We start from the raw sequence: 71,532 nt of genomic DNA on the forward strand, positions 1-71,532 counted from the left end.
CACCCGAAGAACGTACCGAGATGACACCGAAATCTCCACAATCGAAACCTAATCCTGTAGCCGAAGATTATGTGACAACACTATGCATTACCAAACTGTCCAAATAATGGGACAATTCAAGAATTAATTGGACCGCAGTCATGCCTTACGCATCCATGCACGAAATCCAACTAATCTCGAACGGGAAACTACGTGTTACTAAACATAAAAATAAAAGTACGAAGTTAATTTCAATTAACTTCGTACATCACAACACATTGTGCTACGTCACGCACAATTTCACAACATTATAAACATATAACTTCACAAAAAAAGTACAAACATAACAAACAAACTTTTACAATAACATACCTTCTCAATCGTTCTCCACCAATCACTAATCACAAATATCCCTAACGAGAACAAAATTAATAGCATTAGTACGAATTTACATTAATACATTTAAACTAACGACAAAAAATACATACCTAATAAACGTACAGAATTCACAGCAGAGCAGCAGTAGGGAGGGAGAGTGAGAGAGAGGCAGAATGCAATTTTTGCATTCTGCCTCTGCAATGGCAGATACAAATATGAAGAAGAAGGACTTTGCGCGACGAACAAGGAAAATTCGTCGCGCGAAACGCCGTCGCGAAAACCCACTTTTCCGTCGCACAAAACAACATTTCCGTCGCGCAATCACGTGTCGACATCTGCTTTTTTGCGCGACGAACAAAATTATTCGTCGCACAAAATTCCGTCGCGCGTATACAATCCGGCGTCGCGCAAAGTGTAACTTTCGTCGCGCAAATAAAACTATTTCGTCGCGCAAGAACGCACCGCTATTAAACTTTACGCGACGACGGCACTTCCGTCGCGCAAAAACCCACCTGCATATTGGCGCCAAAAATAAGTTTCCCTCGTTTTCTTACGCGACGGTTGATTTTTTCGTCGCGCTAAGTTGTCTTTTGAGACGAAAACTCTCGTCGCGCAAAATTTTTTTACCGCCATAATAGGAGCCAATTTTCTGTCCATCTTTGCGCGACGAATATATGGTGTTGTCGCGCAATATAGTCATGCGCGACGATCTCTGTCGTCGCGCAAGAGTTTGGCGCCAATAACATAGACTTTACCACCTTTGCGCGACGACATTTATTTACGTCGCGCATAGCCTCTTTCCGTGACGAAATTATTTGTCGCGCTAGTTGTCTGTTGTATGTGTGACGGAATATTTTTTTCGTCGCAAAAGTGCTCCTTGCGCGACGAAATTTTCTTCGTCGCGCAAACTTTCGTCGCGCAAATGGTAAATCGTAGTAGTGTTACTTGTTAAAAGGATACTCATATACAGTCAGGGCACTCTAGATCATAGATTGAAGTTCTCTAATGGTCCTTGGCAATTACATGCTTTTAGTGATGCAGATTGGGCAGGAGATATGAATACCAAAAGATCTACTATGGCATTTGTGGTTTTGTTGGGTCCTAATCCTATTTCATGGCAATCCAAGAAACAAACCTTTGTGGCTAGGAGTTCAACAGAAGCTAAGTATCGATCCTTGGCACATACCTCAGCTGATATAGCTTGGATAAGGCAAGTGTTGCAAGATTTAAAAGATCTTCTGCCTCAGCAGCCTGTTTTGCATTGTGACAACTTGTCAATGAATGCAACCAGTTCTAACCCTATTTATCATTCACGTGTCAAGCATTTAGATATTGATTTTCATTTCGTCATAGAGAAAGAGAGTTCAAAGAGGAGACCTGATTGTTCAATACATACCAGCTGAGTACCCTCAAACGCTGTATTAATCTTAGATTGGGGAATTCAGCTGGGTTTGAGGGGGAATGGTGACTGTACATGTCTAGTCAGCATATTAGATCACGTGTATATCTCGTGGTCAGTTAGGAGTTGTCAAGCAGTTGTATAAAGCTCTTGTGTGTACGGTAATTGTTCATTAAGAAAATACAAACAGTAAACATCTCTTTGAAATCTCTGTGTTCTATCTCTAGCTTTCTTCTTCCCTCTCTTTACCTGCAAATATCACTTTCGTTATCATGCCCATGAAGGAGGTTTTCACTTTGTTCTGTTATAGAAGACATCAATCTGCTGGCAATAGCTAGTTGATAATATTGATTGTATGTATGTGATGCAATAATTAAAAGCTTGAGTGCTTTGTCACAGCATGTACATGTGGTAGTGTACATGAATTGTGTAACACAATGTTAATAATATTAATGTACTCATCCAACGTACTATTATAAATTGTGAAATTAGAGATTTTGTTAAGAAGAATAATTCTCAGTTATTATTGATAGAACCAAAAGGCTAAGTATTTATAGAGATATTACAAGCTTAACTAGGAAAACTAGGTTACTTGGAGACTGCTCCAAATCAATTACAATCAACTAATAAAAGGAAACTAAATAACAATTTAATAACGTTCCTAATTTCCAACACTCCCCCTCAAGTTGGAGGGTGGATATCAAGAACGTCCAACTTGCACAAGAGATTGTGAAAGGTGTTACTCCCAAAGGTTGCTGATAAAGAGGCAGTGGTGTCACTGCTGTAAAGGGGGCAGGTGTCGCAGCTGTGTCACTGTTGTAATGAAGGCAAATTTGGAGGCAAATGGAGCAGCGGTGTGCTGCTGTAAAGGGGGTTGTTGCTCCTCTCAAATCCGACGATGTATGAGAGTCGTGAGTTGAAGGAAGCAGCACCCAAATAAAGTTGTGCTGATGTTCAGCGCATGTTGCATGTATGGAGGCTGTTGTTGATGTTGCTGATGTGCAACGATGGTGATTTTGTTGCTAATGTGCAACAAATGTTGTTGATGATGCCTGATGATGAGCAGCTGAATAATGAGGCTGAATAATGATGCTGCTGGGGCAGCTGAATGATGGTGTTGCTGGTGCAACTGATTGATGATGTTGCTGGTGCAATTGTGCGGAAGCTATTGATGATGGTGTGCAGCTGCCTGTGTGCAGCTGATGTGTGACAATGTGTCTATCTCCCATATCTGCCCCTCAAATCCGAAGCTTGTAGAGGGTTGAGATTTGGAAAAAGAGAAGAGAGAATGAAAAATAATGATGAAAGAGAGATTAAAAAAGGAAAAGGAGCAAAGATGGCGTGAAAGTGAAAAAAAATACTTTTATTTTTATTTTTGGTTTGAAAAATGACCCACCGAAAAAAGGATATGACCCATCGAAAAAGTTAGCCAAAAAAAGAAGAAGAAGAATTGAGTGATGTGGAGACAGAAAGAAAATATCAAACTTGGCCAAGAAAAAAAGTTAGGTAGAGAAAGAAAACAAAAAATTGGGTCTGATGTGAAACCTCAAAGAGAAACTGATATATCAACAAAGGAGAGAAAGTGAATGCTCATGTTGGGGTGTCGTGGTGCAAAGAAGTGAGGGCAACACAGAGAGAAAAAGGACCAGCAGTTGTGCAAAGGTGCTCTCAGGAAGATTGCGATAGATGGCTTGGATATGAGCGATCGATGGTTTCTAGGTAGGGGCAAAGAATCAATGAACATAGTGGCTGGTCAATAGCAGTGGTGCTAGTGTAGAGCCTCCTGCGTTTGTTGGAGATGTCGTGGGTTGTCCAAAGACATGATGGCTCGGTGAGCGTTGACCAGGCTCACGGAGGAAATAAACGGCTAAGTGAGCAGTGACGAGGCTCACAAAGGAATCGCAATGAAGATGGCGTGTCTGCCGCAAGCGTAGACGACTTAAAAAAATGATGGGTAGGCTCGATGAAGGCCGAAGATGCCGTGGTTGTGGCAAGCGTAGTAGACATGAAAACATGGGCTCAATATCTGATTGCAACAGAGAGCATGACTAGAGATGGCTCAACATGATTTGTATAGAGAGCAATACTTGTATGAAAAAACATAAGGAAATTGCAGCGCCAAAGAAGGGTGCGACTGTTGGTTTAGTTAGATGTAGTAACTGTGGGATGGTATGGCTTTGGTAGCGGGAATAAAATATTGATCATTGAGGAGAGGGTGAACAAGACGACTGTACAAGATGAATACCCATCATGGGTGAGGGATGAAAAGCGCCAACGACTCTCAATTTGGCAAAGGATTTCAAAGATTAGCCACTATGGTTGTGAAACATCGGATTGTGAAGAAAATAAGGTTTGTAAAAAAGTTTCAAGAGACGTCCTAGAATCGGTGCTCTGATACCATGTGAAATTAGAGAATTTGTTAAGAAAAATAATTCTCAGTTATTATTGATAGAACCAAAAGGCTAAGTATTTATAGAGATATTACAAGCTTAACTAAGAAAACTAGGTTACTTGGAGACTACTCCAAATCAATTACAATCAACTAATAAAAGGAAACTAAATAACAATTTAATAACGTTCCTAATTTCCAACATGTACGCTCATGAGTCTTAATTCAAGTGGCATGAGATAGATAGCATGATGATAGAAGTAAGTTCAAACTCTATTGTTAAAAAAGAAAATAAGATTTTGGGAAATGACATTTTTCGCACTCGCCCTTGATAATAAGTGTGTACATTTGGTGGTCATTCTTTAATTTGGGGACCTCCCATTCTTGCCTCCAACAACAAATTTGGTACATGTTAGAAAGAGAAGAATTTGAGCTCAATAGAGGAATCTGGGCCATAATATCAAATGGATGGTTTATTAACTTTGTTTTTTGTCAAGTCTCTCACACTAGTATAACGGTGGGTATAATTCAAACCCTTAATTACACTGCACCTGCTCCCTATTGAGGATAATTAACGATCCCCACCAACTGAGGTAATAAAATCATGTGTTTAATGGTAATTTAGCTAAGTGAAGGCGGTGATTGCTTATGTAGTCTTGGACTCTTGGGCTAGAAAAAGCCGAGCAGCCTGAGTGAATACCGCAAAGACCCACTCGTTGTTTAAAGGAATTGAGAACTCTCACTCAATGGCTGCTTTTTCTTCTTCTTCTTCTCCTTTCAGTTACAATTATAAAAATAGTGGCATTTTGGGCTATTTCCCAATTTTTTTCCCTGATCGGGGTACTCATTAGTGGCCATTTGAGATTTGACTGCTGGGTTGGGTTTTTAATTGGGCCAGGAATATTGAAAGTATATTATATTGGCAAGCCAATCTCGTTATTACACATTAAGGACCAACGCAAATATAGACAGACAGGATTGCTTTTTCTAAATTGATGTTTTTGTGCATCTTTGAATTCAAAATATGAAAGATCAGGCATGTTTTTTGGGGGTGAGTTTATTTAAATTATTTTAGTAAATTTAGGTTTTAGCCATAAAAAAATTTTTACTTTAAAAAATAGTCAAACCTTTTTCAAAAAAGACAGAAAAACCTCTCAACTTTCAAACCAATGACATGCACATGTAAAGGATTCCTTAGGAAATTCAAAAATAAACAAGGGCAATTTTGTCCATTTTGGTTTCTTTGAAGTTAAAGAAAATTATACAATTGTGTCATCAACAGATATGTCTTCTTAATTTTATTTAGTTGTTTTTTTTTCATGATGGCTTTGCCTTTTGTTTTTATTTTTGTTAGTATAGTTGCAACTTGATCAGAAATTGCAGCGCAGTTTTTGATTGTTCAAGTTGAATTTTTTAAGTCCCAATGATGATTGGATTTTAAGAAGAAGTCCATCTGATTTTGAAGCTATATGTTCATTTGACTTAATTTTAGTAACTTTGATCATGGCTTTTGTCTTTTTGTTGCTTTTCAATTTTGTTGAGTTAATTTTTGTTTGGTCAGTTTTGGTTACAAAATGAATTACAAAATGGATTGTAGTTTCTGTTTTTAGTAGTGAATTTAAAAAAATAATAACTTTTTTTTTAATTACTCTTCCAAATCTTGCACGTATTAATGTTGAAATGAATTTATTTATTTATTTAAAGGGTGACTGCTTGTGAGTACTATTCTCGTAAGGCATCTTCAACCCAAAAAAAAAAAAAAATTCTCGTGAGGCATCAAGATGGATTTTGGAGGACAGTTACATGATGAAGGCAGAGGAATGCTTGAGAAGGGAGAGGGTTTTCTCATTACCTGCATCCATGTAGTGAGAAGAAGCTGGTGGAGACAATGCAATATTTGTTGTTGGTGGTGCATGGAACTCTGCTGATAGAAAAGAAGCATTATGAATCTGGATCCAGTGCTCGGCTTACGATTGTTAATGTGGAGGAGGAGCTTTCTAGGAAACTTATTGGTACTTGTGCTTAAGGTTGAAACTTGGTCCAGCAGGCTGAAGATGCAATGCATGAATGAAATCAGTAATATCTGGGTACTTGGCATTTGTTGGACTTTTTCTTTGTTAGTTTGAATCAGGGGGAAGATGCAATACATGAATGAAAAAGCTCACTAGCACGTTCTGTTAGACTTGTTTGCACAAAAAGCTCGCAAACAAGAGGACCATCACCCTCAAGTGAGCAAATAATTCCACTTCAATAATCAATGAAAAAGGGGGCCTTTTTTTAAAGATGAATTAAATCAAGACATACTAATTTAAGTGTGACATCCTGCTCATACCCCGCTAAACAAGGCCTGGTTATCCACCAGCCATGCACTTTGACCTGGTTTGCTTTGCCCGAAACCATTGATGAAGATATATAACCATTAATCTCTGGCATATTATAGCTCGCCAGAAGGAAAGAGATTAACTCAAATCCTTCTTGGTCTCTCTCTCTCGGGGGCGCTTGCTTCTCTCTGGACATTTTATACCTTCAGTTGTTTGTCTCTTGGGATCTCTACCTTTCATAGACAAAATGCCTCGCGGAACTCTTGAAGTTAACCTTGTCAATGCCAAGGGTCTTAAAAACACAGAGGTTTTTGGTAAATTTCTCCCTCGCTCTCAATTTTGTTTCCCATGTTGTCTCTGTAAATTTTCATGCTAGCTGATCATTAGTTTTCGATCAGACTGTCTCTTGGGTTTACTAATTTTGATGCATCAAATATTCTTCTTTGTGAGAAATTATTATATGTGACAGTAACATTACGTATTATGAGAACATCCTATAATCTTACAAGTTCAAATTTTTTATTATTCTTTGGACCCTTTTGCTGAAACCATTTGATTTACATTACTTTGTGAAGCTATACCCATGAAATATATATATATATATATATATATATTTTGGGGAAGAAAGAAAGAATATAATGAAATTTCATTTGCTTGATATTAAAATGCATATAGGCAAAATGGACCCTTATGTCGTCATCACCTGTAAAAAACAGCAGAAAAAGAGCACGGTGGCAACAGGTCAGTTTTCTAGTTCGCCTATATTCTTAATATCTAACTATAAAAATAATAATAATAATAATAATAAAAGTTATATTGTAAAATAGGGTTTAGGCGAATTTACATAAGAACCCAAATTAATATTGAAAATATATAATTTAATGTTTGTGCAGCAATGGGGTCCAATCCAGAATGGAATGAGAGCTTTGTGTTCGGCATCTCTGATGATGTCAATGAACTTCATGTGATGATAATGGACAAGGACACCGGAAGCAAGGATGACTTTGTGGGAGAATTAACGTAAGTTGAAGCCCCAATCTGCAAAATATTTTCCAGTCAATTAACAAGTTCTGTTAATTTGTCTCATATATAAATATATTTTGACAAAACTATTTTCTGGTTTGATCATCATTTGCAGTATTCCACTGAAAACTCTCTTTGTGGAAAAGAAGCTACCACCAATGAAGTACAATGTCCTAAGGAACAAAAAGTACCATGGGGAGATTAAACTTGGCCTCACCTTCACTCCTGCGGTAGTTTTTCTTTTTCTTTTCCATTAATTACTTTCATTGTTATGTTTACGGCCGGCACATTTAAACTCGATTGATAATGGACGGAGTGGTACTACAAAATGTTATAAAGATTTCGAATTTCCGAAGTGAGACTTTACATTCTATAACATAATAACAAATTGTGCATTGTTCTTAGGTACACAATGATCGGGACTTGGACTTCGTAGGCGGATGGAAGGAGTCCTCCAGCAGCTATGGTTGATGGAACGAGTCGAGTTGCTAGGAGTTCTATGTACTTCAAATGCAAGTGTACACTCTTGGCTTAGGAGATTTAAGGGTTCCATTGCTAATAATATGTGATTTCCCATTAAAAAAAGTCAGTACATATTCCATTTTTGAGAAGTTCCTTTAGGCTCTTGTGAGGTTGAGCATTGTTATTTCATTTGGCTGAATCAAATAGCCAGCCGACCCAAAGAAAAAAAAAAGACACAAAGACACATAGAAGAAAGATTTCGACAGACATAGATTGGTCCAATTAAGCCTTCCAATTTGTCAAAATAACTAGTCCTTATGTAATTCTTTGCTAAATGAAGCTGCTAAGAAACATTTGATTAATTTCCTATAATAAAAAAACATTTGATAAATTTTTTTTTTTCTTGTTTTATCAGTTCAAAACGTACGGTTAGTTTGTAAAAAAATGTTGACCATTTTTTACAATTCAAAGTATATGAGATTGATCTAAAATAGAATTCAATGTCAATTGCATTGGTTGATGGGATTTTAATGAAATATATAAATAATGAAACATAAAGATAAGATTTTAAAAAATCGTCAACGAATCAAACATAAAATAATCTTACGTCGCCCCAAAATTATTCTAGTTCTAGGAGGATCGTATGATATATCCTTAGGCTTAGCTTAAAGACCTTAAACCATCAAAATATTAATGGGGCCTAGGTGTACTCTAACCCTACATGCACTACAGATTCATATAATTTTTTTTACTCACAAACATAATTGATGCAATCCAAAATAGAGAAGGAAAGCACCAAATAAAATGCAATCCAAATGGAAACTTGATAATTGCATCAAAACCTCACTTAAATATTAAGGTTTCGAAGATGAGCTTAAATGATGAGGAAGGTTGACCATGGAAATGGGTTGGATTAGGCTAGGTTGCTTAAACATAATGTAAACATTGAAAAAAAATCATCACTTAAATATTACTCCAATATATAAATAAATAAATTTATTTTGTGTATTTGGGTCATGGGTTTGATATATATTGCTCGGTTTTTATTTTGATAATTGATTTAGCCAAAATTAAAATATATACTAAATGAGGTAACATTAATTTGGGACTGAACAATTTAAGTGCCTAAGACAGTTGCCTCATTGAGGACTCATGGTCGGTTTTGATTCGGAAATTACATGACATGTCGATATTGTATTACGAATTCACACTCAAATTATAATTACATTATATATGTTGAATTTTGTTTCAATGATTGTACATGTCACGTGATATAATTTGAATAAATTCCTAACATGTAACAGATCGATATGCCACAGATATATTTGCCACCAATGTATTATAGGATCATGTTGGATTTGTGGTACGTGGAATTAATGTGAACCAAGCTTGCAGGATCGAGGGTTCTATCTTATAACCAATGTGAATTCATGTGATGTTTGCATACATTCAACTAACTCAAAACAAATTATTGATTTCTTCTTAACACCCTATATTCTCATAGCTTCACCCATCCATGATTCGCCCTAAATCTCCATGTAAATAAGCATGCACCTATGGCCAAGATCCGATTGACGCACAGTGTGTATGCAGTTCCTTGTCATATATCCTTGAATTTCGACTTCTTCTTTGTTTTTTGTTACATCTACTAGCCAAACCTTTTTTTTCGACCATCCCCTCAGGACTAGCTCCAGAGGCTTACTTTGACTTGGTTTTCACGGCTACAAATGAACGCATGCTCTTTGTCCAATAATCCTGTGTGTATTTCGGGTTCTTCAGCCCTCATCCGTAGTTATTTCCAGTTATATAATTCATTAAAGAGATAAGTCCAAGAAAAAAAAGTGTCACAACTTGATTGCACTCACAAAACCTTCTTGCTCATATTCATCAAGACATCACACTCATCTTTTTCCCTCTTGGGATTAATTTGTTCCTTCCTTTCTGAAAATGGCCCCTCGAGGAACCCTTGAAGTTACACTTGTCGGTGCTAAGGATCTTAAAAACATGGATACAATGGGTAATTAAGCATGCATGCAGTTCATGGCTTTTTCATGCATGATAATCGGTTTGCGAGATGATCTTATGAATTAGAATATGTTTCTGACAACATTTAATATGAATCCGTGTAGGTATGATGGATCCTTATGTCGTATTCACCTACAAAGATCAGGAGAAAAAGAGTCAGGTGGCAAACGGTCGGGTTTCTAGTCTCCCTGAATTTTTAGTATGATGTTGAGTTTAATGCCATTACATAGCTCTCTTTATTTTAACTAGTTTAGAAAGAATAAAAGAATCTACAATTCTTTGATGAAGAGTATGAAGGGATCGAATTGTTGGGGATACTCCACAGTGTGGTTCAATGATCTGAATTATTTAGCTTTTAATCCTCATTTAGGAATCATACATGCAAATTAATGCGGTCGTAAGTTCGATTATTTGATTATATCGTCATGATCATTTCATTGTTTGATACTAAATATTGTGTTTGTCTACTTATTGTGTTATAGTTAGACGACAAAAAAAAAAAAAAAGAGAGTTCTTATTTTGTTGATTTTTTTTTTTTGTTTGTTAAGATTATCATTGAATGAGTTCTTATTAAAAAGATAAATGGTTTAAGTCATCCGATCATATTGATGGTTTTTCTCCTACTGAGAAAAACTTTTCGAGAATAGTGAAAAGGAATCCCTCATTAGAACGGGATTGTATATAACATATACATATATTTTACCGGACATGAGAACAAAATGATTTTGAATTTTTAAAAAAAGTATATTATGATGAATCATTAATTCACTTGTATTACATACCAGGTGAAATTAATATTAAGAAAAAAAAAAAAGTGTTTGTGCAGGTCAAGGGTCTGAACCAGATTGGAATGAAACTTTTCTATTTACAATTGCTGGTGCTGAAGATGAACTCAGATTGAAGTTATATGACGAAGACTCTGGTAGCACTGATGATTCTGTGGGTGAATTAACGTAAGCACTTGTAGCTCCCTCTTATGAAGAAAAAAAAAAAAAAAAAAATTCAAGCTTTATATACTAACATAATCTTGTGAATTAATTTTTTATAATAAAATAAATAAGAATTAGCCCTCATTAAGAGAATCACTTAGTAGCACATAAAGGTTTTTATACATGCGCTTATATAATATAATAGCATAGGATTTTCGTTTCAATTTCCTACATGTTTTTTGTGTATTTAAATTATTTTTACTGTGAAATCTTATAGATTTTCTTTGTGGATATTAATTTTCTTTTTTTTCACTCTTATTAGTTTCCTTGAAAAAAATTACTAAAAATGTACATGCAGAATTCCACTGGATGCAATAGTTACCGACAGCGGGTGCGAAGGGAGAATGCCAGCAACGCCATACGACGTAATGAGGAACGACAAAGTCAGAGGAGAAATTACCATTGGCCTCTTTTTCAATCCTGAGGTATTTTTTCTTCCTCGTCCACTTAATTGATATATATAGTTAATCGTTAATCTGTTAATAAGTTAATATGTATAAATAGAATTAATTTTAACATATTGGTAAGTTAATACGGTTAGCCCTCCTGAATTATACACATGTATAACAAAATTAAGACTATAAGGACATGTTTACTTATTAGAAATGGGGCATTATTAACGAAAATAAATTATCATAATCATGCAAGGCAATTGTACCATGTAAAAAGCTGCTTTAATCTGCTTCAAAATTTACGATAATATTTTAAAGTAGTAATTAACCATGCCTTTTTTTCCGTATAATTGTATATATATATATATATATTTTTTCAAATATAATATATGTATTGTCTGTTTTTCTCAGCCTGGCAGTGGAGATCGCGACTATGGCAGTGGAGATCGCGACTGTGATGAAGAAGAAGAAGACGAGTGAAATGGTGGAAGGAAACAGTCCACATGCGACTGATTGTCTGAAGAATAATAGTTTTGCTCGATGCCAGTACCATATATGATTTTTTTTTTTTTTTTCCCTTTCTTTTTTCCTTTTTGTTGTTCTTGAAGAATAATACCAACTTGGAGATACCAGTGTTCCGTTGCTAATACTTTGTGATAATAAACTTTCATTTGTTTATTTGCCAATAATTTTCTTTCTGATAAGCACAAAATGGGGTGCCTAAATCCATTTAAATGATCAGAAACTCAACTGAAAATTTTCATTAACAGCACTATGATGCATTTTATCTGTCGGTAAGAACTACAGCAGTTTTGACTTGCAAGACTCCCTTGAGAGTTTAAATATTTCTCTTGGCTAGTCAATACATACGGGAAAAAGGTAAAGGTAAATATCCACTTACAAAATAAATGTTATATTCAGATGGAATTCTTTGCTACAACACAGGAGACATGCAGCTACAAGGTTTCAAAATGTATAACTTGCTGAAACCTGTGTACCATTACAGATAGGAATTACCTTTCTTCTAGGACTTTACCTTTCCACGATAATCCTTACTGTCTCCTAAGCAAGGCTTCTGCGAATCAACCCCGCCGCAATTCGACAAGCTCACGTTCCCTGCAGGTAGGAATGGAGAATTCATCGATAACTGTTGGCCTGAACTGGCCCCACTGCAATTTGACAAGCTCACATTTCCTGCAGGCAGGAATGAAGGATTCATGGATAACTGATGGCTTGAAGCAACCCCGTTGCAATTTGACATGCTCACATTCCCTGAAGGCAGGAATGAAGGATTCATGGATAACTGTTGGCTTGAAGCAACCCCGTTGCAATTTGACATGCTCACATTTCCTGAAGGCAGGAATGAAGGATTCATGGATAACTGTTGGCTTGAAGCAACCCCATTGCAATTTGACATGCCCACATTTCCTGAAGGCAGGAACGAAGAATTCATTGGTAATTGTTGGCCTGAAATAGATTGTTCTGGTGCGTCAAACTGAGGTAATATATCACTTTGAAAAAAGCTGGGTGAGCCAAAATCTGGTAGTGCCAAGCTATCTCTGTGGTTGTGAGAGGTTTCAATTTTTTCTTGGAAGTAACCCTGAAACAAATCATCCTCTATTGGTATTGCACCTGTAAGAGTCTTGAATGCAAAATCTAGGCATGGGTCAGACCAAGAATCCATGAAAGGGAAAGAGAATTGTGCCTCTGGATTCTCAATAGCTGCCTTCTCAGTTTCAAAGTTCTGTGGTTTCACTTGAGGAATAGCTTGGTCTTCAAGAAAATTCTCGCTCTTGTTTGATGACTGCTCTGGTATTGAAGTGTCTATAGTAGTAGTACAAGGATAATTTGCAAATTTCGTCTCTGGCCCACCTTCAGGCAGCTGAGATGCTTCATCTGCTGAATTGACAGCTTGGATGGCTTTACTTTTACTGGACCTTCCAGTTGCATTTCGAAGAGCTCGTTCACTGGACATAGAACTGGGCAGCAGCTCAGGTTCAACCCCAGCAAGCCGTTTTGAAGATCGATGAGGCAACTTAATTTCTTTATTTTTCTTGGATTTGTTAAACCTTGTATTTCTGCTGCAGCTCTTTTCCATCTCACTTTCAAGTGAGTTCTCTTTCTGCAGCACATCAGCTGCAGGTTTCAGAATAGGCTCATTATCCACAGTATCAGCTATTGGCAATTCCCCCGTAAGCGTTTTGAATGCAAATTCTAGGCATGGGTCTGAGCCGAACAGAAGGGAGAACTCTGGTTCTGGCTTCTCAGAATCCATTCTCTCACTTTCCAGCTTTTGTTGTTGCTCTTTAGGAACCATTTGGTCATCAAGTGGCATCCTGCCCTTATTCAATGCCTCCTCATGTGATGTAGATTTTATGTCAGTTGAAGTATGATGTGCAACCACTACTTCTGATTCAGCCCCAACCTGCTGATGTGCATCTGAAGCCAAAACTGCATCTTGACTGCCATCACTTTTACTACACTTTCTTACAACTTGATGAGCTTGTTCACTGGAAACCAAGTTAGCTACCTGCTCTGGTCCAAGCCCAGCAAGTCGTTTTGAAGACCGACGAGGCAAGTTAAGCTTTTCCTTGCTTTTTGATTTCCTCGAGCCTGTTTGGGTTATTCTGACATTGCCTTTTTCCATCACAATCTTAAGTGAATTATTCTCATTCAGGGTGTCAGCAGCAGGAGTCAAAACAGGCTCATTTCCAGCCAAAATTATTTTCCCTGGATCTGTCACAGAATGTTCAACTTTGAGCAATGACCTTTTGCCTTCATGTATGTCAGCAACTTCAGGTTTTGGCTGTGATGACCTGATTGGAGGACAATCTTCCATAGTTCTGGGACATTCTTCAACTATATCCTCTGGTAAATGCTTCTCCTGGACAACATCAGCTGTCAAAGCAACAGCAACTCCACTTTCAGTGGGTACCCTCTTGTCTTGCAAGTTGGAGCTTTCAGTTTCTGGTAGTTCTAAGCAGCTAATTTCAGAACTACCTTTATCTGCAGTGGAAGTTCAACAATGGGAACAATGCAGTTAGATAGATACCAGGGGATTTCATTTCCCTTTATAACTTGGACCAAATCTAATATACGTTCTCAAGTTAGAGAATCATTCATCATGATGTCATCTATTGACCTCTCACCTTCATAATGCTGTTGCCTGGTGACAGGGTGCTTAAATTTTTGCCTTTTGGTTGCAGATGATGGCTAAAATAACAGCAAACGAAGAATGATCAAAATAACGAATTCATCCTTTAAATACCAAGTTCACATATATAATAAAAAACGGATAAAATCATAAAAATTGGCTGCTAAGAAGCCTACCATCCATCCGGTCATAGTTATAAACTTATAATGGGGTATCAGTTTTGACTTGAAGTTCCTTGGTTTTATATTTGTATTCATTAAAGATAAATTACTGAATACCTTTTAACCCTTTTAGAGATGAGAAACAGAAGAGAAAAAAAAAGGGTGAAAGGTAATCCATCAGCTTTATTTACAGATGGGGAAATTCTACCATTTGTAAAATGGGGAGTACTAAAAACATCGAAGAATGTTTACAGAAAAAACATTGAAGAATGCAAGCCAAAGCACAAACTATGTTCTGAGAAAAATCAAGAAAAACAATAACATTGAAAATGGAAACCCCACAATGCAAGAAAGTTGTCACTGCTACATAAGTGCAAGAGTTGTAATTCTTTCTGGGACTGACAGATGCAATTTGTTCACGAATTCAGCACCACTATGCTATGCAACTAAAAAGTATCAGAGCAATACACAGAACACATTAGTTAGCCCAAATTTCACCAAGTCCTCTCTGCTTTAGTTTGGAACATATTTCAGTCAAGTTTTCAAAGTGTTTCAAAATAGAGTGAAATAAAGAATATCACTTCAAACTTCATTATGTTTTTTCCCATGCTAATTATACACCACAGCTTATGTGGCATGGTCAATTGTCATTCAAGTAACCATGGGTTAAAATACTAAATTTTTTAAGGGATACGCCAATACTTATTCTGAATTTCTACATGGTACGATTTCCAAACTGAGATCATCAAGAAAACCATTAAAGAAAAATTGTTGGTAATTGTACTAAAAAACAATCATATACAAACCCAAGAGAGCATTGATGATGAAAAATAAGAAGTAGGAACTTGCACTTACTGTAATTTCGTGGCTTTCATCATTAATCAATGTCAGCTCATTGGTGCACTTATTCTTGGGTTTAAAAGCATGTCTGCTTATCTCTCCAGTCTCTAAATAATGCATAACAGCATTTTTGGAGCGGAATACATATCCACTGACTGGATCTGTGTAATACTGTAAAAAGGTGGGAGCCACTAAAAATCAACATAAAATCTTTAAGTACAGAACTTATTGGAATAAAAGACAATTAGTTGGAATTATTCCTAAAGCAGGGCTGTTTATGAAGGCACGCATACACGTGCATGCGTGGGGAGAGATAGAGAGAGCCCGGGGTTGGGAGCAGAACTGACATAAACTGGAATAAGTATCGAAGAAATTGATTTTATACCGGGTCTCTTCTAAGTCGATTTGCAACCCTTTTAACTTTGATCTCTTTTGTCCACCCTGATGGTAAATCCTCCACATTATGCTTCTCAACATCAACCTAAATTATGCATCAACAATTAGCATCAGGCCTGATTAAACAACTGTAATAACATGAAATCCCTAAACAGAAAATGCAATCATTCTGCAGCTTCAGTATGTCATGCAATAAAAACTTGTAGTGGTTCCATGAAGCTCACTTGCTATGCTTTGTTTTCTATGAGGGAGTTTAAAAAACCAATTTTCATCTTAAAGTTCCTACCCTTTAAAGAAATGAAACATGATTCTAGGAAAAAGGTCGAAAATGGTAAACTTTGACCCTTTAGAACATTACATCACAAAAGGTGCTAAGTGTTCTCTACTAGATTGTAGTTAGATTATGATTTCTTCTGGATTCAAGATTTCAGTTCATGAATCGCATAGTTTCTCTAAATGAGAAAATATTTTAAAGCATGAATCGCATAGTAAAACATTTTGATGCACCTACGGCTGAAGATTTTGTTTCGAAGCATTTTTAGTATCCTTGTCCCCATCCAAACAATTAACAAAAAGGAATTAAAGCACGAGAATATCAAAGGGAACAAACTTTGTTTGCACTTTGCAAGGGCGAGACAGTCTTCTTTTTTATCATGCATCTCTTGTGGTTTACAGTTTTGAGATTTCTGGACTTGCAGCTCTTGCGCTTTACAGTTTTGAGATACCGAAACACCTCTGGCTTGGAATAGAAACTACATTCTGTTGAGGGATCAATGTAACACTGCAATCGGAATACAATTATATAAGAAATAAAGAGAAATATGTATTGCTGGAGTCAACACATACTGAGAAAGATCTCTGAAAGTTTCTTCACAATCCATTATCAAATCAACAGTAAAGTTAAAGGAGTAATTCTGTAACATCAGACAGACCCGTTCATTTCCTTCTTGATATGAAAGACAAAAAAGTAGATACAGTTATAGTTGAAGAAAGAAGATATTACAGTTTATTGATGGAATAATTATGCCAGACATGGCAAAGAAACAAACAATTGCTAGAATTCTATCGTACTAAAATCTTGGCTAAGGATTTAATGAACTGTTCCCACTAAAGACAAGAGTCGCACCATACCCGACCAAGTTCAGTAATAAATCTTAGATGAAAAATCAATTTCAAAAAGGTTAAACACCTAGAATCCTTTCAAAACCACTTAAACTTATTTCTAACCTATGCCATGAAAGGGAATAAATCACTACTTGGTTAAAGTAAGAGTTTATCATCTTATATCAAATATAATGTTACCCATATATTGATTAAAGAAACTATAGCATTGTTATACGGCCAACCATGCCAGCATACTCTATGGGAAAATTTAGGACGGTACATATTTGATATATATTTTCCAATTAAATTGCAATGAGTAATTAATACAGTCATAAATATTGAGCGATGACATATCACAGATGCATATCAAGGTGCCAGGCCAACCATGCATTTCGGAATACAAGCTAAATGTCAATTATTAAGAACCAAGGAGTTCCTTGTAAAATTAAAAAGGAGGCAACCACTAGTGATGACTTTATACCAAAAGGGAAAAAAAAGGTGACGAGTATAAATTCAAAAGATGACAACAGAAATATACCAAAACTATTATTCAAAAAGCACACAAAAGATACCTTATATTCTTTTCCAACATGCACACCAGTCTTTCGCGTTCTCACCTCCACTTTCCAACCCTTGGGTAACCATTCAGGATATTCCGTTGTGTTCCCTACAAGCTGTCGATAACAAACAAGACCCAATAAATAGAAGAATCTAGAAAATGGTTTCGACAAAGCCCAAAAATAAAAGACTCACTTGAGAAGGAATTTTTTCTGAGTGGTGTTGGTTGTGCAGAGTAGTTGGCTGAGGATTTCCACCTTTGGTGCTTGCCATTTTGATATGGCACATAACATCATCCTTAGAAAAGAAGTTTTTCCCAGTTTCCAAATTGGTATAAAACTGCAAATGCGAACGTGATTATGAGCTTAGTGATAGAACCATGACAGGATATTTTGATTCTAAACTTTCTGTATTAGTTCACTAATATATTTCCTGTTTTAATACACATCGACAGTAATTATTTATTCTGTTTCCAAGTTGACATACTTTTCTAACTGTATTGCTCAATTAGGTCACTGGAAAGGAAAAGGAAAATGTTAAAAATTGTTCCTCGAACATAGTAATAAGATTTCCATTTTGGTTCAGATTCCAACATTTCTCTCAGAACAGTCATTTTGCACCTGCTTCCAGTTCAAGAATTATGTCACACATCAACAGAGGAAATCATAAAAGTGAGTTTAGTGAGTCACAACTCATGCTTGCATCTAAACCAACTCTATACTGTCATTTATGTGCAACAATATCAGTCAACAACACCTCATGCACCACCTACTGTCTAAATCTTATTATTAAACTTATGCAGAGAGAAAGACATACAGATTCCAAAATCACTAATACAACAAAAGCTTCCTTTACGAACTAGATTATTGTCGTGAAGCCAGTAAACTCCTAAAACAGAGCATTTTAAGTCAATTTCACTTATTCCAAAACAGAAACCTTCTGAAACTCCTCAAAATGCAAAATTTATTAACTACAAACCAATGCAATCATGCAACAACACCAGCATGCAACCCCTTTTCATCAACCAGGCCCACATTTCACACACACACAGAAACACTCACATATCACCAGCATCATCAAGGGCAAGTGAATCTAACATGCAACTAGAATATAAGACTTGCATGAAGCTAATCAGAGCACAATGGGCCAAATTAACACAACCAAAACCACAAGCACTCCCATCATGGTGGCTCAGTCAGCAGTCAGTTACTCAACAACAACCACAAGCTAACACAACTGAACCAATTGAAAAACTAAATAACCCAAAACCAAGATTGAGTGCTAGTAAACGAAACCCTAGGCAGAAGCACGAAAGAGAAGAAAATGTTACCTCAATTTTGCGACCGGTCTTCTGCACTCTAAATTGGACTGCCCAGCCGGCGGGTAGCCAGTCCGGCGAGCTCTTGGCGACCATTTGGCTGGAATATGAAGCTTCCGGTGAGGAATCGCCGGAATCTTAGAGGTGTTCGGCGATCAAAATTTGTACCTTTGAGGCTCTCTGTGTTGTGTTTGGTTTGTCTTGCCTTGCTTTCTCTCTCTAACAAGTAGACGGACGTGAAAGTTTAATGAGAAGTAATACATATATTAGTGCTTGTGGATTGGACCGGAGTCAATCTGGGCACACGTGTTCGTGAACCATAAATCTCTCGCTTTCTCTCGCTCCAGTCTTTGGGTTGGTCCAAGCTTAGCTTGCTAGATTAGGACGATACATTCGATTTTCCAAAATACAATACTGTTTGTCCAAGACGAGCCATCGCTTTTATGACTCGTACACTTTTAGTAGCGGTAATAAAACCCAAAAAATAAAAAAAAAATAAAAAACATCCACGGGTTGGTTTTGGATTTGCAGTCTTGGATGATGTGGTGCTCTCTGTGTTCGACTTTTGGGGTGCTGCAAAAAGGCTAGAGAAAGGTTCGAGTCCCACTCACTCCACAAAAATGTCATAGTTGTTAATGAAGTTTGATTGGTTGGATTTTCACCCCAAAAAAAAAAAAAAAAAAAAAAAAAGAAGTTTGATTGGTTGGATGACTGCGGGATGAATTGTAATTTGTAACATTAGCCGATACCTGCCTTAGTTTAATCGTTGCACGAGTTGTGGAGACTGTTCGTGTGATGAAGGTTTGCCTTGTGTTTCTTAGGTGTACACAACTTCGAAGTTGCTGGAGGGTGCAAAGTAGGAGGGGAGAATTTATCCTCTATAGCAAAAATAGAAACCCTCCCATAAAGGGGGTAAACATTAGTTATAAAAAGATAAGAGGATTGTAACTCAAGTAATTAAGAGTAGTTATTATTAGACAGAAGATTTTGTGTTCGATTCCTTTCTAACTTATATCATTTATAGAAAAAAAAAAAAAAAAAAATTAGGTATGATATTTAATATAAAACTATATGGTAACGGTATGTGTGTGTACAGAAGAAACATATACTTTTAAGCTTGTTATTTTCTGGATAAGAGTTCATTAATTAAATTAGTTTATTATTCAGACAAATTAGATTGAATTTCGAACACCCATATTTGGGCTAGTAAAGTTGTAAATGCATGCTAGGCCCATTATTAAATCTTAACCCAGTTCAGTGGGCCCACTATATTTTATTTTTTTTTCTTTTTCCGGTGCCTTATTGTTTTACTATTTAAACAAAGTGGTGGGTTATTGCAGGGGCTTTTATTCTCTCACGCCCAACAAACAACGAACGAACAACCGCTACTCTCTCAGCCTCTGATCGTCGATCTTCGACTCTCTCTCTCTTATCGCAGCCAAGAGCAACGCCATCGCGGTAAACGAGAGTATGAAATTTCCATTTGTTTAATTTCTCATGAATCACGTACTGGGAATTGTGCATAATCCAAGAAATTTCAATTGGATTAGGTCTGCGTATGTTCATGGACACGGGAGAATTTTCTGACAAACTAGGTGTAGAATTGTAGCAACTTTTTATCTACTTGGAGCTTAATCGCCCTCTAGATTTGAGCGCGGGGATGAAAGATTGGAAGTTTCTGATAAAAGCATGTTTACTAGCTTAAACTGATTAAATAAAGAGTTCCCAATTTGAAATCTTGTAGGAACTTGATTTTGCAGCAGTTGTTTATTTGTTTTTCCATATTGGTTGATAGATATGATGAATTCTAAGTAGACTTTGTGATGCGGACATCCATGACAAACCTTTTAAGGTTTATCAACGAAGGGGGAACGATCAACCAATCCAACATTATCGTTATGGTTGGGTTGGAATTTTAGTTTTCCAGATTTCACTAGTATTTATTTTCCAAGTTTCAGTAGGATTTCTAGTTCCCTAATTTATCTAGGTTAGAATTTCTGTTTTAGCAAGCGATTTTTATCCTATTGTCTCTAGGTTTTGGTTTGCCATAAATACCCCTCCCATGTAATCCTTTATGCAAAGTTGAGTTATTGATTAAAGTTTAGAGATTGGAGAGTTCTGGGCCAAGGTCTGGTGTGAAGCCACATGAGTGATTCCAGACCTATTTTATTGTTCTATTTTCTGTTTTCCTTTGTTTCACTTCGTCTAATCTACATAAAGCTATAATTCACCCATATCCTACATCACATTGTTAATTGCAGATGTCACTAAAAGAAAGCTTAGAAAGATTTAAGAAGCAGCAAGAGAAGTGCCAGACAACCCTTTCCAGCATTGCCTCTACCAAGGCTGCGGCAGCTCCGAGACCCGCTCCTGCAGCAGCTAGGGCTCCTCCTCCAGCTGTCAAATTTTCAAATGATACAGAGAGACTCCAACACATTAATAGCATCCGGAAAGGCCCTGTTGGAGCTCAGATCAAGCGTGTTATAGACCTGCTGTTGGAGGTTCAAACTAAACCCACATTTCCCATTCTTTCCTTAATGTAAATGATTATTATATTGTTTTATCAGTCACAATGGTTCATAATAAAGTGGTGTGTGCACTTTAAAGCCTGAAAGGAAATGACTTTGAGGTTCCCATAGTTGTAAACTTGTGTTTGTTTTGTGTTGGAGATATACACAGCAAGGAAAATTGTAGATGTATTTTTATATACAGATGCAATTTGTGTTCATATTTTTATAATGATGTTGAACTCTTAGGTGAATATATACTATCCCACTTTAATAGTTTGGAACCAGTTTTGTGGTTGAAGATTTTAGATTCGTGACGGGTTCAATTGGAGTAATCAGAAAGGGGCTAAAATTGGTAGCAAATCTGGAATTGAGTTGGAGTAGTTTTGTGCTCTCCTTTTAACATCTTTTACTCTTCCCTCCCTTCCCCTACTAATTTTGCTAGGACCATCTAGTGACTATGAATCTCTGTGTTTACATATTTTTGCAGACAAGGCAAGCCTTTACGCCAGAGCAAATTAATGAAGCATGTTATGTTGATGCGAATGCTAACAAAGCTGTCTTTGACAGTCTGAGGAATAACCCAAAAGTTTATTATGATGGGAGGCGCTTCTCTTATAAGGTAACTTTGGATTGTATCTATCTGCATGCTACAGTAGACAAGCATGTGTTTTATCAATTGAAGTATTGATAGCTTTTTTGTTTATCACATCCATGAAGGATGTATTTTTACTTGTATTTTTTTATATGTAGTCCAAGCATAATGTCACGGATAAAAACCAGCTTCGTTCTTTAATACGGAAATATCCAGAGGGCATAGCTGTCATTGATCTCAAGGATGCATACCCGAATGTGATGGATGATTTGCAGGTAAAAGATTATTAACTGAATAAATTTCTGAATTACTATGTCTCTTACAATAAAATATTAATAAGGAAAATTATTTTTTAGGCTTTGAAAGCTGCAGGTGACATCTGGCTGCTTTCAAACTTTGATTCACAAGAGGACATAGCATATCCAAATGACCCCAGGTTGCCTGCGATGAATGTTGATGATGAGCTAAAGGTGCTCTTTAGGTCGATTGAATTACCTCGTGATATGATTGACATTGAGAAAGAACTCCAAAAGAATGGGATGAAGCCGGCAACGGATACTGCAAAGAGGAGGGCCTTGGCTCAGAGTCAAGGCATTCCTAACAAAGCCAAACCCAAGAAGAAGAAGCACGAGATTAGCAAGAGGACAAAGCTTACAAACGCCCATCTTCCAGAGCTATTTTCCAGACCCTAAAAAGTTAGGTGAAGCTGTTATGTGAAAGGTCTGCAAGATGTTATGGATGTAAGCAGATTGTACAAAACATATTGGAAGACGTATAAGATAGCCCGAAAATGTACTTGAAATATCCCCTATGTTTTTCGCTCCAAAATGCCAGTTTGAGGATTGAATTTGTTCTTATCAAATGCTATGATTTAGGAACCTGAAATTTCTACTCCTACGTTTCAGTTAGTTTATACATTTCAGCATTCAATTTCATGCAAGCCACACAACCAAAAGACTGGAATGTTTTATTATTTTGTTGAGATATGATATATGATGACATTCAATAGAAAAATGTCCATTAGACAAGCTTCCTAAACAAACTCAGCCATCTTCATCAGCTTCCACTAATCAAAGCTGAAGAGCTGACGAGCTATATCTTGTAACAAAAATTAAAGTTGGAAGTTTTATGGCACATTACTAGTTTGGTCTAGCTGCCCTTAATCTCCACTAAAAAAGAAGGTGGAAGTTTTAAGAGGCATCGGCCATACCTTAACTCAACACATTTTTATTTCTATTTAATTTATATTCTTTATGATTCTTTTTTTCTATTTTTATGATTGTTAAGTCCAATATCACACTGAACTTATGTTAGGAAAATGTGAATTCGTATTTACACAAGAGGGTATTTTGGTAAATGTGGATAGCTAAGCGCCAATTTAAAACCCACAAATTAAAAGTCTGGTTTTTTTCCTTGTCCACCCATTTTATATATAAAATAAAATAAAATAAAAGGTGCACACAGGCACAGCAAACAGAAAGGAGTTTCGCTTAGGCATTTCAACTTGAAGACGCAATTTATGCTTTTACTAAGCTTTCTTTTGATTATGAAGAGTTGGAAATACCACAATTGAAGACGCAAATTATGCGATTAATGTCCTTATCAAGGAACATTATTAAATTGAGTGACGACTTGAATTTGCAATCTATTGCGTACTAGCCAGACACAATCAAAATGACTGTTGTAGAATACGTTATTCACAATCGGAGAAGTACGTAAATCACATTATACTAGAGTTGCTAATTGTCCTTAATTTTTGGACAGCTAAAGTTACAATTGATGATCCTTCTAGTCCTGAATTTCTGGAGCTCAGAAAATGTCTAAGGTTGCTTTGTTCATCAGAAAAAAAAGAAAAGAAAAGACCTTTATAGACGTACGTATTCAGGCCTAACACAAGCTATCTGCCGCAACAAAAGGAAATAGTCTACAAAAGCAAGCTTTATTTACAGCATGTCCACATTTATAGTTCAGACATTATTACACTCACAAAATGCAACCATGCAATGGTGCCCCTTACATTATGCAGGACTCTCTCTGACAAAAAAGAAACATCTTGAGCCGTGAGGTCAAGGATTGACTTGTCGAGATGTTTATGTTCAACAATGAGCCTGGAGATTCGGAGTCCTCTTTAAGGAGGCAGGCAGATATATTCAGCACTTCTAGAAGTTCCATTTTGTCCAAAATAAAAACCAAAGCTTCATTGTGCACCATTATGCTCTGAAGACTTAAAAGACCTTAAGTTTTGATGTATAGGCAGGCGGCATGGCCTTTGCAAAATATATGTCAAAAGGGAAACTAACTTTAAGCTCAGATAAGTTCTTGCAATGAGTACCAGTAACCTTCTTGAATTCAGCGCAAAAATAAAGACAAGGAACAGCCAATGACACAAGCTCTTTCCAATTAATTCTTGATATCTTGTTCAAATCCAGCCACTGCTATGACATTCCCGGGTGGAAGAACAAGTTGTTTGAGGTTAGGACGTCTGCAAGAAAATTCGCCAGCAGAAGTCAGTGCCTTGACTGTCAATGGAGTATAGCAAACTCATCAAATCTGCCAAGAACCGAAAAGCAACCGGATCACCAATGGGCACATACACATTTAACTAATCAAAGACTAAAATTTTAACATGTCCACAAATGTAATCTAAGAAAACCAACAAAAGCACAATAATTATGCATAGCTCTTTCCACTAAGAATTGTCTCCTCCAGTTCCCTATCCTCCCCTCCTCCATTTCCAGCAGCATTTTTCTTACTATGCTCGTACCTTATCGACTCAACCTGCTGCGCAAAATCACTCTCCTCATCTAATGAATTAGGGGCACCCTCTTAATAATCTTCACATCATACTTCCCCAATGAAGCACTACTCCCTAATTTTCTCATATTTTTTTCTCCGCCAGAAAAACTACTCCCAGGGTGGGCTGAAAAATGACGTGGCAGTAGACAATGTCCACATATCAAACAGAATTATTGAACATTAAATTAGACCTTGGACAAAAAAAGGCAAGGAAAAAAACATTAGACTTATTCTCATTAAATGCGACAGAATATTTATTAGAGTAAACGGGTAATCTGTTTCCTAATTCTAATTGGAGACTACGCATCCGTTATCTATATAAGGAGAGAAAACCTTCAATCTTCAGTCTTCAATCTTCAATCTTGAGTCTTCTTCTACGTTTTCTCACCAAAATTAAATACAAATAAAAACTTTTTCTTATAGTCTTGAAAGCTATGGATTCATGGGAAAAAAACAAAAAGAGAAAAGCTATGGATTCGTCGGGAAACCCCAAAAAGAAAACAGCTATGGATTCAGGTATGTCTTTTCCAAGAAATTATTCTTGTTTTTCTATTACTTATATATCTTTCTTTTAATCTAAAATTTTGCTGTAATGATATTCCAATTTTTTCTATTTTGGAGGCGTTTTAGCTATGGCTCAGTCTGGTTTTACCCGTTTGTCTTTTCAAATTGGGAATAATTGAGTTTGTTGAACTTTCTGTTCTTCATCTGTCTAATTCAATTTTTCCCGTTTGTCTTTTCAGATTGGGAAAATTTGCCTAAGGACCTATTAGATCTAGTTTTAGAGAGATTAGAATCAATTTCAGACTATTTGGCATTTAGTGTTGTTTGTAAGACATGGAATGGTGTAGCAAAGAATAGTCGGAGCCAAAGTCGACACACAGCTCCAATGCTCTTAATTTCTAGTGACAAAGAAGATACATGGAACTTATATAACGTCATGAATAATAAGGTTCTTGATTTACAATTAAGACTTCCGAGTAAGCGATTATGTGGGTCTTCAAAAGGATGGCTAATAACTCTGGATGAGAACTTCGTTGTGACCTTAATGAATCCATTCTCTATGGTTGAAGGATGTAAAGAGAAAGAAAATTCAATCATTCGCCTTCCTCCACTAGCGCGTAAGTACGACTTTAGAGAACCCGATTATCATGTGTATAAGGCTACAATTTCAGCAGACCCAATTTTAAATGCACATGATTTTATTGTTACGGTCATATACGGATTTTTTTCTAATTTCGCTGTTATCAGACCTGGTAAAGACACAGAGTGGTCGTATATTCCGAATTATTACGAATTCCGACGATTTCATGAAGTTGTTCACCTTGGAGATAAATTTTATGCTCTATATAATGATGATAGAATTTTAAGTTTTGATGCTCGGGATACAATTGAACTTTCTGAAATTATAAGTGAATTGGAAGTAAAGTGGGGAAGCTTGACACCTATGGAAGGGTTTGGTTCACAAAGCCGCGCTAACAAGACATATATTGTGGATTCCAATGAGAAAGGGTTTTTGATCGTGAAAAGGTATAAAATTTGGGAAGGTAATTGGCCAGATGAGAAGGCTGTCACATTTAAATTTGAAATTTTCGAACTAAATTTTGATAAGCATGAGTTGATTGAGAAAGAAACCTTGGATGATGCTGCCCTTTTTTTGGGTGATAATTCTTCCATGTTTGTTTTGGCTTCAAAATTGCCAGGATGTCAGCCCAACTGCATATACTTCACCTCAGATTATCAACGTTCGTCTTGGGTACTTGAAGATTTTGGCGTGTATAACATCAAAACTCAAAGCATTTCAAAGCCTTACACGACAACTGCTATGACCCTGTTGGCGAGGACTAAGCAACCAGAAATTTGGGTTATGCCAACTTGTCGACAGTGAAAAGCTCCTTTTGTGGCTTCTTGTTTTTATTGTTAATTTGTGACTTGAATGTCTTTTTGGTTTTTGTTTTCTGTTTCAAACTATTTTCTTTCGTTGAAGCTCCTTCTTGTGCTCTTGTATTTGACGTAGTGTGCTCTTAAGTATTTGCCATATATTTTGTACAATGAACACTTTTGCCATGGCTGAAGGTGGATATATACTCATTTTATATAATTATTTTTTTTCCATATCATACATTTTTTAGACCACAATTTCATATTCGAATTAATGTACAAGTCAAAAGTATGGTAATATGCGTTAAGTATTTAGGTTTTCTCATCATATATCCTCCTTAATGCAAGTATATCCTCCTCAACTTGTCGATCGGAACTTCATGTTGTAAATTAAATATGATATGATGAAATATTAAACAATATGATTGGGTTTTAAATTTGTGTGCTTGTAGCTATATATGCGAGATTAATAAGTAGATCTCCAAACAAAAATTAAAATCGGAAGTTTTAAGGCACATTACTGTTTGGTCTAGCCCTCAATCTCCACTAAAAAAGAGGTTAAACGTTTATAATTCCTGGATATTGACAGTATTGGGTGTCGAAGAGGTGACCATGAGGGGCGAGGGGGCTAGCTTACCACTATGGTAAACTAAACTTATTTTAAGAAAATGTGAATTCATATTACACAAGAGGGTATTTTGGTAAATGTGAATAACTAAGCGGCAATTTTAAAGTTCGGTTTTTACCCTTGTCCACACATTTTGTACTGGAGGAGATCGTCCTCCTTATTCTTGATTGATATAAAATCACACTCAGAGTCAGAGAGATCCACATATAGTAAAGCAAGCTCATTCAATCTCAGTGCTCCGTACTCAGAAACCCTCACCGCCGTTTACCAATCGTCTCCCGCCGTGCCCCTTTTAACGGTAATACGAATTTCATTCTTTGGATATATATTTCTTTTAATTCAGTGAATATTTTATGAGTGGTTGGGGAGGAAAATGAATCGGGGAGTGACAGTTTCGGCTGCGGAGGAGCAGAGCTCAAGCCTCAATGTGCATTGCTCTTCCAACTTTTTTCATTTTCTTTGACGAATAAATTTAAGAGGTAGACATAAATGTAATTTTACCCAATTTGGGGTTTTGCATTTTAACTTGTATAACTTTGAGATTGGCTTTACCATATCTGAAAGTTGCATTCTTTTGTATTTTCTCTTTGGGTTAATGCTGCATTTTTGTAACACTTTAGCTAACCATGTGATGTAGCCGAGGGGCGTTACTTGTTGCATTAGTTGTTATATTCAGTTGTTAATGTGGTCAGAAAATGTGATCCTTCTCATGTTATGAGGTGAATGGTAAGCACAAAGCAACATTTATAATTTTGTGTTTAAGTTCGTTTTATTAGTTGAATACTTATTGGATATGGTTCCCCAATCTGGCACGCGCAATATAACATTTCTCTAATTTCCATTTTACTCAGAAAGGTCGTTGATCACATATGCCTACTGAAAGCAAAGGAGGATTTATCTGACGAGGAAGAGAAGGAAATGCTGGATTTTCTTTATACAACCCAGTATCAAATGCGAGGCATTCTTGCAGTATCATTAGGTGAGCTTTACTTGTATAAATCAATTGTCAAAACAATGCTGTCTCAAACTTTCGAAACTCAAATACTTGTTTCAGTTTAATCGTTTTTCTGTTGTCTGATTTTAATTAAAACATGGCCTTATATGTTCGATCACATTTATAGGACGTATCTGCAATGAAAATATCGACAAGTATATACATGCTGTCTACATGCGTTTCCAAGAGAAAAGAAGACATTGGGAAGTTTTACGAGAACCCTTTCTACTTGCAAGTACTCAATGAGCATGTAGTGCCTTACTGCCATGTATGCCCTGACATGAAAACACCAACACTCTGTGCTTTAGGCTTCCATTTCTTTAGTTTCTGCTTTATCAACTTTCCTTTGAATAGTTTAGTATTTTTCTCAATTTATTGGTCTGACATTTAATGTACATAAACAGGGATTGACTAATGCGGATTACGAATCTGAAGTAGAAGATGTATCATACCTATATTCTGAAAAGGAGAGGTTGGAAGCAACATCCTTCCCAATATTTTATACCAGCTAGTATAGAGTTTGATTCTTGCCTAATTTGAGGTGCAGACACATTTTGGAATTATAGCTCTTAGATTTGTCTCCATTGCAGTCGGCCGACATTTCATTAATATTTGGAAATTTTACAAAATTGCAGATATGGAAGTCTAAGTTTGATAAAATCACTCGGAAAACACTTTCGCTTCATTTTTCAGTTGATCCAGTCGGCAGTGAGATTATGTAGCGAAACTTCTTTGAGGTTTGTTTCCCCTGTTTGTCTAAACCACGGAATCTATGAAGAGTACTAAATCTTATAATGTATGAATAGAGCAATCTATTTGGTTGGAAGCTCTGTCTATCTTGTCTAAACGGAAAAGTGTGCAATGTATTGGTGTGACTCAGAACCATCTACCGGGCACTCAATCCATCTTGAAAAATCCTCTGTTCAAAATTCAAGCAATCTAATCAGTCCAATCCTTAGAGATCATAAGAGGTAAAAGTGTTTACCATACAGTAGGATCTGTATATTTTATTTATAATATTTCTGGTATGATTTCAAATCATCACTTGCATTTAGAGGAAAATTCTTTGTGAGGGATCTATATCATTCTGATCACTCAAACTTCCACAAAGCTGGGTTGCTTGTAACACTAATCTTCTTTGTGCTTTCAGGATGAATAAAAGAAACTAATTTTATATACATTGCATTGGCATATGTACTTAAAAAATTTCTACCTTCCCATTTGTTTTCTTCTAACATGGAAGTTACATCAGAGAATCCTTCCAAATCTATTGTTTGACCTCATATGGAAAAACAAACACACACATAAATATGCAAACAGATTATGAATATTTTAAGTTTCAATTATTTTATACTCCAGAAGAGCCAAAACTGTGCCCCACCACCCAGGACAAAATCAATTAGATGGTGTTTGCATGTTGACTTGTTATATACAACATTACAGGTGCTTTATAAGTACACACATACTACTAGTTTGTGATGTAATTAAGTTAGTTGGTCATCTCTTGTACTTTGAAAACCTTTTCTGCAAGAACTTGCTTTGTAGGTTCTGACTTTTTTCTTTGAACTATAATATTTATTTAGTGATAAGAAAATGTCAAGATTATTCAGATCAGTATATTATCTATTTCTTCAACTAAGATATTCACCACATAATGCAGCCCCTCTTGAGAACATGTGTAATAAATTTTTTTACCATTCAATCAAAAACTGTTTACAGACTTGCACCTTGTTCATAGACTAGAGTTGCTCACATTCTTTCCCAACTGGATCTATGAGACTGAGTACAAAAAATAAATAAATAAATTTTGATTTACACTAGAAACTGATAAAAGTATTTGTGTGACTGAATAATACACTTGATTGCAAGAGGCCTGATCAGTTGTGAAGAGGGTTTGGTCCCTGTGGAACTTCTTGTAGAGAAACACGCCTTTGAGGGCGCCGATCTCATCTCTGCTGCTGGATCCCTCTGGAGCTTCTTTGGAGAAATGCCATGAACCTGGAATAGGATTCAGATTTATCTGTTTGCTTGGATTCTTCAACTGTCACTCTGTGGATGTGACGATAACTTGATATCTGACTGATCATGAAGATCACACATACGACTCTGAGATGCTAAATTCTCATGATTCTTAAGATGATAAATTTCAGTATTTCTTACAAAGAAAAAGGAGGCAAGTTAGGAAAACTGAGTATGTTCTCTCATTCCTCAAATGCAAGCAGGTATGAAGTCTTTGAATATGGGATGGCAACCTGTGGGAAAGATAGAGCCAAAACTCACAATTCATTCTACTGAAATGACATAAATCCCGATCGTCGTTGCGTATTTGCGAAAACATCCATTAAAATACCCAAATTGCCCAAACATAGAAAAATGATCTTGCATTTGTCATCTCATTCTGCAGTTTTATGCATGTAGCTGTTGTTTCCAACTATACTAATCGAAGATGGTTTGTGTTGCAGCTTTGCAGGTCATTGCAGAAAGCTCTGAGAGTGTGATTATATGCAAACAGATGCATGTTTTGGTACTTTTTCTGAACTTAATTGTCTCTTTTGGTACCCAATGAAGTGCTTATGTGAAAAACGGTTTGGGATTGCTATCTTTGATGCAAATATTGGACCAAAATGTCTCTCCACGTGAGGGGCACATGTTTAGTTACGGCTTTTTGCCTAATCTTTATGATTGTTAAGAGACCCTTATCATACTAAACTTATTTTTAAAAAATGTGAATTCCTATTTACACAAGAGGGTATTTTGGTAAATTTGGATAATTAAGCGCCAATTTAAACCCACTGTTTTAAAGTTCGTTTTTTTTAAGATAAAAAAAATTATAAGCAAAAATCACGAGAGCACCCAAGCCCAAAAAAGGTCAAAATAAAAGGGAAGTGAATAACTTAAAGGCAGCCCATGTTCCTAAAGGAGACTCACAAAAAGAGCTAAGCAAGTGGACGTCCTTAACTAGAAGTTTAATGCTTCAAAGTGCTTGGTTTCCGAGTGATACAGTCAATAATAATCTTGGAATCCCCTTCCACTAAAACTTTACGCCATCTCCAATATTCTTGGCACCAGCTAGTAAGACATGACTCAAAATCTCGAATAACAAATCATGTTGCTGCAAAATTGTTACGAACAGAACCACCAAGGATAACTTTAACATAAGCATGCAACTCTTATTAATTTGATCCACAAAATATTTTTCATTGTAGTTGTTCAAAATAATTAAAGCTCTTTTTAATTTCCTTTAGAAGTATTCTAAGCATAACTTGTACCATTGGCAACAAACTATCGAAAAATAATCTTCATCGAAATTCTATTAATCCTAGTAATTATCTCATCTTTTAAAAGCATGAAAATTTTTACTACACAATGGGAAAAACATGATTGAACCCATGAAATAGATTATCAAACACTCATCAATTAATTAAAAAGAAAACTACAAATCCCATTTGAACAAAAACTACAAATTCACATTAAAGCTTAAGTTTGGATCAAACTAATAAAAATTACACACTCATATTAAAAGCTTTCTCCCTAGCCTTAGCTAGGGAGTTAGTTTCCCATAAAATAAAACTAAAACAGAAATTTAGAACTAGAAGAATTGGAGAAAGGAGAGAGAGCTCAAGAGAAGATTGTGAGCTTGGTGTGTGTTTTGAAGCTTGAAGTCTTCTCTATTTATAGGGCAAAGAAGGAGAAACATCATGATGTATTCCAACACCATCATTCCTGTTTTAATGCAATACCTAACTCCCACTTCATCTTGCCTATGTTAGTGTGGTTGGAATCAATTCCATTGTTGAATTGTTTTCTCTTTTTCTTCTTTTCCTTGTGACTTTCATCCTCTTTTTAGATAATATGCATTGAATTTGAGCTTCTTTGGAGTGGATGACACCTTACAAGCATGTGAATTCAATTTCTTATTGTTTTCTTCTTTTCCTTTCTTCTTTTGGCATGGGTGAGGCACTTCATGCATTCTTTTGAATTATTTTCTTCTTGTGCTAGTTGCACTTCTTCCTTCATCATCATTGCTTTATGGATATGTTGAAGTTCTTTAATCGGCCACTAGCATATTATCTTTGGGTGGCACACTTCTTGGCATGCAAATTGAGTTGGTTTTCACAACACACAAGCCTACATAGGAAGTCATTGATCAAAGTTAATAAAATGACATTAAACCAATTTGACCAAGTAAAAATATAAATGCATAAGATTATTTAATTACTCATTATAATTGCTTTGAACGATAAATGTTAAGGGAAATAAACATGTATTATTATAATATTATCATTGAATTTGCAAAATGGTACTAAGATTAGTTCTTAGGTTAATAGCAGCGTTGTTTGAAAAATACACAGTGGATAATCACCAACCGTTAGAATAAAACAAAACTTAAAAATACACAGTGAAAAAAACAAAACTTAAAAACAAAGAATCAACACAAACAACAAACAACTGACTTCATAATATCGATCCCAGAGATAATCACCAACCATTAGATTACTTCCAAAAAATAAACAACAATAACTTAAGACTTTATCCAAGGATTAACCAAACTTTAATTGAACAACTTGGAGTGTAGTGTGTAAATAGCCAACATTAATACGACCCACGACTTAACCTTCACACAAGTTAAATAACCAAATAAGAACAAGCTTCAACGTCAAATCTCACCAAGGATGTTCACTCCAATAAAAGCACTCGAAATTTGAGTAGTTATTGTCACTCATAAATATGTGAGAGGAATCAAAGCAATAGGATGTACTCACATAATCAAAATGAAGGCACAAGATATGAATAAAAGATCTCATGGAAAGATATCGCATACTTAAAAATATTTAAACCATCCGACCATAGTCCTTCCACACCTATTCTCCACATGATGAACCACACTTTTCCTTGGATCAAATAGGACTTTTACTAAAGTTGTAATGGGACTTAGAGTGATGGGTGAAACAAGAAAAATGTATGAAAAACAACAAAGTCTAGAGAACCAGTAATAAAGCATCCCTTGATAATGAGAGATTGTTGAACTTTGTGTCATGCAAGAGTAGACTCGAAATTTTGAGCTTTTCTTTTTCTCTTCTTTACTTTTCTTGAATTTGCCAATTCTTTTGATGAGTTACCATACCCCCTAACTTATGGTTTTGACACACTTTGGATATTGCACTTTTTTTCTCTTTTGATTTTGTTTTTGTTTTTTTGTTTTACAATATTTTTCACATTTGTTTTCTTTTCTTCTGTAAACTCTTTGAAGTCCTTGCATTCTTGAGAATGTCTTTAAAATATAATGCTTTACTACTTCTCTAGGAAGGGTAAGGATGTATATATTGAAGGGTTATTCGGGTACAGGTGATGTGGTTTAAACAAACGAATAGGCTCAATTTAGAAGGCTCAAAGGGTTAATTAGGGATAAATAATGAACGGGTTGGCTAGAAAGGCTCAAACGAAATAAACAAGGCCTATATCATTTCCTCGGATCCATGTGGTTTATGAAATATGCCTCAAATAGATAGTGAAAGTAGTTCTAGCAAACAATTTAATTATCCTCCAGTACTTGACCAAAAGAAGGAATAATGAGATCATAAAGACTTGTAGCCAGGAAAATTAAATTAGACCGTTGCGTAGAGCACGTCAAAACGAATCCACAGACACGTAGTGGCCCGAATCGAGTTGTAACGAAGAAATGGCGTATAAAAATAGTTCAGTAGCAAACTTGTGATTTTGTTGAAATTGGTATTAGCAACTGAAAAAAAAACTCTCTCTCTCTCTCTCTCTCTCTCTCTCTCTCTCTCTCTCCCCCCCCCTCTCTCTTCGATTCCACCGCCACCGGCCACGTCAGCATACCAGAACGGCGCCAAAAGGACTAGCCCGCCCCAGTCTTCTCCTACCTCCTAACCGTCGGAAATTCGAAGTAAATGATAGGTTTTCTCGTGATTTTTCGCCGGCTTCATTCTCCGTCATTCGGCAGCCATTTCCGGTGATCAAAGTATGGGAATTCATCTATTCTTCGAGTTCTAGCTGATGGTTGGGTAAAATTTGATCAATTTCTAGCGTTGATAACTCGATTTTAGATTCAAAGTTATGGCCACTTCTGGCCATTTTTCGGGGTAGGTCCGAGAACAAAAGTGGCTCCAAATGGTGTTATGAACCTAGGGTCAGAAGCTGGGCTATCAATTTTGCCGGTCGTTGGAATTGATCAAGCCACCCACGCGCTGCCAGAGAGTGTGGCAGCGCGTAGGCAGCGTGGTGGCCTGGCATTGTGTTCTAAAATAATCCTTGTGTTGTCACGAGCGCGTAGGAGTGCTCGGATTTTGATTCGGACATCCTTTAACCTCGAACAAATTTCGCCTATTGTGCGTTATCCAGGTTCGAGATGTTTGAACCGTCGGATTGCTTCCAATTTATTATATGTTGATCTAGACTGTCGCAGGATCGTGTAGGATTTCATGGATCATGAATCGGACTCCCGGATATTCCGATTCAATTTTCCAAAGTTTAATAAAACGATAACCGTCCGATCGAGCGATCGTGATTAATCCAACCATCCGATTTAGGCCAAACTTTCAGGACATGGTTATTAAAATATGCATAACCTATAGAAACTCAATTATTGACAATTGGAGGTCGTGGACCCCACGAGGTCCTAGGTTGACCGATAATGAAATTTATCGCTTTACGAGCCTCGGGTCTTTTTAGACCGTTCTATTCTTTGGAAATTCTTAAGTGGGCATAGGAATGATTTTAAATTTGTGCACACACTTTTAGGAGCCGGGGGTCAGGGTTTTAAATTAAATTATTATGCTAAGCAATTTTTATTAATTACATATCTGTAATGGCTTCAATAGGTACTCTAGTACCAACTAATCCACAGGAGGGACCCTCAAATGGTTAAAGCGGCTCGGACGCACAGTGAGTGGACATTTATTTTCTAAACGGTTTTTATTCAAACAAAGTTTCATAAATTGATTTTGAATGGATTATTTATGGTTATTACTTTCCAAGCAGGAATACTAGAATTTATATATTTCTTTATTGTATACTGTTATATTCTAATGTGAATAGCTTAGAAAGTAGGAAATGTGGTTTTATCCGGATTGAATAATTTGATGAGGAATGAAATGGTAATTTTCTAAGAAAGGCATGTATTTTATTTTAAACCACCATACGTACCCAAGTTGTTGCCTTCGGATAAATTGTTGCCTTTGGTTATAATGATGTCTACGGACATCCTAGTTGCCTTCGGTTGAGTCAGCGCGCGTTTGACAACGCCCCAAGAGTTTCGAGGATGCCCAAATCGTGTGGTGCGAGGAATGCAGCTCAGGTGGACCAAGTGTCCTCAGGCTTGCGAGGATTGCGGCTCGGGTAGACCTTGTATTACCGAGACCTACGAGGACGTGTCACGAATTGTGACCCGAGGAATTGACGGAATTTAAGGAATTGACGGATATATGATGGGTACACGTAGGTGGTAGGAAATTATTTCTTTTTAACAATCTCATATATTTTGTTGATGTTTCGCTGAATGTATGATCAGCTATATATATATATATATATATGAGGATACGTATGCCTAGATTTTTATACGAATATTGAACATGGATATGGTTGAATTTTCTAAATGTTTTAACATAGTGGTTAGTATGTTGATATTCTATGTTCTAAAACATTATTTTTGTCCACTCACGTTTTTCAATGTTTTGCGCCCCCAGGTAGTAGTTGTGTACCAGGACGTCACCACAGGGCTGTCACTATTCTCCATCCTTCCATTCCGCTACGTAGGATTTCCTTTGTAATTACGTTTTTTCTTTGAAAATTCTGAACTTAGTTGCTCTGTAGAATTGCCCAAGGATTTTTGTATAGCCTGAGGCCATTTATGTTGGCTGAATTGTCGGATGTAAATTGATAGCATGCTGGCAGTTGAGATATTTTTATTTATGCTTTCTTGACAGGTTGATATTTTGGAAAAAGTGCAATTTATAATTGAAACTCTGCCGAATTTTCGGCATAAGTAAATTTAAAATAAATTTGGATTTTAGTAAAAAGGGCAATTTGGTCATTTGTGCCCAGCACCCGCCAGGTGTCGGACATGCACAGGGTTCGGCATGGATTCCAAAGTGGAATTTTGGTCGGGTCCTGTCAACAAACCTTTTTAAACGGACGCATTCAGCAAGTCGACACATCTCGCTTGGGGGTAGCTGTAACTCGTAATTTCTGAACTAGCTATCAATCATGTTTTGTCATTATGGAAAGAGAAAGAGAAAGAGAGAGTTTAAAATAATAATAATTAAAAAACCCAATTAAAAAAGATCATTATTATCCTCCTTATCCTCTTCTCTCCCAAATATATATAACATTATAACCTTAAAATATTTATGTAATGGAGGCAAGGGGTTCTGAACCAATAACCTCCTTCATTAAAGCCTAGTAACTTACCACTACTCCACCAAGGATCCTTGTATTATAAGTGTATAATTGTAATATTTATTACAATCTAAAAGAATTTAAACAGGTTAGTGGGTATTTAAATGGGTTACCAAATTTTCGGCAGAAGTAAATTTAAAATAATTTGGATTTTAGTAAAAAGGGCACTAGGTGTTAAACACGCACAGAGTTCGGCACGATTTCAAAGTGGAATTTGGGTCGGGTCCTATCAACTTGGTGTCAGAGCATTAGTTTTAAATTCCTATAGACTATGCACTTTGTGTGTAATCTGGTTTTGATGAATTTTTGATCTTGTGACAGAATTAAGGGCTCTAAATGTGGTGGCACTCGTAGAGGGACTAGACGGTCGCTCTAACTTCGAGGATAGAATCCCTCACCTGAACCGGAGAATTTTCCTATTCCTGAACTGGCACCGGAACCTGCCAAGCAATCATTTGTTGGAGGTCCGAAAGGGGCTGTTTCGGTGATACACACTCCACGTATTGATCCAAATTTGCAGCTGACTTTGGAGTCATTGACTCATGCTCTATCCAAGACCGGGCAGTTTAGAGATCCGTCTATGAGTTACGTTGACCAAGCTAGAAGAATCGAGGCCATAGAGTTTGATGGTGATGGTGACCCATATGTGGCCGAGGAATGGATCGAAAAGATGGAAAGTATTATAAGGGTGATAGACGTTCCGCAGGAGCACAGGGTGGTCCTGGCCACTTTTTTTTCTATCTAGAAATGCTAGACATTGGTGGGAGTCTTTCAAAAGACGGTATCAGGATCCGTCAATTATCACATGGGCAGATTTTTGAACTGCATTTGATGAGCAGTTCTATCCACTAGCCTACCAAAACATGAAGATGGAATACTTTCTTCAGTTGGAACAAGGAAATATGACAATGATAGAATATGAGAAGATATTCCACGAGCTGTCCAAGTACTGCGTGCCATTGGTTGTGGATGAGAGAAAGAAATGTCAGTTATTCACCAGAGGATTGAGGGAATCCATATGTGATATTACCATGGGACAGCATCTAACTAATTTTGGAGATTTGGTGATGTCTGCCTCACTAATTGAAACTATTCAAATGATGACCAGGGGACGAGGCGATAATCGCAGACGACAGTATGATGTGGGTAGTTCCAGTCATGGGACGTCTAAGAGAAGCAGTTACAGCTCAGGGTCATCCAGTGGCCGAAGTTTGGGGTTTTCTGAGCTAGAGCCAGTTCCAGCGGAGGTTCTAATCAAAGTGTGGGTTCTGGACCCCGTCCCAGAGGAGGCACAACCAAAGGTTCCGGGAGGCAACAACAGCTAGTTTCTAGTGGGAGGATTCGTTCCCAGTGTGTTTTATGTGGCAGGTATCATCTTGGGCCTTGTCAGCAGGGGACCACTGAGTGCTATCATTGTGGCCAGTCATGGCATTTTTGGAGGGAGTGCCCAATGCTTCTGCAGAATATAGAAATTACTATTGGACCAACTTAAGGGACTGACGCACAGAGTCGGGTACAAAGCACATCACAATTTGTGGGGGCCTCGTCTAGCAGTGGGGCCCAAACCAGTATGGCCAGCAGAGGGGACATGGTAGACGTTCCAGGGCCACAGGTCGAGTGTACAGTAGGACTCAACAGGAAGCACAAGCGTCACCAGCTGTCATCATAGGTATGTTATCAGTTTTTGGGATTCCTACAAGAATTTTAATTGACCCTAGGGTTACACATTCTTTTGTTGCACATAGCTTTGCCCACAACGCAAATGTAAGACTCATAGCTCTACGGGATGAGCTTGTCATTTCTGTACCCACAAGAGATGTATTTACGGTTAGTGTAGTATACTGAGATATCATGGTTTTAGTAGAGGATGTATTTCTGGAGGCGGACCTAATTCCTCTGGATATGGTGGATTTGGAAGTTATTCTGAGCATGGATTGGTTAGCCAAGCATCATGCTTCAGTTGATTGTTTTCAAAATGAGGTCGTATTCCGTAGTCCCGGACAACCTGAGGATGCTTTTTATGGAGAGTTCAGAGTGCTTCCATCTTGCCTTATTTCAGCTATGACGGCGAGACTGTTGCTAAAAAAGGGGTGTTCAGGATACTTGGCTCACGTAATTGACACCCGTGATAATGAATTAAAGTTGGAGGATATTCCAGTAGTACAGGAATTTCTGGATGTGTTTCCAGAAGATCTTTATGGATTACCTCCTCAACGAGAGATTGAGTTTACTATTGATCTCGTTCCAAGGACGAATACTATTTCACAGGCGCCATACAGAATGGCACCAGCTGAATTAAGAGAATTGAAAACTCAGTTGCAAGAGCTAGTGGACAAGGGTTTCATCCGACCTAGTTTTTCTCCTTGGGATGCACCAGTTCTATGCATGAGGTTATGCATTGATTATAGACAGTTGAACAAGGTCACTGTACGGAATAAATATTCGTTGCCCTGCATTGATGATTTATTTGATCAGTTAAAGGGTGCTAAAGTGTTTTCTAAAATTGACTTAAGGTCAGGTTATCATCAGTTATGGATCAGAGAAAAAGATGTGCCTAAGACTGCTTTTCGGACAAGGTACGACCATTATGAATTTTTAGTTATGCCTTTTGGGCTAACAAATGCGCCAGCTGCGTTTATGGATCTCATGAGCAGAGTGTTCCGACGTTACTTGGATTGCTTTGTGATTGTGTTCATAGACAATATTCTTGTTTATTCAAAAAATGAAGGGGCGCATAGGAAGCATTTGGAAATTGTGCTGAAAACTTTAAGGAGAAGGCAGTTATATGACAAGTTCAGTAAATGAATGTTTTGGCTGGACAGAGTGAGCTTCTTGGGGCATGTGATTTTTGCAGAAGGTTAGGGTCCCCATAAAGTAGAGGCAGTAATGAATTGGCCACGACCAACTAATGTCACTGAGGTACGGAGTTTTCTGGGGTTAGCAAGGTATTATCGTCGCTTTGTGGAGGGTTTCTCTACCATAGCGACACCTCTCACTCGTTTGACAAGAAAGGAAATTAAGTTTGAATGGTCAGATGAGTGCGAAAAACCCTAGAAACAACAAGCATCTGCCGCCGCCGACAGAAGAAGGTTCAGAAAGCCAAGAAAGGGGATATGTAGAGCGCGGGTTTAGGGAGGCAAGCCACCAACATGCATCGTGCTCAAGCGGTTCGAGGTCAAGTATTGGTCAAAATTGACCATCAAACTATAGAGCCCACACCTCCAAATAAAGATCTCATATCTGAGAAATGGGTTTAAGGGGGAAACAGCAGCAAATCAGTAGACAACCGAGAAAATTCTAGGGAAAGTAGGATTTTAGGGTTTGAGTATTTGTGGGAGGGGGAGTGACTGTTGGGGGGTGAATGTACGAGAGGAAAAAAAAGTTGAGAGGTGTAATGTCTTAAGAGTAGTGCTGAGGAAATCTGGGCCTACATCTAGAAAATCAAGAGAGGAAGGGCACACAAAAAGAAACCAAAAAACAAAAAAGCACAAAGGAAAGAGAAGGAAAACCAAACCAAAGGTGGAGGCACTGCCATCAACCTCTTAGTAGAGGGCGATGGGGAAGGAGAAAGTTCTAGAGACTCTAGAGCTCTCTCGGGTTATGCTTTTCCACCTAGGCTAAACTTAAGAGGTATGGGAAAGGAGAGAAGTTCTAGCGACTCTAAAGCTCTCTCGGGTTATGCTTTTCCACCAAGGCAAAACTTAAGAGGGATGTCTTTTGAAGGGAAGAGCAATTTGGAGCTTAAATGGGGAAGAATCGAATGACAGAGGACCTTTGGCAATTACCATTTGTCGATTGCTAAGATGGCGTGGCTGAAAGAAATCAAACAGGGAATTTCACCATATGGGCTGGTTTTGAGGTTCAAGTGACGTAAGAGCAAGTCCAGCCATAGAGCCCAGCCCGAGGCGAGGGCAGGCCAGACAAAAAAACGAGCTCCAGCGTTGCGCCCAGGCCCGGGTTTCGTGTGGGACCCACCAACTCGGGCCAGCCCGAAGGCGAAACCAGCCCCAGGTCCAAAACGCGGGTGCTGACGTCAGCCCTTCTCAGTTCAAATTTTTTTACCGTTTGCAATGCACGCGCCAACGGTTGCGCTGACGTGTAGGCTGCCACGTGTCGCGCTCGCTGCCTTCCGATTTGTTTCTCCTTTCTAATCCAACGGCTGAGGCTTTTTTGGGTGAAAAAAATATGAAAAAAATCGTAAAAAATTCTAAAAAATTCTAAAAAAATTCTAAAAAATTCTGGAATTTTTTTCTATAAATACCTATCAATACCCTTCACTTTCAACATCAATACTCTTACATTTCATTATACTTCTACTATAATTCACTCTTTTTACACAACATTTTCCTCTTTTTCATCTATCATTTTGATTTCATATTTTTATGGCTTCTTCTATCGAAACCGGAGGGCTTGGAGCACCATGGAAGATGTTTCCTTGTGTGAGGTTTGGCTCCAAATTTGTCATTGTCCCGTGTCCGGCAATGAGATGAAATTTTTTCATATGTGGAAAAAAAATTCATGCCGAATTTTGTGAAAAAATTCCGGGGTCTACTCGTACGGAGATGGCATTATCCAGTAGGTGGAAAATTCTCAATAAAGAGTTGGGAAAATGGAGAAATGCCCTAGCAAAAGCGATGGACAACTATAGAAGTGGGCAAAATCGTACTAACGAGGTAAGTATTTTATAATTTTTTTTTTATTAAGTTTAATCTCCTAATATATATATTTTGTTAATATTGCTTGCATTTTCAATATTTTGTAAATATTGCTTGCATTTTCAATATGTTGTTAATATTTTTTGCATTTTCAATATTTTGTTAATATTGCTTGCATTTTCAATATTTTGTTCATATTGCTTGCATTTTCAATATTTTGTTCATATTGCTTGCATTTTCAATATGTTGTTAATATTTTTTGCATTTTTAATATTTTGTTAATATTGCTTGCATTTTTCAATATGTTGTTAATATCCAATATATTTTAAATATTGATTGCATTTCCGATTTCCATAATCACCTTACCAGGCAGCTGGGCAATTCTTCCATTGCCAATGCATGCAGTCGATGCTACCAATCATTCCAGGGAATCCTCGAGCTTCGGCTTTTTGCAGAAGCCGTTGGAGGTCCCTAGGAGTAGGTCTACGCAGGTAGTCCCTAGTGTACAGAGTTTCAACAGCTTGACAAAATCTTACCAAAGCCTCCAACGTAGTGGACTTCCCCATCCGGGCAATCTCATCCACCTGATCAGCAGATGCTCCATACGCCAACATTCGTATAACAGCTGTAAGCTTTTGCTCCGGAAGAAGCCCCAAAACCCCAGTAGCATCACACTTTTGAACAAAGTATGCATCATAATTGCAAATATCATGCATGACTTTATTGAACAAATGAGGTTGCATTCTAAATCGCCTTAGAAAATCAACATCAGAGTACAAAGAAGTTGGGATAAAATAATCTTCCAAAAGATTCTTACCCCTAGAATGCCTATGTCTTTCCACATTCCGGCGGCGGCCGGCTTGTGAACTATGGCGGCGACCTTGGTTCTCTTCTTCTTCCAAAGCCACTGCTATGAGAACTTGCTCATCGACTTGTCTCTGCAACTCATTGACTTCATCTGCTCTACGGTTTCTCTCTCTTCTTTCTCTCTCTTGTCTCTCCAAGCATCTCCTAAATTCTTCCATTCAGAATGAATGAAGTATGAATTATAAACTCTCATAAATGAAAATATAGAAAGATGTGGTGTGAGAGGTATGAGCTGAGACTCTGGTTTTATAGAAAAATTTGGCAAGATAGACATGCCACGTGGCTTGATTTTATTGGATGAAATCTTATCTGAAATTTGAAATTCATCCGAAATTTAAACCCTAATTTGTATGAAATTCAAATTTTGAAATTCATCCGAAATTTGAACCCAAATTTATCTGAAATTTGAACCAAAATTTATCTGAAATTTGAATTTTGAAATTCATTCGAAATTTGAACCCAAATTTATCTGAAATTTGAACCCAAATTTATCTGAAATTTGAATTTTGAAATTCATTCGAAATTTGAACCCAAAAATTTATCTGAAATTTGAACTTTGAAATTAATCCAAAATTTGAATCCAAATATCTTATCCGAAAATTTTATCTGATTATGAATAGTCTTGACACGTAGGAATCCGAAAATCTTATCTGAAAATATTACCCAAATTAATTATTTTCATTAAAAAATAGGAGGAAAAAACAAAAAAATGAATAGTAATTGCCATGGCTAAGGGCAACGGGGGGAGACACAATTTACTATTTGCAAGGGCAAGCACTATTCACGTGAATAGTGCTTGCCCTAGCTCCACCCTTGCCATGGCTAAGGGCAAACGGGTGGAGTTGCTCTAAGGGAGCTTCCCAAGTGCTTGCGGGAGTCTCACGTTTTGTGTTTCAGAAAAATAATATAAAATAATTAAAACAGGAGAGAGTGAAAATGACTTAAAATCTGAGAGGGAATGCAGTGAAGTAGCAACTTCAGTATTTCTCAAGAATACACAGAATGTCCACACATATTTCCTATAAATTATACTAATTCTCCGATTATATTTTCTCTAAAATTACAGCAGTCAGTTCTATCCTAACAGTACCGACACAAAATTCAGTGTATACAAATCCTTCCAATAACGAGGACGAGTCCATGAAAGTATGTAATACTGTCGTCGCACTTTCAGCCTTCCTCCAAGTCAATATCATCCTCATCCTCTGCCGCTGCTGCTGCATCAGCTTCCACAATCAAGTCATTGACCCTGTAATTTTCTTCATTGCCTGTAGGGAGTGTAAAGAGAGCACAACAACAACGGACACCACAAATTCATACAAACTAACGAATATTGAACAGTCACAAAGACTGATATATTAAAAGAAATTCCTTCACCAAGATACCAATGTTGCTAGTGGCTAGCTCATATGACAAGATGAAAGGTGGCAGCCTGTCAGAGTTTCCGTGTGTGTGTGTATGTGGGCGTGTAAAAAATATCGACAGAGCAAACAAGACCAGAGCTCTCTGCTCTCTCTCTCTCTCTCTCTCTCTCTCTCTCTCTCTCTCTCTCTCTCTCTCTCTCTCTCTCTCACACACACACACACACACACACACGCACAAAAGCAGGCGAGTTTTATAGATTTCTTTGTAAGTAAGTAAATAAGTTTCTACATATCCAAGCACATCACTTCAAGAATCTGTCACCAATTGAACTTCTATATACACATGAACTGCAAATAAAAAACATGAATATGCACATACATGATCAATCAATGCATCTATTGTTGTTGACATGAACTGAATTAAAGGAGGATGAAAATTCAAATTAAAGATCAACCTGAAATTCAGCACTGATTGTCAAACAATGACATTTACCTGTAATTGGAGCCGCTTCCCGGGACATTCCGGAAGGACCATCAGAGTCGCGTGTTTCTGAGGATTTTAGCTCTTTCTTTGCATCTTCTGGTACATTAATTAACACTTGTTTTTTTTTAAAAAAATGAATTGGAACGGCATGGAGGAAGGGAATCATCTTGTATTACCTAAAATGAGATTAAAGGTGCAAACAATTGAAAGATACCTAAAAGATATACCATGTTGTTAATGTCCTGCTTTGTCTTCAAGCCTATTGCTTGAAAGAAATTAATAAATTCGAAGCAGGATGATACCAAAAAAACTGTTCCAGATGTACGAAACCAACTAGCAACCAAAAAGTATTACAACAAACACAATAACTAAAATCAACAAAATCACCTGTCTCCTACGATCTCTAGTGACCAGGTTTTCCTTCTCTAAAAATTCCAAAGTAGGACAAAGTTGCTTTGAGTTGAGTTTTAAGTCCTTTGCCAAATCCTCTTCGCTGACCCATTGTCGTCTGGCATAAAGAGAAATATAAATATTACCCACAACATAAAGGGCTTGCACAACTTCACTCTCAAACACACACACACACACACACACACACACACACACACCCCATCTCCCAGCAATACACTCGTGGAAATATTTCTTTTATTTTTGCAGAAACACTCATAGCAATGCTTATGCTTACATATATGGATATTGAACTAGTTTTGGAGTTTAGCATGATCAAATAATCAAATTACCAAACAAGTTCAGCCAAAATAGCTGCTCATTGCACCACTCCACCAACCCTAATTCACATTTCTCTCTCTAATTATCCATTCAATAATAGTACTTGCGAATACTCTCTCAGTATTTCTACAATTCTGTGTTTCTTTGACTTAAATATTCAAGTTTCAAACTAAAAACATTTCCTCCTAACACAAAACAAGTTTCCATTATTCGAAAAACTGATAAAATTGACATCCCAAACCTCGTGAGGGTATCGAGCACCACCACGCCGATTCCCCTATTGTCACTCCTGCCGGTCTTGTGCTGATTATCTCCTTCGGTAATGTCGTCGTAGAACGCTCTCCCCACAAGCTTCACTAACCTAAGTCCGATTGAAAACAGAGAAAAACAGAATCAGAAAACAAAATTAATTTTTCTCTAGGGTTTAATGCGAAAGCAAATTGATAAAATCGATCATAGAAACCCCAGGAGTTGAAGAACGAGTACTTGTTGACAGGCTGGATGCTCATGGTCTATGAATCAATTTGTGAAGAATTGCTTTTGCTTTTTGAATTATTTTCTTTCGCTTTTGCTCGAGTGCTTGTTGAAACGCTCAGAGAAAGGGAGAGAGTCGAGAATATGCAACTCACGAATAAGTCCAGAAGTTTAGGGTTTCACAACTATTTAAGTCACGAATAATGTCCACTTGAAAGAGAGTTCAGATCTTTCGACGCATGTGAGACGGAGGATCTGAACTCCCGTCTTAAATTAACTTTATTTATTTTTTCTTCTTTTTTCATGTTCACAAACCCCATCGGCTATTAAAAATTACACGAACTTCCCCTAAGATTTCATTTTGTTTTCACAAGACCTTTTTTCGTTGATTGATTGTCCAAAAATTGATGATTTCATTGAAAATAAAAAAAATTTACTTATGCAAATGACCCCATTAACCTCAATGAAATATATGCAATTTATAGGGGTCTTTTTATTCCGGCAGCCTGACGAATGGGCTTGGGCTGCCGTAAAGAGAAAAGGAACAAAAATTCCCCAAGTGCCTGAGTTCGAAAACCAAGCTCCCAAAAGAGTTTTTTGAAAAGTTTGATGAAACTTTACAAAAACACTCTTAGGTTCCCTTCACCAATAACCAAATAAGCATGACAAATTGTTAAGTGACTTGGCTTGAGGAGTTTGTGGCATGGGAGCTAAGCTTTCACAAGTTTAGCAATTTGAGAGAGAGAAAAGCATGAGCTTCTTACAGAGAACAAAGGTTTAAAGTGGGGGAGGAAAATTTAGGAAGATTTCTATCTTGGGGAGAGAAAGAAAACAACCGAAGAAGAAGATTGGGTGGCTTGAGTAAATTCCCAGTTGCTTTACAAAGCTTGGTCAGGCTCTTGATATTTTGTTCTTACCCATCCATACCACAACCTTCTCAGCAAGCCCCGGGTAATTACGTGGCTTGGGCCTACTTAACCTTGTAGCATGGCTCGGTATTAAAATGAAGGTGTTTCACATGGCCTAGAGTGTTTATTTAGCTCGCTTGCGCTTGAATTTTATTGAGCCACAATAGGCCATGATCAGGCCAAGTAGCGTCGGATTAGGTTGGTTGGCGTGAATTTACAAAACCGGTGCATTTTGGTCCTTTTGTGCATGCTTGCTTGGCGTGACACGTGACCGTGGTTTACGTAAATGCGTCCTTCAATTTTTCTCATGTCTCGATCAGGCCTCTTTTGCGATTAATTATTAGCGTTTGGGCTAAGAATAAGCTTGGGCCTAACCCTTGGATTTTTGGGCCCCAACACAATCTAATATCGGAAAGCCAACTTTGTCATTTAGAGATTTTTTTTTTTTTGGGGTAAAAAAATCATCAATCTTTGGATGAAAAATCAATGAAAATTAATTATGTGAAAACAATTTAAAACCACTCTTTCAGTATTGGGTTTTAGATTGGTTTGTGCTCTAGAAATTCTCATTTGGGGTCTTCTGGCATGTATTACAACATCGGTAGAGCCTAAACCAATAAGTTACACCTAGGTTAAACTTTTTTTTTTGGGGGGTCAAAAGAATAAACATGTCATTGCCATAGAGAGTTACATAAAAACCCAATACAAACTTTAGAAAAATAAAAACGAGGGCTCAACCAAAGAAAATAAATGCCCAATCCAAAATACAAATAATTTAGGCCCAAAACAACAAAATGACCCTCAAATCACAAAAACCCCTAGAAACAACAAGCATCTGCCGTCGCCATCGCCGCCAGAAAAAGGTTCAGGAGAGCCAAGAAAGGGGATACGTAGAGCGCTGGTTTGGGGAGGCAAGTCACCAACATGCATCATGCTCAAGGTGATTCGGGATCAGGTATTGGTCAAAATTGACCATCAAACTACGGAGCCCACACCTCCACATAAAGATCTCAGATCTAAGAAATGGATTGTAGGGGAAACAACAGCAAATCAATAGACAACCGAGAAAATTCGAGGGAAAGTAGGATTTTTTTGGTTTGAGTATTTGTGGGAAGGGGAGAGAAATGAACTGTTGGGGGGTGAATGTACGAGAGATAAAAAAGGTGAGAGAGGTGTAATGTCTTAAGAGCAGTGCGGAGGAAATCTAGGCCTACATCTAGAAAATTGTTACACTCTTGGGTTGGGCTCACACTGGGCTCATATATTAGGATAGTATCTAAGAGCAAGTCCAGCAGTTGGCTTGGACTCGGGCTGGGGGGGGTTTGGGCATAAAACGGAGGTCCAGCAGTTGGAAGCAGCCCGGGCGAGGTGTGGGGTCCATGTGACTGGGCAGGCCCGAAGGCAATTTCGGCCCGAGCTTGGGCCCGAGGGCGATGACGTCATGGCTGACGCCATCTCCCGCATTTGAAATTTAAAAAAAAAATTCAAACGCAGCGCTACAGTAGCCGCCAACGGCTACTTGACACGTGGCAGCCTCTGATCGCTCCGATTCGATTTTTTTCTTTAATCCAACGGCAACCAATTTTTCTGCAATAAAAAATTGAAAAAAAATCGAATATTTTTTTTAAAAAATACAGAAAAATTACTGAATTTTTTGTGTATAAATACCAATCAATACTCTTCACTTTTAACACCAAATCCTCATATATTTTCTTCTCCTTCTACTATTGTTCACTTTCTCCTCAAAATTTATTCACTTTCTATTCAATATTTTTTCACTTTGAAGTTGTATTTTTTTCTATCATATTATGGGTTCTTCTAATGAAAATGGAGGGGCATGGAGCATGATGGAAGATGTTAGCTTGTGTGAGGCTTGGGTCTGAAAATGTTAGCTTATCTGAAATTTGAATTTCGAAATTTATCTGAAATTTGACATTTTGAATTTATCTGAAATTTGAATTTTGAAATGTATCTGAAATTTGAAATTTATCTGAAATTTATCTGAAATTTGAAACCGAAAATCTTATTCGATATAAATAGTATTGACACGTAGGAACCCAAAAATCTTATCCGAAAATATTATCCAAATTAATTGTTTAAGTAAACAAAGTTGTAAAAAAACAAAAAAATGAATAGTATTTGCCATGGTAAGTCCCAAATGCTGGAAACACAATTTGCTGGAGTGGGCTAGGGCAGCCACTATTCACGTGAATAGTAGCTGCCCTAGGGCTCCCCTTACCATGGCAAGGGGCAACTAGTGGACATGCTCTAATATCTATAGTGTAATTTCCAATTATTGTAAGTGCAATTTGCTACAAGTGCTGATGTCAGAGACTCACACTTTCTCCATTTCGAGTTGTATTAAACTATCTTCCTTTCCATTGGAAAGGCATGAATGAAAATAATGTAAGACTTTGAAATAGCGTGAAAAGCTTGCTTAACCAATATGGCTGCAGCTGTGTATTTATATTGATTGTATTGATAAGAACAGGTTTGAAAAACAGAAAGCTGTTCCTACAAATCAGGATTTCAGCTATTAAGTGATAAGAGTTCTATACAATACAAAACTCCTCATTCAAACGAACCAGAGGATAAAGAACTATCATTCAAATTCAAAAACCCAGTAACTTTATCCACGTCAGACCTTGGTCTAACAAATAATCCTTTACAATTTGCTTTTCTCTGTCGTTTCTTCCTTTTTATTCTCTGGTCCTAAAAATTGGTATCTAGCGCCAAGCGCTGTTTTCCCATGGGCAAGAGCAAAGCTTCGGCCTTCGCCGCGGTGCCGGAACTTTCTAACACTAATTTGGAGCTTGGATTGCAGAAAGAACAAATTATCACCCAACTCAATGGCTAACATGATACGTTGGCGCTGATGGCCGAACAATAACATGGCCTCCACACCGACATCACCTCCATTCAAAACACCCTCCAGGCCATGACACTTCATCAAACGTAGCAAGCCACCATCCAGCAAACACTTATCGATGAGCTCCGAGCTCTCAGATCTGGACCCGTTTCACAGATTCCAATCGGTTCCATTCCCATCCAACTTAGCCCTATACACCAGAGTCCTCCCTATTCCGTTTCATGACCCTCGACCACCATGGGTTTCCCCTCTCATGCTTCACCTTCGATTTCCCTCCCACACCCATCTGTCTCTACACACCCATCCTTCTCTACACCCTCTACCCCCACACCTCATCCCACAGCTTCACTCCCACATACCTCATTCTCTCCGACCTCCATTCACACACCTCAACCAACGGCTACCCGCCTTCCTCCTTTTCCAGCCCATTTTACCTCTCCCCTGATAACAAAGTTCAATGAAGACGTAGGAAGAAACTTTGAGAAGAAGCTTGCAATTTCTTTTATTAATTTTCTCTTTTTTTCGATCTCCTTTACAATGAACAGTATCTAATATTTATATGACAGAAGCACTTAGCTTCTCAGCTACAACTTAACAAACACGTGAACCCAGGTGAACTTCTAACTAACTAAACAATTCAGCATGCCATGTCAGCATTATATACATGTCTTTTGCCAATCATCCCCCCTCAATCGCAGTGGTGGCTGGACCAACACTAAGATTGTGACAGTGTTTCAAAAACAATGGACTATACAGGCCCTTTGTGAAAATGTCGGCAACTTGGTCTTCAGTATTGACATATCGAACCACCAAATCATGACGCTGAACCCGTTCTCTGATAAAGTGAAAATCAAGTTCTAAATGCTTTATGCGAGGGTGCAAAACTGGATTACTACTTAAGGCCAATGCTGATAAATTGTCACTATGTAAGACTGGAGCTTCAGGAACAACAATATGTAAGTCTTGAAGAACATATCTGATCCAAGAGATATCAGCAGCACAGTTGGCAAGAGCTCGATACTCTGCCTCTGTAGAACTACGAGAGACAGAAGATAGCTTACGAGAGGACCAAGAGATAGGATTCTGTCCAAGAAATACAACGTACCCTGTAGTAGAGCGACGAGTATTGGGATCCCCAGCCCAATCTGCGTCACTATAGCCAACCAAAACAGAAGAACCAGATGTAAATGTCAAACCATAAGATAAAGTGCCTTGCACATATCTCAGTATACGCTTAACTAAAGTCATATGAATATCAGTAGGAGCAGTCATAAACTGGCATACGGTGTTCACAGCATATGCCAGATCTGGGCGTGTGAATGTGAGGTATTGAAGAGCTCCAACCAAGCTGCGAAACATTGTAGGATCAGGAAGTAATGTACCATCAGTTGTCAGAACATGACAATGAGGTTTACAAGGTGTAATTGATGGTTTACAAGTTTCCATGCCAGCTCTCTTAAGTAAATCACGAGCATATTTAGCTTGGTTGACAAACAAATCACCATTGGACTGATAAGAAACCTCCAAGCCCAAGAAATAAGTAAGCTGGCCAATATCTTTCATATCAAACACTTGTCCCAAATCATCAATCACAGATTGCACTAGGGTAGAACTTGACCCAGTGATGATAATGTCATCCACATACAGCAAAAGAATAACCACATTAGGACCATCATGCTTCACAAAGAGACTAGGATCGGAGTGTGAAGAAACAAAGCCCAAAGCTGGAAGATATCTAGTGAACTTGGCATTCCAAGCACGTGGTGCCTGTTTAAAGAGACTTTCGTAGCCGACATACATAATCTGGATAATGATCATCAATGAATCCCAAAGGCTGTTTCATGTACACTTCCTCCTGTAGGTCACCATGAAGAAAGGCGTTTTTAACGTCCAATTGGCGCAAACACCATCTATGAGATGCAGCCAAGCTTAAAATCAATCGAACTGTGGTATGACGAACTACAGGACTAAAGGTTTCGTCAAAATCTATACCTTGTTCTTGACTAAAACCTTGTGCAACTAAACGAGCTTTATATCGAGCAATACGTCCATCAGCATGTCTTTTAATTTTGTAAATCCAACGACAACCAACAATATTCTTATCAGAGGGTGGAGGAACTAAATCCCATGTACCTTGAGTTTGTAATGCTTGAATTTCCTCTATCATAGCCTGCTGCCACTCAGACTTTGTACTAGCTTCTCGAAAAGTATGAGGCTCATCAAGAGCAGTAATTGTAGATAAACAAGTGGAAAAACATTGAAAATCACCAAAATCTTTCTTCTTGCTAATACCACTTTTAAGACGAGTTTGCATAGAATGACCATGCTGTGGAATGGAAATATGAGAAGAAGAACTAGAGGCATCTGTGACAGAGAGAGGAAGCAAAACCTGTAATTGAGCAGGATCCAAAATAGGTTGCATAGTCTGAGCAGAACCTAAGACCTCTTGAGCCTCAGATGTAGATACTGAAGAAGATGAATTCTCATTTGAACATGGGAGAGGAGAGTGATCAGACTCTGTGGTAGTAACATATCTATAAGGCAATGAAACTGCTATAGCTGAAGGAGACAATTGTGTCATGACAGAAGAAGATTGGGTTGAGGATACTGAATAATTCTTCATTGGAAACTGAGTTTCATCATAAATCACATGTCTTGAAATAACCACTTTATGAGTGTTAGGATGAAAACAAATAACACCCTTATAACCAAGAGAATATCCAAGGAACACATGCTCTGCTGATCGTGGCTCTAACTTGTGAGAATTATAGGGTCGAAGAAGTGGATATACTGCAGATCCAAAAACCTTTAATGATTGAAGCTCAGGATTATGACCAAACAATTTGAAGTATGGAGATGTCATTTGAAGAAGCTGACAAGGCATACGATTTATGAGAAAAGTAGCATGAGCTGCAGCATAGTACCAAAACTTGTCATTCAAGGCAGCAGTAGCAAGTAATGTAATTGTGGTTTCAATAATATGCCTATTCTTCCTCTCAGCAACCCCATTTTGCTGAGGGGTCTCCCGTTTCATTTTCCCCATTTATCTCACACATTTCCTCACGGATCCTCTGTTTCGGGTGGGTCCAAATCCTTGAAATTGGAACTTCCCTGCTTCTATGGCGACGACACATATGACTGGCTTGCTATGGCGAAGGACTTTTTGGAATACTATGAGGTCGAACCCAACCGTCGGGTTGCAGTGGTTGAAATGCAACTCGACGGGATTATTCAACACAGCTCTAGCCCTTTTTCTTCTCCTGTTCTTTTGGTGCCAAAAAAGGAAGGTACATGGCGATTTGTGTTGATAACCGCGGTCTGAATTCCGTTACCATCAAGGACAGGTTTCCAATTCCCATAATTGATGAACTTTTGGATGAACTTTTGGGGGCCACTATCTTTTCTAAGCTTGACCTACGCTCTGGTTGTCACCATATCAGAATGCACGAATCTGACATCCCCAAGACTGCATTTTGTACTCACGAAGGCCATTATGAGTTTAAGGTAATGCCCTTTGGGCTCTCCAATGCACCCTCAACACTCCAGGCTCTCATGAATTCAATTTTCAAGCCTTATTTACGGAAGTTTGTATTGGTTTTCTTCGATGACATCCTTGTTTTTAGTAAGAATTCACAGGAACATGTTGCTCACTTAACCACTATCTTTGAGACTTTGAGTGTGCATCATCTCCGGGGTTAAGCTCTCTAAGTGTACCTTCGGCCAATCCTCCATTGATTATCTCGATCATACCATCTTTGTTGCTGGGGTTGCCGTGGATACCACTAAGGTTCAGTGCATCCAAGCTTGGCCCAAACCGACTACAGTCAAAGGCCTTCGTGGGTTCTTGGGCCTCGCAGGGTATTACCGCAAGTTTGTCCAAAACTTTGGACTCATTGCACGGCCTCTCACAGATCTCCTAAAAAAGGATTCCTTCCTTTGGACGCCTATTGCAGATCATGCATTCGCCGCCTTAAAAGAGGCCCTCACGACCACTCCGTTCTTGGCTTCGTCGGATTTTGACAAACCTTTCACCGTTGAATGTGACGCTTCTAATGGTGGCCTTGGGGCTGTCCTTTAACAAGACAAGCATCCTATTGCTTATTTGAACAAGTCTCTCTCCGACCGAGAATGACATTCACTATAAATAATTAGGTCAATGAATGACATTCACTATGCCGTCGGCAAGCGAGACATTTGACAATACTCGATGAACTTGGCTTGGGTTCGGCCTTGTCCAATGTAGAAAGAAGACATTCGAATGTCGGTACGCTAAGGTTGCGACTCCGTGCAATGCATAGATGATTATGTGAGACATTCAGAATATATATGTATCCAAGACTTGGGCGACATGCGAGTGTGACTGCTTGCGTGTATAGCTTGAGGATGTGGGCTATCTTAGATACTAACGGAATGACCGATAGAAGGGTGGGTAAACTAATGGTTTGTTGGATCACTATATCATGACTTGGACATGAGCGAGCCACGAGTTAGGCATGAGATGTGGTCGATTCAGTTGACGTCTCTTATGGAACGCTTGATTTATTGGCGTCGAGGGTTCATTGCTTTATGCAGAGTGAGTGTACTGTCACAAGGTTGTGTGACTCATTGTTTAGCTAGGGGGCATGGTTTCCATAGGAGACGACACTTGATGGTGAACCTCTCGCGGAGTTATGAATCATGAATATCATGGAGATGAGAGAAGGCTGACCAAGATTCGAAATGGATTCTGGGCCGCGCGAGCTGTCTTTTGAGTAAACAAAATGTGTTTTGCTTCGGCCGTGCCTCGCCACTCTCCGAGCCCGTGACTCAAGGCCCTCCTCTTAATCCCATTCTTATGGAGTTCTTTTTCGATGTCAATCATATCACGAGGTAATTCAATCGACCTAAAGAGCACCTTAAGCTCATCATCAACATTCATCGCAGGCAACCTCGGGTCATTTGGATATTATATGTCCTCTTGTGAATCAAAGTTTGAAAGCAGCCAAATGTCACCTGTAGCTTTCAAAGCCTAAGAAATAATTTTTCGTATTAATATTTTATTGTAAGAGTATTTAGTTAATAATCATTTACCTACAAATCATCCATTATATTCGAGTATGCATACTTGAGATTAATGATAGCTATGCCCTCTGGATATTTCCGTATTAGAGAACGAAGTTGGTTTTTATCCACGACATTATGCTTGGACTACGTATAAAAAAAATACAAGTAAAAATAAATCTTTCATGGATATGATAAACAAAAATGCTATCAATACTTCAATTGATGAAACCACACACATGCAAGTATATACAATCTAAAGTTACCGATAAGAGTCACAATTAACTCTTTTACATGATGCGTTGTTTGTTGTTGAATTTCTTTTTCAAATGTTGCTTTTATTTAACTGGTTTGTGCTTTTATGCATTTTCTTTTCTTTTATTTTCTTTTTTTGGTTTCATTTTGTCCTTTTTTTTTTCTTTATTCAAGAAAACCCAAAAATATTTTCTTTTTAGTTTGATTTTTTTAATTATTTGTTTTTTGGTAACTGCTTTCCAATTCTATGATGACATTTGGCCTTTATTTTCAATTAACTTCCAAGACAATGTGAGGATGACAGTAATTCTTTACATTATCTTTATGTTAGCCATTTTTTTATGATCTTGGTAAAACTATATGCACATAGCCATGTAATATGATTTTCGATTGCAAATTTCACTTGATTTAAATTGCTAAATAAGCAGGGACAGACCTAGGATTTCAAAATGGGATGAGCTAAATTTACCTTGTATACAAACCTATTAAGTCCATCTCTAATGCTAGATAACTCAAACCCAAAATTTCCTGATCTAAAATAGAACTATTCATGTATATCTCATACTCAACTTTATTAATTGTTTAAAAATGATTTAACTCTAAAATAATTTTTTGTTTAATTTTTTCTTAATTTAATTTAAGTTTATATCATCATAATTTATTTTCTTGAATATTTAACTTTTAAAAAAATTCAAATTTGGGAAGCAAAATTTTGATTCATAAATGGTAAAAGGAGATAAAAGATAACATTTATTACTTCCAAAAAAATATAACATTTATTACTTTTTTTTTTTTTTTTGGGAGCTGATGTATTACTTGTTTCTTTGTCTCAAAATTCTTTTTGATGTTATTGTTACAATATTAAAGCTGCGCAAGGGGTGTGGTTTTAATTTAAACAAAAATTTGATGGGTAAATGTGGTTTTTAATTAAAGTTTTTTTAAGGTTAATTGTTTATCTGTTCTCGAAACAAAAAAGTTCATTGTTTCACCAAGTCAATGCTGGGTTTGTTATTTTATGTTGATTGAAACTTGGGGTAGGTGTGCTGGGTTCGTTATTTTATATTATAAAAAAATAAAAAAATAAAAAAGGGAACCGCTTGGGCTATAGCCCATGTTAACTAAGGGCATGTTTGGCAGGCTGGACTAGCCTGGACAGTGTTAAATAACACTTTAAAACCCACGTTTGGTGAAAGAGGGACTAACATAAATGGGATTGTATAGTCCACTGATGAAAAAATCACCGGACTCGCTCGTCCAATACTGCGAGGATGAAAAGCAGTTCGCAAAATAGCGAGCGTGCTATTTTGAAACATCGAGTCCGACCCACACAGCGACCTCCATGAGCTGCTCCTGGTTGATGAGGATCCTCCCCGTTCATGTCAGGCAAGATGGCGGTGAGTAGCTTGTCGAATTCGATGGTGCCGTTTCCGTTGGCAACAAGGATGTGGAGCTAGTTGCCGGTGGGCTTGAGGTTGGGAAAGACCTTCATACCTGCCGATCTGAGTACAAAAATGCTTGTGTAAGAAAATGGGTCGACTATTCTACTGATTGCGATGATACCAATCCATCATATCCCTTTTATGATTTTGAGAAGAAGGAATTACAAAAACAAAGCCAAGCAAGGACTTTATTATGGTTACTGGATTCGCAGGGTATGCTACCAGGAAGAAGAAAGGGATCAAAAAGATCCCAATTGTGTTTTGGTATTTTTTAATTTTAATTTTGTGGTGTGGTTTGTCAAAAGTTGTGGTGTGGGGTTATTGGGTTTATTCTATTTTTCTCTTTGGTAATCTGGAAAGAAAGACACAGCCAGAGAGAGAGGAAGACAGACGGGAAAGAAAGGCAGAGCCAGGGAGAGGAAGGAAGGAAGAAGGAAAGAACGAGATAATGGTTTTTTTTTATTTAAATTTTTTAAATAAAAAATTAATTTTTTTAAAAAAAAAATTCACACATCAACCCCAATTAAATATCCCTAATTAAATATAAATATTTTTTGAGTCAAAATATTCAATTAAATTTAAATATTGCAAAAATTATTTTTTAGTCCGGCACAACACCAAACATAGGTCTTCACTATTTTTACAATCCAACTTCTTAGTCCAACACAGCACCAAACGTAGGTCAGTACTTAATCCAGCTTAGTCCAATCCGAGTTAATCCAAGACAGTCCTAGGATTTAGTCCAGTCCATGACAGTCCGCCGTACCAAACGACCCCTAAAGGGACGGTCCATCCCTGTAAATAAGAGCTAGTGTGACTTATATAACCCTCATTATGTGAGCTTTTGAGCCTATGACTTTCTTTCCTGAGTGTTTATATACTATTCTTTAATTTCCTTGGCTACAAGTCTTTATGATCTCATTATTCCTTCCTTTGGTCAAGTACTTGAGGATATTTAAATTGTTTGCTAGAACTACTTTCACTATCTATTTGAGGCATATTTCATAAACCACATGGATCCGAGGAAATGATATAGGCCTTGTTTATTTCGTTTGAGCCTTTCTAGCCAACCCGTTCATTATTTATCCCTAATTAACCCTTTGAGCCTTCTAAATTGAGCCTATTCGTTTGTTTAAACCACATCACCTGTACCCGAATAACCCTTCAATATATACATCCTTACCCTTCCTAGAGAAGTAGTAAAGCATTATATTTTAAAGACATTCTCAAGAATGCAAGGACTTCAAAGAGTTTACAGAAGAAAAGAAAACAAATGTGAAAAATATTGTAAAACAAAAAAACAAAAACAAAATCAAAAGAGAAAAAAAGTGCAATATCCAAAGTGTGTCAAAACCATAAGTTAGGGGGTATGGTAACTCATCAAAAGAATTGGCAAATTCAAGAAAAGTAAAGAAGAGAAAAAGAAAAGCTCAAAATTTCGAGTCTACTCTTGCATGACACAAAGTTCAACAATCTCTCATTATCAAGGGATGCTTTATTACTGGTTCTCTAGACTTTGTTGTTTTTCATACATTTTTCTTGTTTCACCCATCACTCTAAGTCCCATTACAACTTTAGTAAAAGTCCTATTTGATCCAAGGAAAAGTGTGGTTCATCATGTGGAGAATAGGTGTGGAAGGACTATGGTCGGATGGTTTAAATATTTTTAAGTATGCGATATCTTTCCATGAGATCTTTTATTCATATCTTGTGCCTTCATTTTGATTATGTGAGTACATCCTATTGCTTTGATTCCTCTCACATATTTATGAGTGACAATAACTACTCAAATTTCGAGTGCTTTTATTGGAGTGAACATCCTTGGTGAGATTTGACGTTGAAGCTTGTTCTTATTTGGTTATTTAACTTGTGTGAAGGTTAAGTCGTGGGTCGTATTAATGTTGGCTATTTACACACTACACTCCAAGTTGTTCAATTAAAGTTTGGTTAATCCTTGGATAAAGTCTTAAGTTATTGTTGTTTATTTTTTGGAAGTAATCTAATGGTTGGTGATTATCTCTGGGATCGATATTATGAAGTCAGTTGTTTGTTGTTTGTGTTGATTCTTTGTTTTTAAGTTTTGTTTTTTTCACTGTGTATTTTTAAGTTTTGTTTTATTCTAACGGTTGGTGATTATCCACTGTGTATTTTTCAAACAACGCTGCTATTAACCTAAGAACTAATCTTAGTACCATTTTGCAAATTCAATGATAATATTATAATAATACATGTTTATTTCCCTTAACATTTATCGTTCAAAGCAATTATAATGAGTAATTAAATAATCTTATGCATTTATATTTTTACTTGGTCAAATTGGTTTAATGTCATTTTATTAACTTTGATCAATGACTTCCTATGTAGGCTTGTGTGTTGTGAAAACCAACTCAATTTGCATGCCAAGAAGTGTGCCACCCAAAGATAATATGCTAGTGGCCGATTAAAGAACTTCAACATATCCATAAAGCAATGATGATGAAGGAAGAAGTGCAACTAGCACAAGAAGAAAATAATTCAAAAGAATGCATGAAGTGCCTCACCCATGCCAAAAGAAGAAAGGAAAAGAAGAAAACAATAAGAAATTGAATTCACATGCTTGTAAGGTGTCATCCACTCCAAAGAAGCTCAAATTCAATGCATATTATCTAAAAAGAGGATGAAAGTCACAAGGAAAAGAAGAAAAAGAGAAAACAATTCAACAATGGAATTGATTCCAACCACACTAACATAGGCAAGATGAAGTGGGAGTTAGGTATTGCATTAAAACAGGAATGATGGTGTTGGAATACATCATGATGTTTCTCCTTCTTTGCCCTATAAATAGAGAAGACTTCAAGCTTCAAAACACACACCAAGCTCACAATCTTCTCTTGAGCTCTCTCTCCTTTCTCCAATTCTTCTAGTTCTAAATTTCTGTTTTAGTTTTATTTTATGGGAAACTAACTCCCTAGCTAAGGCTAGGGAGAAAGCTTTTAATATGAGTGTGTAATTTTTATTAGTTTGATCCAAACTTAAGCTTTAATGTGAATTTGTAGTTTTTGTTCAAATGGGATTTGTAGTTTTCTTTTTAATTAATTGATGAGTGTTTGATAATCTATTTCATGGGTTCAATCATGTTTTTCCCATTGTGTAGTAAAAATTTTCATGCTTTTAAAAGATGAGATAATTACTAGGATTAATAGAATTTCGATGAAGATTATTTTTCGATAGTTTGTTGCCAATGGTACAAGTTATGCTTAGAATACTTCTAAAGTAAATTAAAAAGAGCTTTAATTATTTTGAACAACTACAATGAAAAATATTTTGTGGATCAAATTAATAAGAGTTGCATGCTTATGTTAAAAGTGGAACCCCAATGCCTTAGTGTTTTAATCAATTAAATTTTCTTTAAATCAAATCTTGATTAAATCTACTTCTTAATCACAATTGTTCATTTTCATCTCTGTTATTTTCTTTACACTGCTCTCTGTAAATACGACACTCGGACTTCCGAGCTACACTGCTATACGAAACATTCGCTTGGGTTTTACAAAGTGGTACTAACATTCAACATAAAACTACTATAGGCCGTAATCTAGGTATTAGTAACATTGTTTTTTTGGAAAGATCATCTCAATGCCAGAAAGATGATTGAAAGAATCAAAGGTAAGTTTGCTGGTTGGAAGTTCCGAACTCTTTCCAGAGCTGGGAGGCTAACCCTTATTGAGAAAAGTGTTTCTAGAATCTCCAATCATACTTTATCTTGTTTTTAATGTACGTAAACAAATGAACTCCACTTGTAGCAATTTTTTCTGGGGAAACCAAACAAGGATTTCTCATACTTCTTGGAAAGATATTTATATCCCAAAACAAATTGGAGGTCTGGGAGTGAGGTCTGCTTCCCATTTTAATATGGATACTTTAGCTAAGCTTGGTTGGATCTGTCTTACTAATGAGTGTAATTGGTGGGCTCAAGTTGTTAGAAGGAAATATATAAGAAAAGACAATTTCTTAGATCTTAGGAAGAAATCTTCTTATTCCTCAGCATGGCAGGCAATGCAAGATCTGTCCTTAATATGGGAGTCAGGTGGATAGTGGAAAATGGTAAGTCCATTTCTTTTTAGACTACCCATTGGTTTTTATTTTCCCTCTCATTCCTCCTACCCTAAGGGGCAATCTAAATCTTAATTTGGTGGTCTATGAGTTCTTGACCAATCAAAACTGGGATAAAGACAAACTTAAAGTAGTTCTTATTGAAGACATTGTTTATAAAACTATTTCTATCCCCTCCCCATTTCCCCTTTGGAAGATCAATTAATCTAAGGTCCTGACCGAGTGGTCCATTTTCTATTAAAAATGCTTATAATGTGCAGATGCAGGAAGCTAGTTGCCATCCTCAAGCTGCTTTGTTGAAGAAATTTCGGGGTCTCACGATCCCTCCTAAAGCTAAGACTTTCTCTTGATTACTTATTAGAAAAGGACTTCAAGTCCGAAGCCATTTACATCGATTCATTCCTCATATAAATCCTGAGTGCCCCATGTGTAATAATCAATGTTAAACCATCTCCCATCTCATTTTCACTTGTCATTTCCCTGAAAGCGTTTGTAGTAAGTGGCGAATTCAGGAATTTTCATTCTGGAGGTCAACATGTAAAAAAATTTAAAAAAAAAATCTATACAAAATAGCCCCATCAAAATGAAACGATAAAATAATAATTCATAGTTAATAGATAAAACCATACAAACTAACAAATACAATCTAATAAATAAAAAAACATACAAACTAACAAAACCCTAATTTATTCACATTAACCAAAATAAAACCATACAAACTAACAAATACAATCTAATAAATAAAAAAACATACAAACTAACAAAACCCTAATTTATTCACATTAACCAAAATAAAACCCCAACAACAACTAATCAAGAAAAATAAAAATATATAAGAATATTCATTAATTAACAAACACAAAAATTAATCCAATTTACTAAGATACAATCTAATTAAAGAGAACAAATACAATCTAATAAAAAACCTAATTCTTTAATAGAAAAAACCCTAATTTATTCAAACTAACAAACACAAAAATTAATCCAGTTAATTCTTTTTAATCAAACAAAAGAGTTAAAATATAGTAGACTTTGCTTAAGAGGATGAATATGCAATTGAATCTAATATAAGAAGAAAATTGAAGAACATGGCAGAAACCATGCCCTCAAGTCCTTTACAATCGATCTTCTAAGATTTAGCAGGTACTCATGTTTCCTGTCAAATTAAATGATAGTGATCCTTCAAGTGTTCATTCATCAATTTCTTGGTAAAGCTTGTTTTTTTTTCTTTTTTTTGAAAAAAAAATCTTCATTCTTCTCTCTATAGATGCTACAAGAAATTCATTAATATCTTTTAATAGCGCAAGATATATAAATTTCCTGTATCATCGGCATTTCTAACTATTAAAAAAGAATACCTAAAAATACAATTGATTCTTTTTCTCTTCTTTTGAAATCCACTGGGGAGTAAGAAATACTAGCAACTCTCGTTGTTGGACAAAGGCTACTGCACGGGAACAGAAACAAAAAAGCAATTAGGTGAATTAGTTAATCGCCCAAAATATATTTAAGTACAATTGCTTACTTCTGTCAAATGGTGGTAGGTGTGATGCCTCTGTTTTTTTCGTTCAAAGCCCTTAAGTGGAAGGACGTCGTTTTGATGTATAGGGAGACATGAAAAACGTAGGTGCGGTTGGCGGATTCTGGGAAGTCCAGGCGCTCCCCTTTGGGGCATTTCGACAAACACTTCGCAGAGTCAAATTTTTCCCCTCTAATGGTGGATTCTGGGGTTGCGAGGGTCAATTGACCCCCTTTGCTCCTATGTGGATCTGCCCCTCTAACCTTGCACCCGATACCACCCCTGCAAATTTTGATTTTTGCCCTGGTTGTGTACTTTCCCAACTACTGCTAATATTAAAGGGCCTGATATCCTTAGTGAAGTTTTGTTGTTGTGTTGGCAAATCTGTGAAGCTAGAAATAACCTCATTTTCAGAGATTTACCCCCTCATCCTGTTAAGGTTCTTACTGTGGTTGGTCATATTGGGGTGTTTTATTGGCATCACATTTTTAAGAAGTTGGTGGGAACAAAAACCCCCTCAACATATTAAGTGGCACCCACCCCTTTCTGGTTGGTTGAAGTTAAACTTTGATGGTTCTGTTCGTAACAATTTTGCAGCAACATGATTTGTTATTCGAGATTTTAAGAGTCATGTCTTACTAGCTGGTGCCAAGAATATTGGAGATGGCGTAAAGTTTTAGTGGAAGGGGATTCCAAGATTATTATTGACTGCCCTCGGAAACCAAGCACTTCGAAGCCTTAAACTTCTAGTTAAGGACGTCCACTTGCTTAGCTCTTTTTGTGAGTCTCCGTTCACCCATGTCCACCGGGAAGCTAACTTCACAGCTGATGCTATTGTGGGCCATGGTTTTCATCCTTCTAAATTGTAGGAACATGGGCTGCCTTTAAGTTATTCACTTCCCTTTTATTTTGACCTTTTTTGGGCTTGGGTGCTCTCGTGATTTTTGCTTATAATTTTCCTTGTCCTAAAAAAAACGAACTTTAAAAACAGTGGGTTTAAATTGGCGCTTAATTATCCAAATTTACCAAAATACCCTCTTGTGTAAATAGGAATTCACATTTTAAAAAAAATAAGTTTAGTATGATAAGGGTCTCTTAACAATCATAAAGATTAGGCAAAAAGCCGTAACTAAACATGTGCCCCTCACGTGGAGAGACATTTTGGTCCAATATTTGCATCAAAGATAGCAATGACAAACCGTTTTTCACATAAGCACTTCATTGGGTACCAAAAGAGACAATTAAGTCAAGAAAAAGTACCAAAACATGCATCTGTTTGCATATAATCACACTCTCAGAGCTTTCTGCAATGACCTGCAAAGCTGCAACACAAACCATCTTCGATTAGTATAGTTGGAAACAACAGCTACATGCATAAAACTGCAGAATGAGATGACAAATGCAAGATCATTTTTCTATGTTTGGGCAATTTGGGTATTTTAATGGATGTTTTCGCAAATACGCAACGACGATCGGGATTTATGTCATTTCAGTAGAATGAATTGTGAGTTTTGGCTCTATCTTTCCCACAGGTTGCCATCCCATATTCAAAGACTTCATACCTGCTTGCATTTGAGGAATGAGAGAACATACTCAGTTTTCCTAACTTGCCTCCTTTTTCTTTGTAAGAAATACTGAAATTTATCATCTTAAGAATCATGAGAATTTAGCATCTCAGAGTCGTATGTGTGATCTTCATGATCAGTCAGATATCAAGTTATCGTCACATCCACAGAGTGACAGTTGAAGAATCCAAGCAAACAGATAAATCTGAATCCTATTCCAGGTTCATGGCATTTCTCCAAAGAAGCTCCAGAGGGATCCAGCAGCAGAGATGAGATCGGCGCCCTCAAAGGCGTGTTTCTCTACAAGAAGTTCCACAGGGACCAAACCCTCTTCACAACTGATCAGGCCTCTTGCAATCAAGTGTATTATTCAGTCACACAAATACTTTTATCAGTTTCTAGTGTAAATCAAAATTTATTTATTTATTTTTTGTACTCAGTCTCATAGATCCAGTTGGGAAAGAATGTGAGCAACTCTAGTCTATGAACAAGGTGCAAGTCTGTAAACAGTTTTTGATTGAATGGTAAAAAAATTTATTACACATGTTCTCAAGAGGGGCTGCATTATGTGGTGAATATCTTAGTTGAAGAAATAGATAATATACTGATCTGAATAATCTTGACATTTTCTTATCACTAAATAAATATTATAGTTCAAAGAAAAAAGTCAGAACCTACAAAGCAAGTTCTTGCAGAAAAGGTTTTCAAAGTACAAGAGATGACCAACTAACTTAATTACATCACAAACTAGTAGTATGTGTGTACTTATAAAGCACCTGTAATGTTGTATATAACAAGTCAACATGCAAACACCATCTAATTGATTTTGTCCTGGGTGGTGGGGCACAGTTTTGGCTCTTCTGGAGTATAAAATAATTGAAACTTAAAATATTCATAATCTGTTTGCATATTTATGTGTGTGTTTGTTTTTCCATATGAGGTCAAACAATAGATTTGGAAGGATTCTCTGATGTAACTTCCATGTTAGAAGAAAACAAATGGGAAGGTAGAAATTTTTTAAGTACATATGCCAATGCAATGTATATAAAATTAGTTTCTTTTATTCATCCTGAAAGCACAAAGAAGATTAGTGTTACAAGCAACCCAGCTTTGTGGAAGTTTGAGTGATCAGAATGATATAGATCCCTCACAAAGAATTTTCCTCTAAATGCAAGTGATGATTTGAAATCATACCAGAAATATTATAAATAAAATATACAGATCCTACTGTATGGTAAACACTTTTACCTCTTATGATCTCTAAGGATTGGACTGATTAGATTGCTTGAATTTTGAACAGAGGATTTTTCAAGATGGATTGAGTGCCCGGTAGATGGTTCTGAGTCACACCAATACATTGCACACTTTTCCGTTTAGACAAGATAGACAGAGCTTCCAACCAAATAGATTGCTCTATTCATACATTATAAGATTTAGTACTCTTCATAGATTCCGTGGTTTAGACAAACAGGGGAAACAAACCTCAAAGAAGTTTCGCTACATAATCTCACTGCCGACTGGATCAACTGAAAAATGAAGCGAAAGTGTTTTCCGAGTGATTTTATCAAACTTAGACTTCCATATCTGCAATTTTGTAAAATTTCCAAATATTAATGAAATGTCGGCCGACTGCAATGGAGACAAATCTAAGAGCTATAATTCCAAAATGTGTCTGCACCTCAAATTAGGCAAGAATCAAACTCTATACTAGCTGGTATAAAATATTGGGAAGGATGTTGCTTCCAACCTCTCCTTTTCAGAATATAGGTATGATACATCTTCTACTTCAGATTCGTAATCCGCATTAGTCAATCCCTGTTTATGTACATTAAATGTCAGACCAATAAATTGAGAAAAATACTAAACTATTCAAAGGAAAGTTGATAAAGCAGAAACTAAAGAAATGGAAGCCTAAAGCACAGAGTGTTGGTGTTTTCATGTCAGGGCATACATGGCAGTAAGGCACTACATGCTCATTGAGTACTTGCAAGTAGAAAGGGTTCTCGTAAAACTTCCCAATGTCTTCTTTTCTCTTGGAAACGCATGTAGACAGCATGTATATACTTGTCGATATTTTCATTGCAGATACGTCCTATAAATGTGATCGAACATATAAGGCCATGTTTTAATTAAAATCAGACAACAGAAAAACGATTAAACTGAAACAAGTATTTGAGTTTCGAAAGTTTGAGACAGCATTGTTTTGACAATTGATTTATACAAGTAAAGCTCACCTAATGATACTGCAAGAATGCCTCGCATTTGATACTGGGTTGTATAAAGAAAATCCAGCATTTCCTTCTCTTCCTCGTCAGATAAATCCTCCTTTGCTTTCAGTAGGCATATGTGATCAACGACCTTTCTGAGTAAAATGGAAATTAGAGAAATGTTATATTGCGCGTGCCAGATTGGGGAACCATATCCAATAAGTATTCAACTAATAAAACGAACTTAAACACAAAATTATAAATGTTGCTTTGTGCTTACCATTCACCTCATAACATGAGAAGGATCACATTTTCTGACCACATTAACAACTGAATATAACAACTAATGCAACAAGTAACGCCCCTCGGCTACATCACATGGTTAGCTAAAGTGTTACAAAAATGCAGCATTAACCCAAAGAGAAAATACAAAAGAATGCAACTTTCAGATATGGTAAAGCCAATCTCAAAGTTATACAAGTTAAAATGCAAAACCCCAAATTGGGTAAAATTACATTTATGTCTACCTCTTAAATTTATTCGTCAAAGAAAATGAAAAAAGTTGGAAGAGCAATGCACATTGAGGCTTGAGCTCTGCTCCTCCGCAGCCGAAACTGTCACTCCCCGATTCATTTTCCTCCCCAACCACTCATAAAATATTCACTGAATTAAAAGAAATATATATCCAAAGAATGAAATTCGTATTACCGTTAAAAGGGGCACGGCGGGAGACGATTGGTAAACGGCGGTGAGGGTTTCTGAGTACGGAGCACTGAGATTGAATGAGCTTGCTTTACTATATGTGGATCTCTCTGACTCTGAGTGTGATTTTATATCAATCAAGAATAAGGAGGACGATCTCCTCCAGTACAAAATGTGTGGACAAGGGTAAAAACCGAACTTTAAAATTGCCGCTTAGTTATTCACATTTACCAAAATACCCTCTTGTGTAATATGAATTCACATTTTCTTAAAATAAGTTTAGTTTACCATAGTGGTAAGCTAGCCCCCTCGCCCCTCATGGTCACCTCTTCGACACCCAATACTGTCAATATCCAGGAATTATAAACGTTTAACCTCTTTTTTAGTGGAGATTGAGGGCTAGACCAAACAGTAATGTGCCTTAAAACTTCCGATTTTAATTTTTGTTTGGAGATCTACTTATTAATCTCGCATATATAGCTACAAGCACACAAATTTAAAACCCAATCATATTGTTTAATATTTCATCATATCATATTTAATTTACAACATGAAGTTCCGATCGACAAGTTGAGGAGGATATACTTGCATTAAGGAGGATATATGATGAGAAAACCTAAATACTTAACGCATATTACCATACTTTTGACTTGTACATTAATTCGAATATGAAATTGTGGTCTAAAAAATGTATGATATGGAAAAAAAATAATTATATAAAATGAGTATATATCCACCTTCAGCCATGGCAAAAGTGTTCATTGTACAAAATATATGGCAAATACTTAAGAGCACACTACGTCAAATACAAGAGCACAAGAAGGAGCTTCAACGAAAGAAAATAGTTTGAAACAGAAAACAAAAACCAAAAAGACATTCAAGTCACAAATTAACAATAAAAACAAGAAGCCACAAAAGGAGCTTTTCACTGTCGACAAGTTGGCATAACCCAAATTTCTGGTTGCTTAGTCCTCGCCAACAGGGTCATAGCAGTTGTCGTGTAAGGCTTTGAAATGCTTTGAGTTTTGATGTTATACACGCCAAAATCTTCAAGTACCCAAGACGAACGTTGATAATCTGAGGTGAAGTATATGCAGTTGGGCTGACATCCTGGCAATTTTGAAGCCAAAACAAACATGGAAGAATTATCACCCAAAAAAAGGGCAGCATCATCCAAGGTTTCTTTCTCAATCAACTCATGCTTATCAAAATTTAGTTCGAAAATTTCAAATTTAAATGTGACAGCCTTCTCATCTGGCCAATTACCTTCCCAAATTTTATACCTTTTCACGATCAAAAACCCTTTCTCATTGGAATCCACAATATATGTCTTGTTAGCGCGGCTTTGTGAACCAAACCCTTCCATAGGTGTCAAGCTTCCCCACTTTACTTCCAATTCACTTATAATTTCAGAAAGTTCAATTGTATCCCGAGCATCAAAACTTAAAATTCTATCATCATTATGTAGACAATAAAATTTATCTCCAAGGTGAACAACTTCATGAAATCGTCGGAATTCGTAATCATCCGCCAAATTAAAATTAATATACGACCACTCTGTGTCTTTACCAGGTCTGATAACAGCGAAATTAGAAAAAAAATCCGTATATGACCGTAACAATAAAATCATGTGCATTTAAAATTGGGTCTGCTGAAATTGTAGCCTTATACACATGATAATCGGGTTCTCTAAAGTCGTACTTACGCGCTAGTGGAGGAAGGCGAATGATTGAATTTTCTTTCTCTTTACATCCTTCAACCATAGAGAATGGATTCATTAAGGTCACAACGAAGTTCTCATCCAGAGTTATTAGCCATCCTTTTGAAGACCCACATAATCGCTTACTCGGAAGTCTTAATTGTAAATCAAGAACCTTATTATTCATGACGTTATATAAGTTCCATGTATCTTCTTTGTCACTAGAAATTAAGAGCATTGGAGCTGTGTGTCGACTTTGGCTCCGACTATTCTTTGCTACACCATTCCATGTCTTACAAACAACACTAAATGCCAAATAGTCTGAAATTGATTCTAATCTCTCTAAAACTAGATCTAATAGGTCCTTAGGCAAATTTTCCCAATCTGAAAAGACAAACGGGAAAAATTGAATTAGACAGATGAAGAACAGAAAGTTCAACAAACTCAAATATTCCCAATTTGAAAAGACAAACGGGTAAAACCAGACTGAGCCATAGCTAAAACGCCTCCAAAATAGAAAAAATTGGAATATTATTACAGCAAAATTTTAGATTAAAAGAAAGATATATAAGTAATAGAAAAATAAGAATAATTTCTTGGAAAAGTAATACCTGAATCCATAGCTGTTTTCTTTTTGGGTTTATTTAATTGATAATTTGATATGCCTTTTTATTAAATTAATAAATAATAATTTTTGTTAGATGAATTGATGATGTTATATATTAATAGATAGACTACAGACAAAAGATCCTTATATGTTTTAATTTTATTCCCTTATAATTTTACAAAAACTAAATTAAATCCTCATTCAAATATTACCCTTTCCGGTAGAAGTTAAATTTTAGAAATATTCTCCAAAATAGTAGTACTTTTCCAAGGTCTGGAGCAATATTTTTTTAAAATTAAATTTATGTTATTAAGTTATTAGTACCTAATTTATTGGTTGATAAAGAGATATAGTTGAGGGTCCTTACTTATCGATCAAAATAAGGGAGACGCGCTACTAGAGCTTGTGGTAGCGCGTGGGCAGCATGGTGGCCTGGCATTATGTTCTTAAATAATCCTTGTGTTGTCACGAGCACGTAGGAATGCTCAGATTTCGATTCGGACATCGTTTGAACTCCGAACGGATTTCGCCTATTGTGCGTTATTCGGGTTCGATATGTTTGAACTGTTGGATTGCTTCCAATTTAATATATATTGATCTAGACGGTCGTAGAATCGTGTAGGATTTCACGGATTGTGAATCGGACTCCCGGATATTCCGATTCGGTTTTCCAAAGTTTAATAAAACGATATCCGTACGATTGAGCGATCGTGATTAATCCAACCGTCCGATTTAGGCTAAACTCTCAGAACATGGTTATTAAAATATGCAGAACCTATAAAAACTCACGAATTGACAATTGGAGGTCGTGGACCCCACGAGGTCCCGAGTTAAGGAAATTTATCGTTTTACGAGTCTCGGGTCTTTTTAGACTGTTCTATTCTTTGGAAATGCTTAAGTGGGCATAGGAATTATTTTAAATTGGTTCACGCATTTTTAAGAGCCGGGGGTCAGGGTTTTAAATTAAATTATTATGCTGAGCAATTTTTATTAATTACATATCTATAATGGCTTTAATAGGTACTGTAGTACCAACTGATCCACATGAGGGACCCTCAAAGGGTTAAAGCAGGTCGGACGCACAGTGAGTGGACATTTATTTTCTAAACGGTTTTATTCAAACAAAATTTCATAAATTGATTTTGAATGGATTATTTATGGTTATTACTTTCCAAGCAGGTATACTGGAATTTATGTATTTCTTTATTGTATACTGTTATATTCTAATGCGAATAGCTTGGAAAGTAGGAAATGTGGTTTTATCCAGATTGAATGATTTGATGAGGAATGAAATGGTAATTTTCTAAGAAAGGCATGTATTTTATTTTAAACCACCATAGGTACCCAAATTGTTGCCTTTGGTTATAATGATGTCTACGGACATCCTAGTTGCCTTCGGTTGAGTCAGCGCACGTTTGACAACGCCCCACGAGTTTCGAGGATGCCCAAATCATATGGTGCGAGGAATGCAGCTTAGGTGGACCAAGTGTCCTTGGAGTCTTGCGAGGATTACGACTCGGGTGGACCTTGTGTTACCGAGACCTGCGAAGACGTGTCACAAATTGTGACGCGAGGAATTGACGGAATTTAAGGAATTGACGGATATATGATGGGTACAAGTAGGTGGTAGGAAATTATTTCTTTTTAATAATCTCAAATATTTTGTTGATGTTTTGCTGAATGTATGATCAGCTATATATATATATATATATATATATATATGAGGATATGTATGCCTGGATTTTTATACGAATATTGAACATAGATATGGTTGAATTTTCTAAATGTTTTAACAGAGTGATTAGTATGTTGATATTCTATGTTCTAAAACATTATTTTTGTCCACTCACGTTTTTCAATGTTTTGTGCCCCTATATAGTAGTCGTGTACCAGGACGTCACCACAGGGCTGTCACTATTCTCCATCCTTCTATTCCGCTACGTAGGATTTCCTTTGTAATTACGTTGTTTCTTTGAAAATTCTGAACTTAGTTGCTCTGTAGAATTGCCCAAGGATTTTTGTATAGGCTGAGGCCGTTTATGTTGGCTGAATTGTTCGGTGTAAATTGATAGCATGCTAGCAGTTGAGATATTTTTATTTATGCTTTCTTGACAGGTTGAAATTTTGGAAAAAGTGCAATTTACAATGGAAACTCTTCCGAATTTTCGGCAGAAGTAAATTTAAAATAAATTTGGATTTTAGTAAAAAGGGCACTAGGTGTCGAACACGCACAGAGTCTGGCACGATTCCAAAGTGGAATTTGGGTCGTGTCCTATCAACTTGGTATCAGAGCATTAGGTTTAAATTCTTGTAGACTATGTACTTTGTGTGCAATCTGGTTTTGATGAATTTTTGATCTTGTGACAGAATTAAAGGCTCTAAATGTGGTGGCACTCGTAGAGGGACTAGACGGTCACTCCGACTTTAAGGACAGAATCCCTCACCTGAACTGGAGAATTTTCCTATTCCTGAACTGGCACCGGAACCTGCCAAGCAATCAGGAGAGTATCGAGAGAGGAAGTTGATGATTCAGTCTATTTTGTCTGCCAAAGATACTGCGATGGAGAGCTTTAGGACTGACCTCCGCACCTTTTTCCTGATGCTTAGGTTCATACTTGAGTATTGGTTGGCCCATTTTGTACTTCGTTAGTTTCTTTTTATTTGGTCACCACATATGGTAGAACTATCTTAGTTATTATTTCTTTTGGTGGATCCTTAGGCCATTGCTTGGCCCCATTTTGTAGTAAACTTTTGCCCACCTATACATATGATATCTCTTGGAAGTTATCCTTTTATGATGCCCATTCTTCTAATAAAAATCTTTGTTTTATTATGAAATGTTTCTTTGCGGCGGACTATCTCTCTACCATTTCCCAAACCGTTGGGTAATATTTTTTCAAAAATCGATTGATTGGCGAATCATGGACACGACCATTTTGGTCACTTAACTTGTGCGGCCCCTTCCCCAACACTTGGTGAACGAGAAATGGCCCTTCCCAAGTTGGAGACCACTTGCCAAATTTTGGATCCTTTGATCCCACCAGAAGAATGGTCTTTCATACTAAATCTCCGACCCCAAAACTGTTGGCCTCGGTTCTCTTGTCGTATGCTCGAGCCACGACCACTTTTTGGGCCTTCAATCTATCTAGAGCGCCCAACCTGACCTCGTTGAGGTCGTCTAACTCTTGTACCATGGCTTGCTCATATTTGTCCTCACTCCATTCGGCATGGCGAACGACCCTTAGGGACTTAAACGAAATCTCAAGTGGCAAGATGGCATCATGGCCGTAGGTGAGGACGAATGGCGTTGTTTGCGTGGCAGACCTCTTCGAGGTTCTATACGCCCATAA

The 71,532-nt window shown here is 37.0% G+C and overlaps 5 protein-coding genes and 1 long non-coding RNA gene across 7 annotated transcripts; 5 read left to right on the top strand and 1 right to left on the bottom strand.

Annotated features, from left to right (window-relative positions):
- The first annotated feature begins 6,591 nt into the window (after positions 1-6,591).
- On the top strand, positions 6,592-8,216 carry LOC117628113 (elicitor-responsive protein 3-like). Its single transcript, XM_034360480.1, has 5 exons — positions 6,592-6,780; positions 7,142-7,207; positions 7,360-7,486; positions 7,605-7,719; positions 7,895-8,216. The coding sequence occupies exons 1-5, from the start codon at positions 6,714-6,716 to the stop codon at positions 7,958-7,960; spliced, it is 441 nt and encodes a 146-aa protein (XP_034216371.1). The 5' UTR covers positions 6,592-6,713; the 3' UTR covers positions 7,961-8,216.
- A 1,562-nt stretch (positions 8,217-9,778) lies between these two features.
- On the top strand, positions 9,779-12,043 carry LOC117627481 (elicitor-responsive protein 3-like). The gene is made up of 5 exons (XM_034359597.1): positions 9,779-9,968; positions 10,081-10,146; positions 10,803-10,929; positions 11,264-11,390; positions 11,769-12,043. The coding sequence occupies exons 1-5, from the start codon at positions 9,899-9,901 to the stop codon at positions 11,835-11,837; spliced, it is 459 nt and encodes a 152-aa protein (XP_034215488.1). The 5' UTR covers positions 9,779-9,898; the 3' UTR covers positions 11,838-12,043.
- A 49-nt stretch (positions 12,044-12,092) lies between these two features.
- LOC117627479 (methyl-CpG-binding domain-containing protein 13-like) lies at positions 12,093-19,256 on the bottom strand. The gene is made up of 8 exons (XM_034359596.1): positions 18,901-19,256; positions 17,766-17,909; positions 17,585-17,686; positions 16,519-16,689; positions 15,898-15,993; positions 15,528-15,683; positions 14,507-14,570; positions 12,093-14,363 (listed from the first exon to the last, which is right to left on the bottom strand). The coding sequence occupies exons 1-8, from the start codon at positions 18,982-18,984 to the stop codon at positions 12,382-12,384; spliced, it is 2,799 nt and encodes a 932-aa protein (XP_034215487.1). The 5' UTR covers positions 18,985-19,256; the 3' UTR covers positions 12,093-12,381.
- A 973-nt stretch (positions 19,257-20,229) lies between these two features.
- On the top strand, positions 20,230-22,894 carry LOC117629201 (transcription initiation factor IIE subunit beta-like). Of its 2 annotated transcripts, none has more exons than XM_034361712.1 (5): positions 20,230-20,356; positions 21,150-21,389; positions 21,886-22,017; positions 22,149-22,265; positions 22,347-22,894. In XM_034361712.1, exons 2-5 carry the CDS (start codon positions 21,150-21,152, stop codon positions 22,680-22,682), a joined length of 825 nt encoding a protein of 274 aa, XP_034217603.1. In that variant the 5' UTR covers positions 20,230-20,356; the 3' UTR covers positions 22,683-22,894. The 2 variants fall into 2 exon arrangements, with proteins under 2 accessions (XP_034217603.1, XP_034217604.1); XM_034361713.1 differs by having other exon boundaries at positions 20,232-20,346.
- Positions 22,895-25,053: 2,159 nt separating this feature from the next.
- LOC117628989 (F-box protein At2g17036-like) lies at positions 25,054-26,674 on the top strand. The gene is made up of 2 exons (XM_034361524.1): positions 25,054-25,302; positions 25,530-26,674. The coding sequence occupies exons 1-2, from the start codon at positions 25,221-25,223 to the stop codon at positions 26,672-26,674; spliced, it is 1,227 nt and encodes a 408-aa protein (XP_034217415.1). The 5' UTR covers positions 25,054-25,220.
- A 1,745-nt stretch (positions 26,675-28,419) lies between these two features.
- Positions 28,420-30,824, top strand: LOC117628045. The gene is made up of 4 exons (XR_004585889.1): positions 28,420-28,557; positions 28,694-28,830; positions 28,925-29,026; positions 30,752-30,824. It is a non-coding gene; the product is annotated as an uncharacterized LOC117628045 (long non-coding RNA).
- The last annotated feature ends 40,708 nt before the right edge of the window (positions 30,825-71,532 follow it).

The sequence above is a fragment of the Prunus dulcis genome, chromosome 5 (assembly GCF_902201215.1).
Source record: "Prunus dulcis chromosome 5, ALMONDv2, whole genome shotgun sequence".
NCBI lineage: Eukaryota > Viridiplantae > Streptophyta > Magnoliopsida > Rosales > Rosaceae > Prunus > Prunus dulcis.

Coding starts and splice junctions, on each gene's coding strand:
- LOC117627481 (XM_034359597.1), top strand. CDS start 9,899: ATGGCCCCTCGAGGAACCCTTGAAGTTACACTTGTCGGTGCTAAGGAT. Junction 10,930..11,263: donor GATTCTGTGGGTGAATTAAC/GTAAGCACTTGT, acceptor ATGTACATGCAG/AATTCCACTGGATGCAATAG. Junction 11,391..11,768: donor GCCTCTTTTTCAATCCTGAG/GTATTTTTTCTT, acceptor TGTTTTTCTCAG/CCTGGCAGTGGAGATCGCGA.
- LOC117627479 (XM_034359596.1), bottom strand. CDS start 18,984: ATGGTCGCCAAGAGCTCGCCGGACTGGCTACCCGCCGGCTGGGCAGTC. Junction 17,910..18,900: donor AGACCGGTCGCAAAATTGAG/GTAACATTTTCT, acceptor TCGCATTTGCAG/TTTTATACCAATTTGGAAAC. Junction 14,364..14,506: donor CAGGCAACAGCATTATGAAG/GTGAGAGGTCAA, acceptor CTTCCACTGCAG/ATAAAGGTAGTTCTGAAATT.
- LOC117628989 (XM_034361524.1), top strand. CDS start 25,221: ATGGATTCATGGGAAAAAAACAAAAAGAGAAAAGCTATGGATTCGTCG. Junction 25,303..25,529: donor GAAAACAGCTATGGATTCAG/GTATGTCTTTTC, acceptor TTGTCTTTTCAG/ATTGGGAAAATTTGCCTAAG.
- LOC117629201 (XM_034361712.1), top strand. CDS start 21,150: ATGTCACTAAAAGAAAGCTTAGAAAGATTTAAGAAGCAGCAAGAGAAG. Junction 21,390..21,885: donor TTATAGACCTGCTGTTGGAG/GTTCAAACTAAA, acceptor ATATTTTTGCAG/ACAAGGCAAGCCTTTACGCC. Junction 22,018..22,148: donor GGAGGCGCTTCTCTTATAAG/GTAACTTTGGAT, acceptor TTTTATATGTAG/TCCAAGCATAATGTCACGGA.
- LOC117628113 (XM_034360480.1), top strand. CDS start 6,714: ATGCCTCGCGGAACTCTTGAAGTTAACCTTGTCAATGCCAAGGGTCTT. Junction 6,781..7,141: donor TAAAAACACAGAGGTTTTTG/GTAAATTTCTCC, acceptor AAATGCATATAG/GCAAAATGGACCCTTATGTC. Junction 7,487..7,604: donor GACTTTGTGGGAGAATTAAC/GTAAGTTGAAGC, acceptor CATCATTTGCAG/TATTCCACTGAAAACTCTCT.